General features: G+C 47.6%; 4 protein-coding genes and 1 non-coding gene across 5 annotated transcripts; 1 reads left to right on the top strand and 4 right to left on the bottom strand.

Moving 5' to 3' along the window:
• Positions 1 to 6,456: 6,456 nt before the first annotated feature.
• On the top strand, positions 6,457 to 8,578 carry LOC124509212 (uncharacterized). Its single transcript, XM_047075770.1, is given in 2 exon segments — positions 6,457 to 8,118; positions 8,120 to 8,578. Coding segments are annotated over 2 exon segments (2,007 nt in total). The 3' UTR covers positions 8,465 to 8,578.
• Positions 8,579 to 25,652: 17,074 nt separating this feature from the next.
• Positions 25,653 to 33,924, bottom strand: LOC124509661 (melanoma-associated antigen B5-like). The gene is made up of 2 exons (XM_047076372.1): positions 33,839 to 33,924; positions 25,653 to 27,065 (listed from the first exon to the last, which is right to left on the bottom strand). Exon 2 carries the CDS (start codon positions 27,002 to 27,004, stop codon positions 25,886 to 25,888), a length of 1,119 nt encoding a protein of 372 aa, XP_046932328.1. The 5' UTR covers positions 27,005 to 27,065; positions 33,839 to 33,924; the 3' UTR covers positions 25,653 to 25,885.
• Positions 33,925 to 37,358: 3,434 nt separating this feature from the next.
• On the bottom strand, positions 37,359 to 38,082 carry LOC124509211 (melanoma-associated antigen B5-like). The gene is given in 3 exon segments (XM_047075768.1): positions 37,359 to 37,760; positions 37,763 to 37,971; positions 37,974 to 38,082. Coding segments are annotated over 3 exon segments (720 nt in total).
• Positions 38,083 to 52,765: 14,683 nt separating this feature from the next.
• Positions 52,766 to 53,770, bottom strand: LOC124509157 (melanoma-associated antigen B1-like). Its single transcript, XM_047075730.1, has one exon. It carries the CDS (start codon positions 53,768 to 53,770, stop codon positions 52,766 to 52,768), a length of 1,005 nt encoding a protein of 334 aa, XP_046931686.1.
• A 4,242-nt stretch (positions 53,771 to 58,012) lies between these two features.
• On the bottom strand, positions 58,013 to 58,116 carry LOC124509758 (U6 spliceosomal RNA). The gene has a single exon (XR_006961527.1). It is a non-coding gene; the product is annotated as a U6 spliceosomal RNA (small nuclear RNA).
• Between the last annotated feature and the right edge of the window lie 12,739 nt (positions 58,117 to 70,855).

The following is a 70,855-nucleotide window of genomic DNA, read 5'->3' as shown; positions in this document are numbered from 1 at the left end:
TGGCTTTCATCATAACAGTAATTCAAATCAATGAACATTATCTTTGAAGATGCTAAAGAAAACCGCAGAAAAACAGGGACAAACACTTTTTCTTGATATGGACAGTCCATTTCCCTAGCTGGAGGTGAGAAGATCTTGACAATTTCCTTCCGCATTTATGATTATGGTATATATACACCTAAATCTGTACTTACATAAAAATCATACAGAAGTGGAAATAGTTTGCTGATGAGCTAAATATAATCAAAGAAATTTAAAAACAAATTCTTGATCTTTCCTGAAGGCTTTAGGCAAAGGAAAAAGAAAGGGAGGAATCACATTTTCTTTGCCCTTTAATTACTTTTGTTATTGACTTAGAAATCTAGTCCAAAAAAGAAAGTTTCCTGGGGAAGTATTTACAGATGTCATCCCAATTTCTATAGTACCATAGAGAAGGGTATAAAAGACACCAAATAAATACCGAAATATCAGAGTAGAGACTTCAGGATTCCCACTGGAGATGTGGAAAATCTATTATTCATTCCCTTACATAAGGGACCAAAAAGAAAGTAAGAGTGTGTAATAACAATGCTTCGTAGCAAATAAATATACCTAACACTCCCGATCATTCCCCATCATCAGGAGAGAACAAGAAAACTTTGCCTAGGAATTGTTTTTTTTCTCTTTTGCTTCTTGTCTTAATACAATCAGCTCAAGGATATATAGCTGGCAGTGATCTCATAAAATCTGTGACATTTTTGTATGTCATACGATACACAATATCTAACTTCACAGAGTTGGTATCAGGAGTAAATTAGCAGAATGCCCAGACCCCGACTGGCAAAGAGTAAGGGTAACGGAGCTCAAGTGTTCGCTGCTTGGGGTGCATCAAATTGAGCACCTCCCAAGAGAATGTTGAAAGCATAGAATGTTTTATTATTTTACTCATGGGGTTTTTTGGAGTGATGGGGCTTCAGAGTTTATGGCCAAGAAAGATTTCTTGGGACATCTTTGGTGCAAAAAAATTGATTTTATAAAAGCACGGGGATGGGACCCATGGGCAGGAAGAGCTGCTCCTGATCTAGACTGATTATATACTTGGGAGTTGGGGAAGATAAAGACAAGCAGAAGTTCACAAGGGATTTTCCTATTCTAAAGAAGACTCACAGGATCCTGGAGGCCTAGCTATTGTCAAGCTAAGGTGGTTTTTCCCTCTAGCAAAGCATTAACATTAAGACAGTGGGAGTTCCTGGAGAAATGTTGTCCTCTGTATTTGCCTCAAGTATTTGTCAATGGGCTGCAGGTTATAGGGAAATTTAATTTTATCTGCCATTTCCTTCTGCCTTTGTTTCCCACAGCACTTATCACAAGTAAGGAGATAGCTCTAAAAGTACTATGTCCGCATAGACCTAGTGCAGGAGGTTTTTATTCAGTGTATTACAGGATGCGGGCAGGGAGCTTGCATAGGCACCTTTGGTTCAAGTGCGCATGCTTCCTATGTCAACTTGGTGATGCAAACATCCTGTGTTCAGGAGATGGGGAAAAATCCCACCCTTGGGAGGAAATCTTAGTATTATAATGAGTTAAAGGTAACTTCAGGTCACCTCAGGGGCCTTCTGCATCTGTCCTTAGCTCCAGTCCAGCTCAGAGTGGCTCATGTAAGAGGCTGTCTGGCCAGACACCTAGCAAGGGGCTCTCAGGTGAAAGACCTAGTTGGATGTGTCCTTGGCTGGAACTGTTGGTTGTACAAAACAAAACACATCCCTTCCCTGCTTTTCTCCCTTCGCCTTCTCCTTTTTGCTGAAAGCTGTCAGCCCTCTTATTTGAGTAACTTTCCCTTGACTCCTAGCTAAAGTAAGCATTGCATATGTTTGTTAATTGAATTTATATTTTTAAAAGTCAGCAGTAGATTAATTTGTAACAAAATTTGCCAGTTACTACTTGATTAAGTCAAATCAACTTTTTGGATTCATATAGACTAGTATATTCAAAAGTACACCAATGGTGGTGAGAAGGGAGCCTAAGGCAAGCTGAGGACCACACACAAAGTAGTATACCCCACCCTCCAACATCTGGGATATGTGTGATATTCCTCGGACACTCCTGGCTGCCCAAGAACAAAGGAAAGGGGGAAAAAATGGCTAAATGATAGAGATCATAGTCCTGCAGGACCTGAGTCTCTATTTATTTACAAATATCTTAGTAAATTACAAGAAAAAGGCAATCTTATCAATAGCCTAATCTCCAGAAACCTTACAGACTCAGTTTCCTGGAGCCCCAACATCACCCTCCCCTCCATTGTGAAGCCAGGAACAAAGGCAAGAAGGAAATGGCAGGTAACATTAAATTTCCGTAGAACCTGCAGCCCATTAACAAATATTTGAGGCAAATACAGAGTGGAACTTTTCTCCAGGAACCCCCTACCTTCCTATTGTTAATGCTACTAGAGGCAAAACAACCTTAGCTTGACAATAGCAAGGCCTCAGGTATTTTAAGAGTCCTCTTCAGCATATCAAAGACCTTCTGGAGGCTTCCCTTTTGCCTTTACCTCCCCCAAGTCCAAAGTATATCACCACTCTTCACAACCCCATTGCAGCTCTTTCTGCCCGTGGGCCCTGTCCCCGTGCTTTAATAAAATCACCTTTTTTGTACCAAAGACGTCTCAAGAATTATTTCTCGGCCTTGAGTTCCAAACCCCCACCACTCCAAAACCTCATCAGTAGAAGCTGTAATTTTAACAGGAAAACAGCTGGGTTTCCTCTCCTGAATTTACTTAGTTCTTTAAGTGGATTTAACACATTGAACATTAATTGATAGCAATGTTACCAACTTTCCATTTTGAGTACTTCAAAAAAAAATGTTTTTTAGTCTTTATTTACCTTTGAGAGAGAGACAGAGTGCAAGCGGGGGAGGAACAAAGAAAGAAAGGGAGACACAGAATCCGAAGCAGGCTCCAGGCTCGGAGCTGTCACCACAGAGCCCGATGCGGGGCTGGAACCCATGAACCATGAGATCATGACCTGAGCCAAAGTTGGACACCCAAACGACTGAGCCACCCAGGTGCTCCAGCCCATTTTGAGTACTTTTAAAATACAAAGGGGAATTTTAAAAGTCAATAAAAGATCTTATGTATTGTATATAGATATGACAAGTGTAAAAATAGTACATGCAATCCAGTAGGAAAAAAATGTAAATAGTTGACAAAGTTGCAAATCCAAACAGAAACAGCCCTATGAAAAGAGGCTCAAATTCACCAGCAATGGGGGAAATGCCAATTAGAGTAACCATGAAAGACCATTCTACGTCTTTTAAAAAAATTGTTAACATTTATTTATTTCTGTATTTATTTATTTATTTTTGAGAGAGAGAGAGAGTGTGAGCAGGGGAAGGACAGATAGAGGATGAGACACAGAATGCGAAGCAGGCTCCAGGCTCTGAGCTGTCAGCACAAAGCCCGACGCAGGGCTCGAACCCACAGACTATGAAATCATGACCTGAGCTGAAGTCAGGTATGTAACCGACTGAGCCACCCAGGCACTCCTCATTCTACCTCTTAAAAGAGCTAAAACTAAAAAGCTTTGACCTCTTTTGTGCATGGTGAACGAGGAAACAGTTATTGTCACAATTGCTAGGGAAATTCTGATGCATTAAAAGGTTTTTGGAAGTAATTTGGCAACATACATTACAATTAAATATACACATACCCACCCCTGGGTCCCATCCTATAGAAATAAAAGCACATAAGAACACATGCATGTGAGAGTTGATTGCTGCAGTATTTGTTAAAAACAAATAAAAAAGGTAACTGGAAAAAAATGTGCATCTCTGTCAGGAAATGTCAGAATATATGGTGGCATGTCTCTACTATTAGTTATTATGTTGCTATTTAAAATCCTGAATTAGGGGCGCCTGGGTGGTTCAGTCGGTTGAGCGTCTGACTTCGTCTCAAGACACGATCTCTCAGTTTGCGTGTTCGAGCCCCACGTCGCGGTCTGTGCTGACAGCTCGGAACCTGGAGCCTGCTTTGGATTCTGTGCCTCCTCTCTCTCTCTGCCCTTCCCCTGCTCATACTCTGTCTCTCTGTCTCTCTGAAAAATAAATAAAACATTAAAAATTAAAATACTGAATTAGAACTGTACCTTTTGAGTTGGATGTTTTTCATGGAGTTGAAAAGAACAGCTTTAAATCCAAATGACAGCCCTGCCTTAGTTTAAAGCTAAAGTTCTCTTTTCTGCTTATTATGGATCTTTGATAAGAAATACAATTGCTGAGAAGTCTGTTTTGCTTGCTGTTTGCTACGAGCATTGTGAGGCCTTTCCTGAATGTAACCCGCTGTGTAGTAGAATGAGTTGTAAACCTTCCTAAATGTAGTCTGATACGTAATGGAATGAGTGATTGTACGTAAACTAACGGGCATTTCTCGCTTCTGTAAACCTGCTTGCTTAGCACATTCCTCACCTACCCCCTTCCCCCTTCCCCCTTTTTTTCTCCCGCCACAAGTAACGGACAGACAAAGGACGCCCAATCAGAGAACAACAAATGTCCTTACTTTAAAATCAACTAATCAGGCCCCTCATAATTTGAAACCTCCCCTGTGCTATTTGTCTCTGTCTATAAAAACGCTGTACCAACCCTGATCGTGGCCTCTTGCGTCACCGGCGACGAGTGCGCAGAGGACCAGGTTCGAACCTGCAATAAACGACCCTTGCCGCTTGGCTTTGACTTATGACTCTGGTGGACTTTTGTGGGAGGTTTCGGAACTTCGGGCATTACATTTGGAGGTTCCACCGAGATCCCCCCCGAGCCCACCAGACTTCTGGTCAACGGGTCGTATCTGATTCCGATCGGTAAGTAAGCCGGCTCTAACGTTCTTCCTTTTCTCTCTGATCTGTGTTTCTTCTCTGGAGAACCGGTTCTGTCTGGAAGCTGGTGTGACCCTGGCGGATGCGCTATAGGGCACCCAGCCGGGGTCAGTTGGAGACGTCCACTGACATCTGGGGGCCTTCTTGGCCCATCGGGGGACCTTCTTGGTCCATCGGGGGGCCTTTTTGGCCCGTCTGGGGCCTTCTTGGCCCATCTGGGGGCCTTCTTGGCCCGTCTGGGGCCTTCTTGGCCCATCTGGGGGCCTTCTTGGCCCATCAGGGGACTTTCTTGGTCCATCGGGGGGCCTTTTTGGCCCATCAGGATTCTTTTCTGTGGGCTGCTTACGCCCAACGCGCCTGTGAACTAAATACTTTCATTTTCTCTATGAACTTCCAGAGAGCTAAGAAATATCTGTACGCGTCTAAAAGAAAAACCATCTAGGCATGCCAATTGTTACCCGTATTTTGATGTGATGTGTGTCTGTGTGTCTGTCTGTTAAAATGACTGGAATGATTGTTGGGAGTCAGGGGCACGCGCCTGACTTACCCTATGTGTAGTCCCACGGCATAAGCTACGGGATTCGAGTGGGCTCTAACCCGACTTCCGCGGTGATCCTCATATGGCTTAAGGTGGTCAAAATTTATTTTGATCCAAGCAGGGGGTTTATACCTGCCCGCCCATGCTAAGAGGCACCTAAGTTCCCGAGAGGGACGCGGACGGGCGAGTACGTGAGTGCTTCTATGTCAGTCTAAATGTATTGTCACCCCTGGGCCCTTGTAATTACCGCCGTCCTAGCCATAACCCTCTCTGTTGGGCTGGCCGAGACGGCACCAGAAAGTTGGAACCGCTGCGAAAGATTCTTGTTAGTTCTTGTTTTTCTTTCATGGGTCGGATGTTTTATTGGAATTAAGTGTTTTCTCGGCTGATCAGAATTAATTATTCCATCCTTTGTTCCTCTCTCCTCCTTCCTCAGCTCCCTGCGGCTTTCCCTCCCGCCCCCTGGCCAGCGGCGCCCCCTCCCCCACGTCCGTGCTGCCCGAGCCCCCTTCTCTTCTCCTCTTCCTCAGAATCATAACATGGGCCAAACGCAGAGCACCCCTCTCTCCCTCCTTCTCGCCAACTTCAGGGACGTAAAAGCTAGAGGACACAACTTAAGCCTAGACATTCGCAAAAGGAAGTTGATCACCTATTGCCGCTCTGAATGGCCCACCTTTGGGGTCACTTGGCCTACAGAGAGAACCTTCTGCCTCCCTGTGGTCCTTAAAGTAAAATCAATAATTTTCCTACCAGGGAAAGAAGGTCACTCGGATCAGATTCCCTATATTCTGGAGTGGCAAGATTTCGTAGAAAACCCACTTCCCTGGATGGCCTCTTTTTTTAACAACAGGGCCATGCAAAATTCTAGTGGCTAAACCTATCAACCCTCCCAAGCCGCCAACTCCAACTGCACCCCCTGTTCTCCCCGACAGCCAAGATTTACTTTCCCTTGACCCTCCCCCTTACCAGGTTCCTCCTCTTATTCCGCAAGCTGCCCCTATCCCTGCTGCGCCGGCAGAGCCTCCCGTAGCCCAGCCCATAGGAGAACTAGAGAATAGGGAGGCTCAACCCGCGCCCATGCCTAGTGGGGGCGAAGTCCAAAGGCCGGCTGGACGTACCCGTAGGCGGGCCCCTCATGAGCCAGGACTCCGCCTTCCTGACTCCACCGTAGCTTTACCCTTACGGGAAATAGGGCCTCCCGATGATACGGGGAATCCCCGACTTCAATACTGGCCCTTCTCTACCAGTGACCTATATAACTGGAAAACCCAGAATGCCCGATTTTCTGACAACCCTAAAGATTTAATAAGTCTCTTAGACAGCGTTATGTTTACCCACCAACCCACCTGGGATGATTGTCAGCAGCTCCTCCGACTCCTGTTCACCACCGAGAAGCGAGAAAGAATTCAATTGGAAGCAAGAAAGCTGGTTCCTGGAGATGACGGCCAACCCACTGCTAACCTTGATCTCATTAATGCAGCTTTTCCCTTGACCCGACCCCCACAGGATGGCTGGGACTACAACACGGCAGAAGGTAGGGGACGGCTGCGCATTTATCGCCAGACTCTAATGGCGGGTCTCCGGGCTGCTGCACGCAAGCCCACTAATTTGGCAAAAGTGTATTCAGTAATACAAGGTAAGACAGAGAGCCCTGCCGCTTATTTAGAAAGATTAATGGAAACCTTCAGACAGTATACCCCCATGAACCCCGAGGCCCCCGAAAATCAAGTTGCTGTTGTAATGGCCTTTGTAAATCAGGCAGCCACTGATATTAAAAAGAAATTCCAGAAACTAGAGGACCTGGAGGGAAAACAGATTCAGGACTTACTCCGCATTGCCCAGCATGTCTATAATAATAGAGAGACTCCAGAGGACAGGCAACTTAAAGCCACCGAGGAAATGACCAAAGTCCTGGCCGCTGTTGTCCAAAAGCCCCTGGATAAACAAAAGCCCCTAGATAAGGACCAATGTGCCTATTGCAAAGAAAAAGGCCATTGGGCCCGAGAATGCCCTAAAAAGAAAAAGCCATGTCATGATCAAAAACCGTGGCAGCCAAAAACCACACCCGCCCTCTTCACTCAAGATGCAGAATAGGGGGAATGGGGTTCGGATCCCCTCCCCGAACCTAGGGTAATGCTACAAGTGGAGGGGAACCCAGTTCAATTCCTAGTCGACACAGGGGCACAACATTCGGTCTTGATCAGACCCCATGGAAAAATTTCTGAAAAATCTTCCTGGGTCCAAGGGGCTACCGGAATAAAAAAATATCCCTGGACCACCCAGAGGACTGTGGACCTAGGAAATGGAGAGGTCACCCATTCCTTCCTAGTCATCCCCGACAGCCCCTGCCCCTTATTAGGAAGAGACTTCCTCACTAAAATGGGGGCCCAGATTCATTTTACGCCAGGGGGCCCCCAAGTGACTGGCCCTCACAACCAACCCATGACCATACTTACTCTAAGATTAGAAGATGAATATCGACTCCATCAGGGGCCACCCTCACAAAGTCAAAACATAGAGCCCTGGCTCCAGCAGTTTCCAGAAGCATGGGCTGAAACCGGGGGTATGGGGTTGGCTAAACATCGCCCAGCTCTATTCATAGAGCTGAAACCAGGGGCAGATCCAGTTCGGGTCCGACAATACCCGATGTCATTGGAGGCCAGAAATGGCATCACGCCACATATCCGTCGCCTCCTAGACTTAGGCATCTTGCGTCCCTGCCATCCAGCCTGGAACACCCCCTCTGCTGCCTGTACGAAAACCTAACAGTGCGGACTACCGTCCGGTACAAGATCTGAGAGAAGTTAACCGCCGAGTCATGGACATACACCCAACAGTACCCAACCCCTATACCCTCCTAAATGCCCTCAGCCCAGGAAGACAATGGTATACTGTCCTTGATTTAAAAGATGCTTTTTTCAGCCTGCCTCTGGCCCCCAAAAGCCAAGAGCTCTTCGCCTTCGAGTGGTCCGACCCTGAGAGAGGCATAAATGGGCAACTCACCTGGACCCGGCTCCCCCAAGGATTTAAAAACTCACCCACCTTGTTCGATGAGGCACTTCACGAGGATCTGGATCCGAGGTAACCTACTTGGGGTATCTGTTAAGAGAAGGCCAACGATGGCTCACTGATGCACGGAAGGAAACCGTCCTCCGCATCCCCCGACCCACAACGCGAAGGCAGGTAAGAGAATTCCTGGGATCGGCCGGGTTCTGCCGCTTGTAGATACCTCGGTTCGCCGAGATGGCTAAGCCTCTTTACCTGGTCACCGGAGAACAGGTGCCCTTTGAATGGACAGAGGAAACTGAGCAGCCTTTCCAGCAAATTAAACTCGCCCTGTTGTCGGCACCAGCCTTAGGGCTCCCCGATGTCTCCAAACCCTTTCATCTCTTCATAGATGAAAATAAAGGGGTAGCCAAAGCAGTGCTGACGCAACTCCTTGGCCCATGGCCCAGGCCCGTTGCCTATCTTTCAAAAAGACTGGATCCAGTAGCGGCTGGCTGGCCCCCTTGCCTCCGTATGATCGCTGCTACAGCTCTAATGGTAAAGGATGCTGATAAATTAACTATGGGACAAGAGTTACATGTTACAACCCCTCATGCCATCGAGGGAGTCCTCAAACAACCTCCTGACCGATGGATAAGTAATGCCCGACTGGTTCACTACCAGGGACTATTATTAAATCCCCTCAGAATCATTTATACTCCCCCCCGAACACTAAAACCCTGCCTCCCTGTTACCAGACCCGGACTTGGATACCCCCCTCCATGACTGCGCTGAGATATTGGCACAGGTTCATGGAGTTCGGGAAGATTTACAGGATGACCCTCTACCAGACGCCGAGGTTACCTGGTTCACTGACGGCAGCAGCTTTGTACATCAGGGTCAAAGGTATGCGGCGGCAGCAGTCACAACTGAAACTGAGACTGTTTGGGCAGAGCCTTTGTCAGCTGGCGCCTCTGCCCAACGGGCTGAACTTGTGGCCTTAACCAAGGCACTGACTTTGGGAAAAGACAAGAGACTAAACGTGTATACCGATAGCAGATATGCTTTTGCTACGGCCCACATACATGGAGCTATATACAGAGAGAGGGGACTGTTAACTGCAGAGGGGAAAACTATCAAAAACAAAGAAGAAATATTGGCTCTTTTAAAGGCACTCTGGCTGCCTAAACGACTAGCCATCATACATTGCCCAGGCCACCAAAAACCGGTCACACCGGTGGCCAGAGGAAATAATTTGGCTGACCAGGTGGCCCGAGAGGTGGCCTTACAGGTGGACTGTGCTTTAATGACCACCCTACCAGACCCCGGTTCAGCTAGTTTACCAGAAAGTCCCACCTACACTAAAGAAGACCTAAACTGGATCCAAAAATTGCCTATGACTCAGTGCCTTAATGGATGGTGGAGAGCAGCAGACTGTAGCATAATCCTCCCAGAAGAAATGGGAAATAAAGTCTTATCCAAGATGCACCGAGCCACTCATACGGGCACAAGAAAAATGCAAGACTTAATAAGACATGCTAGGATCACCATTAAAGACTCTAGGACAAAAATTGAACAGATAGTTACTAGCTGTAAAGCTTGCCAAACTAACTAACGCCACCAACCACGGGAAAAACCCTGGCTCCAGAACCCGCGGAACCAGGCCGGGAGCCTATTGGGAAGTAGACTTCACCGAGGTAAAGCCTGGAAAATATGGATACAAATATTTGTTAGTGTTTATAGATACCTTTTCAGGATGGACAGAGGCCTTCCCCACCAAGCATGAGACTGCGCAGGTAGTAGCAAAGAAAATGTTGGAAGACATCATGTCCAGGTACGGATTCCCTACCCTAATAGGATCAGACAATGGACCAGCATTCGTTTCAAAGGTAATACAAGGGATAGCGCAGTTTATTGGGGCCGATTGGAAACTACATTGTGCATATAGACCCCAAAGCTCAGGACAGGTAGAAAGAATGAATAGAACCCTAAAAGAGACCCTAACCAAATTGACCTTGGAGACTGGCGCTAACTGGGTAGTCTTACTCCCCTACGCTCTGTTCAGGGTGCGGAACTCCCCTTACAAACTGGGATTAACCCCCTTTGAAATCATGTATGGAATACCCCCCCCCTATAATTCCCAACCTACAGTCTAATGTGTTAACTGAATTTGATGATCATAAACTTCTTATTTCCCTGAGGGAACTCCAGCGCACCCACCAGAAAGTTTGGCCCAGACTGGGAGCCTTTTACGAGACCGGGCCCCCTCCTGAGCCGAATCACTACCGACCCGGAGACTGGGTATACGTGAGGAGACATGAGCGAAAAAAGAAAGAACAGGAGGCAGGATGGTTTGAATCCTGGTTCAGTGCGTCCCCATGGTTAACTACCCTGCTCTCTACTTTACTCGGGCCTCTAGCCATCCTACTTCTCGCTCTCACATTAGGCCCCTGCATCATAAACAAAATTATTAATTTTGTCCAAGACAGGTTCAATGCTGTACAATTAATGGTCTTACGAACTCAGTACCTACCGCTCGAGACATTACAAACAGAGGCTTAAAAGACCCAAGATTGGCTCTTTAGGCACAAGGAAAAGGGGGGAATGAAAAGAACAGCTTTAAATCCAAATGACAGCCCTGCCTTAGTTTAAAGCTAAAGTTCTCTTTTCTGCTTATTATGGATCTTTGATAAGAAATACAATTGCTGAGAAGTCTGTTTTGCTTGCTGTTTGCTACGAGCATTGTGAGGCCTTTCCTGAATGTAACCCGCTGTGTAGTAGAATGGGTTGTAAACCTTCCTAAATGTAGTCTGATATGTAATGGAATGAGTGATTGTACATAAACTAACCGGCATTTCTCGCTTCTGTAAACCTGCTTGCTTAGCACATTCCTCACCTACCCCCTTCCCCCTTTTTTTCTCCCGCCACAAGTAACGGACAAAGCCTTCCCGCCAAAGGACAGACAAAGGACACCCAATCAGAGAACAACAAATGTCCTTACTTTAAAATCAACTAATCAGGCCCCTCATAATTTGAAACCTCCCCTGTGCTATTTGTCTCTGTCTATAAAAACGCTGTACCAACCCTGATCGTGGCCTCTTGCGTCACCGGCGACGAGTGCGCAGAGGACCAGGTTCGAACCTGCAATAAACGACCCTTGCCGCTTGGCTTTGACTTACGTCTCTGGTGGACTTTTGTGGGAGGTTTCGGAACTTCGGGCATTACAGAGTATTGAGAAACCAAGATGCAGATGTAGGTGTTCAGTTTAATGACACTGTAATGAAATCAGTATTAACAAAAATAACTACTTAGATATGTATAGCTATTTATACAGGATATGTAGGGATGCAGACTGTTTTGGTCATCTTAAAGGCAGAAGAGGGGGCGTTAATTGATTAGAGGGGAGGCAGAAGAGGAGGGCCAAGTAAAGACAAAATGTAATAATAATTTAAAAAAAAAGTCTGTACCAGCAATAAAATATCTGTATCCATTTTTTTTCAAATGTTTATTTATTTTTGAGAGGGCTCAAGCTGGGGAGGGGCAGAGAGAGGGAGGGAGACACAGAATCTGAAGCAGGCTCCGGGCTCCAAGCTGTCAGCACAGAGCCTGACACGGGGCTTGAACTCACAAACCACAAGATCATGACCCGAGCCGATGTCTGGCGCTTAACTGACTGATGCACCCAAATGCCCCTGTATTGATTTTCATCATATATTTAAAATTACCTATTTCCCGGGGTGCCTGGGTGGCTCAGTCGGTTAAGCGGCTGACTTCGGCTCAGGTCACGATCTCGCGGTACGTGAGTTCGAGCCCCGCGTCAGGCTCTGTGCTGACAGCTCAGAGCCTGGAGCCTGTTTCAGATTCTGTGTCTCCCTCTCTCTGACCCTCCCCCGTTCATGCTCTGTCTCTCTCTGTCTCAAAAATAAATAAACATTAAAAAATAAAAATTAAAAAAGAAATAAAATAAAATTACCTATTTCCCTATATTCAAAAAAGTTAAAAAATACAAAAGTACAAAGATATTTGAATATCAATACCACGAGTAAACGACTTTTTTTGTTTAACCAATTCTTAAGAGGTCATCCTAGTTTGTTCTTAGGTATGTAATAACCTTCAAAATACCAATTTTTGTATTTCAATACTGTCACATCTTGGGGGCCATCCGATCGGGGGAGGGAGGCCAGCAGCACAGGTGGGGAAAGAAGTCACCCAAAGCAAAACCAAGGAGACAGAAGTTTATAGACTACACAGCAAGGGAGCAGCTGGCAGAACAACAGGGGAGAGGCTGTCTGCCAGGAGGCAGTGGGGGTGAGGGCTCTGGTTAAGCGGGGTAGTGAGAAAATGTGGGAGCATATGGAATTTTCCTTTTTTGATACCTGCGAGTGGTTTATGTAGCCCATTGGTCAGCTCAGACCTATGGATACTTTTAGGTGGGTCGTTTAATGAGTCTGTTGGCGTTCAGCCCTGTAGTTGCTGTCGGCCCTTTTACCTAACTCAGGTCTCCTTGCTCAAGCCTGTTGCCTATAAGTGGCGTCTATCATTTCTTTGGTTATATGAAACCACTCACCGCCAGTAATGGACTTGTCCCTTTTGAACATGGTTTAGGTTGACATAGGTTTCAGTTTTATAATGTTCTCTTTTATCGTTAATATCGTCAGTCATTCTTATTGTGCTGCTTAAACTGTATATTGGGTTGGTTGGGGAAGAAAAAAAATTTCCCTCTAGGTTCTTTGGCTGGTCTAATCAAATAACACAAGATACAGTAATAGAAAAATGAGTATGATTACATACCTGTGCAGACTGCCTAAGTATATGCGCTCAAGTACTAGCCAGGCAATTGAGGTTATATGCCCTCTTGAGGTAAGGAATGGAATAGGGGTCTGGGGCTTCAAGGGGTGGGGTGGGGGTAAGATCAGTCACACGGTAATTAAAAAAAAAAAAATGTTTGTTTGGTAATGAGAAGTTTGTCCTGCCATATAGTTAGGTCATGCAGATAAAAAAGTTATTTCTTGGTAATAGCTGTCTTTCTGGCCAGGATCACTATCTAAATTCTTTTAGGCAGTTTAAAGGAAAGGTCAAAGTTTTTCTTAAGGGGCTCCTGGGTGGCTCAGTTGGTTAAGCGTCTGACTCTTCACTTCGGCTCCGGTTATGATCTCACGGTTCAGGAGTTCAAGCCCTGCGTTGGGTTCTGCACTGACAGCTTGGGATTCTCTCTAGCTCCTTCTCTGCCCTTTCCTCCCTGCTGTGAGCTCTCTCTCTCTCTCTCTCCAAATAAACACACTTTTTTTTTTTAAAGGTTTTTCTTGAGTCAGCTGGGTCTTGATTGCCTTCAGCTCAAAACAGTCTACATACGAAAGTGGCACATTTGGGGGAAACTGGTCCTGCACCCCTTCTGGTTCATTCTAAAATGCATCTCCTTGTCCATGATGCTTTGTTTCATTGCAGTGATTTCCCTCCGCTTTGCCATCTTAACTTGCATCTTAGCATGTTTGCTTGTCTCCTCCTCCCTACTTGATTGTATTTCTGTCCTGAGTCTTCTGTCAGATATTTGAATGTTTGGTTATATTTTCTTAAACATTAATTAGAAAATATTTGGTCATTCTTTGTGTCTGCTCTGTGACCTGTTTCTAGTGGGTCTTCTTCATATGTTGATTAATGGTGATACTCTTGATGTCGTGTTCCAGTGGGGTCTTTAGATAGCTGCTGTATTAGTTCCCTTTTCGAATAGTCTCCACGTAGCATTGTTAACCCAGAAATCACAAACAATATGAGGATTCATACTTCACTGTTGCTTGTTCTTGGCATTTTCACGGTTAAAGAAATATCTGGGAATTTTGATGGCATTCATGTTAGTTACAGTCTTTCAGATTGGACAAAGCAGGTCACATGCCTATTTTTCACGATCTTTTTGGATTTTAATGTATTGAATATTTTTGTAAGGTTTATTTGGGAGAACATGTGCACATGTGTGCTTGAGTGGGGGAGGGGCAGAGAGGGAGAATCCCAAGCAGGTCTCCTTCCCACAAACCATGAGACGGTGACCTGAGCCGAAATCAAGTTTCAGATGCTCAGCCCATAGAGCTACCCAGGCGCCCTGAATGTAGTTAGTATTTTAGAGGTCACAGATGTCTCTTTAACTGCCTTGGCAAATTATAGAACAGTTAATGATTAAATACTATTTCCAAAACAGTTATAATGCTTACAGAGCAGTAAAACAAAATGAGCAAAATGACATCTGTGATGAACTGTGTGTTTTAATACACTTTTTCAGGTGAGGAAAAGTGACTTCACTATATCCTTCTGTGTTCTTAGCTGAGAACCCAAATGAAAGACATGTTAACGGGAGAAAAAGCAGATTGACAGGAGAAAAATAAAGTTTAGTAACTTAATATTTAAAAAAGTTTAGACACGCCTGGGTGGCTTAGTCGGTTAAGCACCTGCCATTGGCTCAGGTCATGATCTCACACTCATGGGTTCGAGCCCCGGGATGGGCTCTGTGCTGACAGCTTGGAGCTTGCTTCGGATTCTGTGTCTCCCTCTCTCTCTGCCCTTCCCCCATTCACGCTGTCTGTCTCTCTCTCTCTCAAAACATAAACATAATAATAAAAAAAATTTTAAAGACAAAAGAACATATTGTGAAGGGTGGAGGAGGAGAAGGCAGTTATGGGTGGTTACAAAGACGAGAACCCAAATAAAGGTTATGGTTCTTAGGCCAGTTTCCACCCTTTCTTTCTCCAGTGATAATGAGTTTCTAGAGGTTTAGGATCCCCCATCTTCCAGGTACAGAAAGGGAGACACCCTTACAAATAGGGATTTCCCTTGTAAATGTCTACTACAAAAGAGTAGCTTTTAATTAGTTTTCAGAACTACTTCTTTGTCTCAATTTCATAAAAAAATAATTAGCTCAAAATAATCCGTTTGACAAAGATATAAGTTTTGGTATGGCACATTCAGCTCCCCTTCACTTGAAAAGAGGAAAAGAAAGTAACGTCTTTGAGCAGAAACCTCTTTGGCATTTTAGAACTAGATAGTCGAAAGCAGTAAGTGGAATTGATGTAAATAGTCATCACTCTTGTCTCACATTGAAAGATTTTTTGAAAATCACTTTTGTTACCTGAACACTGACCTTGCTGTCCGTAACTATAATTTTGAAATCGTTTGTTTCCTTAGCTTCTTGAATGGGGTTTTGTAGTTGTCCATCCAGCTTGATTTTATTTTTTTAAATTTTTTTTTTTTCAACGTTTATTTATTTTTGGGACAGAGAGAGACAGAGCATGAACGGGGGAGGGGCAGAGAGAGAGGGAGACACAGAATCGGAAACAGGCTCCAGGCTCTGAGCCATCAGCCCAGAGCCTGACGCGGGGCTCGAACTCACGGACCGCGAGATCGTGACCTGGCTGAAGTCGGATGCTTAACCGACTGCGCCACCCAGGCGCCCCAGTCCAGCTTGATTTTAAAGAATACACCAAGTCAAAGAGGCAATGTGAAATGTAAGCACTTTTTAGGACCTTTATGGTCCCTTTCACTTCTCACGTCCCATGGATATCTGTGGTGAAAATTCAAAGGTATTGTAGTCATTTGCTTTACATAGTATTTTTCTATTACCTGGCTTGAAAGGATAATGTGATGTGATGATTAAGTTTATATTCTGGTTAAAAGAATGAACACAAATCCCATACGGGAATAACTAATTTCTAATAGAATGTGATTCAGTTCAGTAATGCCAAGTATAATTGAATGTGTAATGCAGTTAATTAATTGATGTGCCTATTTTCGAACATTTATTGACTATTGATAATATGCTTGATGCTGTACTTCATACTCATAATAGAGGTATCCTTCCAAGGGGAATTTACATCATTTAACTTTCTTTGTTCAAATTAAGTATCAGCCCTTGGAGGTCTATTGGGACCACTGTCAATTACTGTTTAAAATAATTAAATGAGGGGCACCTGGATGGCTCAGTTGATTGTCCAACTCTTGATTTCTGCTCAGGTCATGATCTCAGGGTAATGGGATCAAGCTCTGGATGGGGCTCTTTGCTGAGCATGGAGCTTCCTTAAGATATTCTCTCTCTCTCTCTCTCTCTCTCTCTCTCTCTCTCTCTCTCTGTCCCTCCCTCCCGTCCCCCTCCCCCCCTCTCTTCCTTCCTCCCTCCCTCCCTTTGCCCCTCTCCCCTGTTTATGCTCACTGTCTCTCTTTCTCTGTCTCTCAAATAAATTAATGACGTTTTCATTTGTGGTACTTGTGTTATTTTCAAAATATTCCAGCAAAGTCAATACAAAATCAAAGATCATAAATCATCCTTTCCTTTATTATTTTAGCCCTGCAATGCTGTTTTATTTTTAGGCTAAATAATCATATAAAAATTTAACTCAATTATAATTAAATATAATCATTTTAATCTACAAAAATACAATTTGTACTCTGTGTTAGGGATGGTTTAATAAAAATAATAACTTACATAATGCACAGCCTTTGTAATACAGTACTTTTATTTTGTAAAGAATAACGTGGCATTTCTTTTAAAAATTTTATTAAATTAAGGAATTCATTTATTCTTAGATTGCTGTAATTATTTGAAGATTTCCCACCTCACTATGGATGAGAATTTGTGCTAAGCAAACTGTAAATCAAAAAGTGATGAACTCTTATTTACAAAATGCATGAGGGTTTGAAAGTGTGCTTAATAAGTCGTATGAGTGACAGGTAAAGGAAGAGATGTGAGCATCTGTGTCATCCACTGGTCCAAAAACATTGTTTGTCTTGAAGAAATTTTATACACCACTGGACCATGTTATGAACTAGTAACATTTAATTAAAAAAAAAAAGATAATCTTGGTATAATGTGAACTCTACAATACTTACATGCCAAACTTTTAAATTTCCAAATACTACTTTAAGAGCATTATTGTTTTCATGGATAGCGGGTGGCTTGGACTCACACAGTATTTGAGTATTGTGCTTTAAATTTCAGTTTTCACAAACCGCTTTTCATGCAGAGAAAGCAATTGTACATATTAATTCCCATGAGACTCCCATCAGTATTCATTATATGCATTCTTTGTAAGAATGGGTATTCTCTTACTGTTTTATTATCTGGCATGCATGCATGCATGAACCTTAACATACCAAAGGAGTTTTATCGAAATCAGTATTTTTCAATGTTTTATTTTCTAATAGTTATATATAAGTTACCTTGTGGAGAGGTTACTTTTGTCGCACAATCTGTCTGTGGTCAGCCTGTAGCTGTATCCATAGATTCCTAAGGAAATGAATGAGTTCATGATTCTTTAGGCTGTGTAATTATGGATAAAAATTATAATATTAATGTCATTACTAATTTTGTGTGACATTTTGCAAACCACTTAGCTGTGCATTTATTGTGTCTGTATGAAAAAGAAAAGTTCCCTCACTAACTCAATGTTAAAGAAGATGAAAAAAATAAGTCACAGAAAGAATTTATCATCTTATTTATTTTTTTTTTTTAATTTTTTTTTTTCAACGTTTTTATTTTATTTTTGGGACAGAGAGAGACAGAGCATGAACGGGGGAGGGGCAGAGAGAGAGGGAGACACAGAATCGGAAACAGGCTCCAGGCTCTGAGCCATCAACCCAGAGCCCGACGCGGGGCTCGAACTCACGGACCGCGAGATCGTGACCTGGCTGAAGTCGGACGCTTAACCGACTGCGCCACCCAGGCGCCCCTATCATCTTATTTAAAAAAGCACTTAGAAATGGTATATGATGTAAACATTATTGAAAAAATAATTTTTAAACAATTTTTGCCTTTTTAAGGATTAATTCAATGAGGCCAGAATATTGAAGAACCAAAAATCCATCATGAAAGCCTTTACTATTAAGTTGTTCAAAATCTTATTTAACCCTAATCATATTCAACCACTTTTTTTTTCCTTTGGCCAGCAATATATACAAGCCTTCCACCATTCCCACTTAAAACATGCAGAAGAAAGTAACATACATATTATGAAACAATTGACAATCGTAGAAGTTAAGGGTGTTTGTCCTTAAAAACAGGGGAATGGAGTTAAATCCATGAAAGTAGTCGACTACAGAACTCTAAAAATCTATTCTTAAAAAAAAAATCTAATAAACTGGTAAAAACTGTCAGAATCAACTTTATCAGAACTCTGAAAGTGAATCATAGATTTCCAACAGCCATGGGAAATCAGGAAAAGGTAGCTGACTCTTGGTAAGAGATCTTTGTGGAATTTTTACTTACTACATGCCTGGCTCCCCCAATCAGTGGTTGCCTTGAGGATGGGAGCTCACTTTCCAGATATGGGTCCCTTGTGGCAGAGAGGGCAGAAAGGTCATTGTTCTCTGGGAATTATCCTTGTTTTGGCCTGTTTAGTGTGTCTCTGAAGGATGAGTTCAAAGGACTCCTTTCATTACTCCTAACTCAGAACTTGCCCAGGGTGGAGTCATTTTCTAGGGAGTGTTTGTCAAAAACATGTAAAGATAAATGCATTAGCCACTCATACTTATGGATGGCAGTGGATAACAGTTGGGGCAAACAATAAAAACCCTGGAAGAGTTGAGGAGTAAAATACTTGCGGGGGAAAGGAGACTTCACAAAGCTATGACATATTCCTGGAAGTCTGGGTGATCATCTGAATTCCAGGAGGTCCTGTCAAAAAATAAAACTGAAAGGCCCTAATCTCTTACTTGAGGGTCACATTTAGGTTCTTTGGATGCAGAAGTATAGGCAAAGTTGTAAGCCGTCCAGCTGATGAAGAAGGCATACTCCAATACAAACACAGAGCCCATCTGCAGAGAATGAAGGTCATTAAGGAAATCTTTGCCAAATTACCAGCTGGCATATGAACGAATTGATCAGAGATATCAGTGGTCACACATAGCAATGAACACAGATCTTAAAAAGTTTGTTGACAGAATTCATGAAGAAAAATAAAGCATGAATGGAAAAGAATCTGATTCTAAAGCTGATGCATTATAACATTTGAAATGTTTAGTTTTCCCAAAACATTATGAGATGTGCAATGAAATAATGGGGTGTGGGGGGAGATGACATCAGTAGAATCTGTGCAGGAGGAAGCCCAAAAATTGGACTTACTAGACAAAGACCTTAAATCGACTATTTAAAATATTATCCAAGAAATAAAGGATATCATCTACAATAAACTAAAGGAAACTGTGAGAATTAAGTCTCACCAAGTAAGGAATATCAATCAAGATAGAGAAATTGTTAAAAGGAACCATATGGAATTTCAGGAGTTGCAAAGAACGCTAATGGAAATGAAAAATACACTCTAGGGATTCAGCAGGAGATCTGAGAAGGCAAAGGAAGGACTCAGTAAACTTGAAGATAGGTCAGTTGAGATTATCCGGTCTGAGGAATTGGGGTAAATTCCTCAGAAAAAGGAAAACATAATTAAGGAAAATGAACAGCACTTAACAGACTTATGGAACACAATCAATTATAAAAGCATAATGTAATAGGAGTCTCAGAGAGGAGAGAAGGGGGCAGAAAGAATAACTGAGGAAATAATGGAGTTCCAATTTCTTATCTGTCATGTAAGGAGTTTCGAAGTCATCATTCCATCCTAACAACAAGTAAAGGTGAAGACACTGAAAAATCAACAAATGATTGAAGTGAGACCACAGGACATGCTACCGCCCCCACCAAGTGGAGAGACAAATAGGTCAGTACAGAGAATCAGAACTTAGCAGAGGAGAAACCTCCATGGGAACCAGTACCAGGGTAGGAAAACCTGAATTATAATTGAGAAATTTCCGGAGTCTCTTTGTAGAAAAGTCTGAGAGTTTAAGACTCTGCACATTGTGAGTATTACTTCAGGAGCTCTACAGATTTCCACCATGAAGATAAAAAGTCTCCTTTGGCTTCTAGCAGGGAGAGAAAAGTATTCATTTGAAATATGCCAGACTGCTCCGTTCTCAAAAAGACCTGTCCTCAGAAGAAACTATATTATACAAGTTGAACCTATTGGGGTTTTGTCAGAGCTCAGCTGATCTGGGATAAAGGAGACACTCAACTCTAGCCTTCTCTAGCCTTCCACGTGGGACAAGGAAAATAAACAACTTCAATCGTACATAGCCATCCTGTCTTGTTAATGGAGGTGAGGAAATGAGAATCACCTTTGAACTTTGTGGCCTATAGGTCACAAGTACAACTAGTATCCTTGGACTTGTGATTGTTATCTGTTGTGGGGGCAGTCTTGTGTGGACTGATCCCTTAACCTGGGAGATCTTATGCATCCTCAAGACAGATAGTGTCAGACTTGAGGCAAATTGGGGACTTGCGTGGTGGTAGAAACCTACACATTATAGCATATAATACTCAAACTGCAGAAAATAAAAGATAAAAGAAAATTTTTCATAGAAGCCAGAGGAAAAGCAACCTACCTTTAGAGGAGCAAAGATGAGAACTACATGTGACTATTTCACAGAAACCATACAAACAGGTGAAGAATGTAGTGAGATATTTAAAGTGTCTAGAGAAGAAAACCACCAATCTAGAACTTTATATCCTGTAAAATGATACTTCAAAAGTGAAGAAGTGCTTTCTCAGACAATCAAACATGGAGGGCATTTGTTGCCATTAGAATCATGTAGCAAAAAAATGGTCAAAGAAGTGTGTTTAAAAAAAAAAAGGATATAGGATGTATATTAAAAGAGGAAGAGGATTAGAGAAGAAATAAGTGGAGGTAAAATAAAACTTATTTTTCCTCATTCTTAACCAGGTAGCAATTTGTTTGAATTAATAATAACCATGGTGTATTTGATTATTATAACTTATATATAAGTGAAATGAATGACAGAAATGAAATAAGGGATAGGAGACAGGAATTAAGAATACTTTGTGATTATATAAGCTACTTGCACTATCTATAGTCGTATAGTGTTATTTCAAAGTGAGCTTGTATTCATTGTAAATATATATCGTAAACACTAGGGCAACCCCTGAAAAAATGTTTAAAAAAGTGAAAAGAATCAATATGCTAAGAATGGAGAGAAAACGGAATCATATAAAATGTTTGAGTAATTTTTTCCATTTAAAAAATTTTCAAAGTTTTATTTATTTCGAGAGAGAGCATGAGCAGAGGGGAGGGGCAGAGAGAGGGAGCGAGAGAATCCCAAGCAAGCTCCACACCATCAGTGCGGATCCTGATGTGAGGCTTGATCTGGTGAACTGTGAGATCATGACCTGAGCCAAAATCAGGAGTAAGATGCTTAACTGACTGAGCCACCCAGGTGCCCCAGTTTTTTCCACTTTTACTGAGGTGTGAATGACAGATACACATTGCATTTATTTAATGTTTGCAATGAGATGTCTTGGTATACATATATATTGTGAAATGATTCCCCCAATTAAGTAAATTAATGTAAAAAATCACAAAAGGCAGAAAGAGCGTAAGTCAAAAATATAAAAACAGGAAAGGATCAGCAAATATGGTAGATATTAATCTAGTCATATTAGTAATAACCTTGAATGGAATATCAACAATCTGAAGATACCAATTAAAGGACAGGATATCAGTATGAACCAAGAGAGAAGTCTCATCTATGTGTTGTTTATAACAAACCCACTTTAAATATAAAGACACATAGATTGAAAGCAAAGGAATAGAGAAAGATAGACCACGGTAATATTAACGAAAGGAAAATGGGGGTAGGTATATTAATTTCACACAGAGCCAAGCTCGGATCAAGCAAAGTTATCAGGGATGGAGAAGGGCAGTGCCTAATGACCAAGGTGTCAGTTCTTTAAGATGACACAGCAGTGTTTAATAGGTATGTGCCTCACAACAGAACATCAAAGTGTGAGAGGCAAAAATTGTAAGAGAAAGTAGATGAATCCATTATAATAGTCGGAGACTTCTACAACCTTCTATGAGAAATGTGAAGATCCAGCGGGCAGAAAATCATAGGGATATAGTGGAACTCATTAACATCCTAAGTCAATCAGACATGATTAACATCTCTAGACTTCCTTATCTAAGTGCAGAGTACACATTCCTATCAAGCCCACATGGGGCACTCCCCAACCTAGACTACATTCTGGGCCATAAAACACATCTAACAAATATATAAGAATAGAAATCATGTAGTTTCTATGTCAGACAATAATGGAATTAAACTAGAATCCATTACCAAAATGATGACTGGAAAATTCCCAAAACATTGAGATTAAATAAAACACTAGTAAATAACACATGACTAAAAAATGAAAATTCAAGAGAAATTTAAAAACTGTTTTGAATGAAGTGAAATGACAAGAAAACTTACCAAAAACTGTGCAGGTTTTTGTATGGGCATAAGATATAGGTAATGCTTTGCAAAGTGCTCACATGCAGCGAAAAGGGGCCCAGAACGCCTATTTGACCTTTGCCTGTGGGAAGTTTTTTTCTAGTGTATCCAGGATTCAGGAGCCATTTTCACTCCCAGCTGAAATCTCTCAGTCCTTCGGCACACCGTGTGAAGAAATGGCCCTTGTTTCCATTCCCACAGTCTTACCTCATATTGTTCAACCTAAACTTCCTTCTCACCAAAGAAACCTGCAGTTTCCCAAACATATTTGCACCATTTGCTCCTAACTGCTACCTCCCCATGTTCATCTGGACTCCAACACCTTCATTCTGGTGTAAACACCTCTGGTTTACTACAATATCTTACTATCGCCCTTCTAATATTACTACTCCCAGACACTCCCTTTTCCCAAATCTGAGCATCCCCAGCAATAGCACAGTGTGTTCCCAAGAGCAGATGCCTGATTAATATTAAGGGAATAAATGGGTCAATGAGCATATTAGCCAATTGATTGGGATTTAATTTCTTGTAAATTCTTAAGCAAATCCAGCTATGTGTTGTTAAATTTTACTGAACGGGAAGATAGAAGTTGATAATCTTTTACTTTATTTTGCCTTTTATGGACTCAAATAATTTTACTGCTGAGTTATGTTATAAAGTAACATCTATTCCAATGCCATGTTGTCATGTTCTGGATTCACAATAATCGGGAAGGTTTTCCAATTTGATTCACAAAGTTTAAAAGCTTCTACTTGTAAACTTGACACATGCTAATAAGTGTGTCAAGAAAATTCCTCATAAATTTATAGTAAGAAGCTATTTAAACCATCTGTTAGAAGGCTTAACTTTTGGAGAAGGCAATGTCTGGTGTGTTAAGGGAGAGAGAAATGAAGATCTCCATCTTACCACGTAAACAGACATATTAAAATGATATATATCTGTGGTGAAGGAGGTGACCACCAGGGAGTTGGAATGCTCTAAGGCAGGGCTAGAACAGGTGATGCAGGTTTTCAGCTCTGCTAATAATGGAGTGCAGTCATCAGAGGAGGCCAAAGTTTAGAATTGGTCAGCAGGTCAGGTTCCAGATTTGGAAGGAGGGCAGACTTGGGAAGTCCCAGATGAAGGATTCTCCAATGATGGAAGGTGCTAGAACTGGACACAGTACTAGGCCCTGGACAGAATTAGTTCTCAGTAGGATCTTAGGAAAAGGAGACCCGAGGACAATCCCCAAATTATGACTTATTCTCATGTTTCCCTTCCCTTCAACAGGCCTGCTTTTAGTAATTTGGTTTCAAGTGCCTTCATACTGTCTGAGATACATTTTGGAAGAGTGAGTGAGTAAATGAATTAAGAGGCGGAAGGTCTGCCTCGGGTGGGGAGAAGGCGAACGATGTGGCCTCTAGGCAAATTCAAACCAAGGATCTAGTTCCGGCTCTGGTAGTGACCGTTCTTGTGAAGTTGAGAAAATTGCCTGTTTTTATCCTCCAAGTGAGTTTGGTAAGGCCTATCTTACAGGATTGTTGGAATGTATATATGTAACCACATGATAAGATGATTAGCAAGTATTACCCAATATTTAAGGAATGGAAATTAATATTTTGATCCCAAATGATATCATCCACCTCCCTTGTATTTTTTTTTTTAATTTAGGAAGTGTCAGAGAATATGCAGTATTCTTGGACAAAGAATCAGCCACAAATTTACCTGACCTAGTAAAATGAACTAAATTTTCCCCATTAGATCACCTGTCATTTAATTCAGGCACAGAGTTGTCTTTCTCATTTGGATACCAGTCAAGTTCCTAGAATTTGTGTCAAGGTGCAAGTTTTCCCATCCCTCCCAGGTGCCCTTCCATCCATATGACCTCTGTTGACATTCATTATTACACCCGCAACAAAAGCAAGCCCTTGCTTAGTCTGCCAAATTGCACCCATGATAATCTAATTAAAATGGCCTTTTAATGGAACAGCCTGTGGCTCTCCCAACTCCAGGCAAACAGTGCCAGCACAGTGGCGTCTCACCTGAAGGTGGGCATCACCCTTATTTTGAGAAACTCCATGAAGATGTCGTGCCTAGATCACATAGCTTGCACACTGTACTCCTCTGCACTGGAATAAGAACAAAGGACCCCTTCCTTTTCTGCCCCGGGGTGGAGATTTCTCTTTGGTTTACCCATCCATAATCCCAAAATAACTCCTAGCACCAATTTTTTATTACAGACTGAATGTGTCCCCACTCACCAAAGTTCATATGTTGAAGCCCTAACACCCAATGTGAACGTAACTGGAGGTGCAGTCTTGGGGAGGTAATTCGGTTTAGATGAGGCCCTGAGGAGAGAGCACCCGTGATGTGATGAGTGTTCTCCTAAGAGCAAGAGAAACCAGAATTTTCTCTCTATGCCACATGAGGATACATGGAGAAGGTGGCAGTCTTTAACCTAGAAAGAGAGCTCTCACCAGAAATCAAACCTGCTGGCATCTTGTGAACTTCCCAGCCTCCAGAAACATGAAAATGTTTGTTGTTGAAGCCACCCACTCCATGGTATGTTGTTGTAGCAGCCTAAGCAGACTAACACTGGGTTTTGTCTCTCAATTCTGACATGTACTGTTGAAGGAACTGGCCTCTCCCTAGTAACTCCACAGCCTCAACTGTGTGCACCACATACTGTAAATGACAATTACATCCCCCTGAAGACTAGCAGGTTCCTAAAGTCCCAAGTTGTGTTGCTTAGGAAATTTCCACTTAATTGTTCTCATAAGGACCACCCTCCTCCTCTCTGGTTCTTTTTACTCTACTTAAAGGCCAGAGAGGGTATCTGGGCATCTTACTTGTGTGAGTGTGGCTCAAAGGCTCTAAAATTCTATGAGTAGAGACTGGATTCCTTTATATCAGCATCTGCAGTGCTAAACTGAGCTTTCCGGTGAGCAGATACTCCATGTGTGATGAACAAAAGAGTCAGTAAACACACCGTATAATTTAAGATTTAATTCATCTTTATTGAACAAACTTGAAGTATGAATTAAGATGTAATTTATCTTTATTGAGCAAACTTGAAGTCTAAATCATTTAAAACTAAAACATAGTAACTTGTGTAAAACTAACGCCTAAAAGGAACAAGAAAAACTGCATTGACCATGTTTAAATTTTTTTTTTTCTATTCTCTCATCCTTACTATTTTACTGTGAGATTCTTTCACATTGCTAATAATCTAATTCTTACTGCGACCTTGTATTATCTTGTCAAAAGGATTAGAACCCTCAGGTCTCAGCAGAGGCGGGAAGATACTCCTGGCCATGACGCTGGCAGGTATGAGGACTCTGGCGGTAGGGCCACCCCCGGTTGCGCCTCGGGCCTGGGCTCTCTCATCCTCTTCCCGCAGAGCCTCTTCATAATAGGACGGGAAAGCAGTGGGGATGGTATCGTTGACTTTCGACAAGAACTGCAGGACTTTCATCTTGGTGGTTTCAGCTAGGGCGTTTGGGCCCCACAGGAACTCATGGCGTGGAGGATCACTGTTGGCCACCTGGCGGTACTCGAGATACTGCAGCCTCACAAAATCCTTGGTGATGAGCTTCCTGGGCTCCCCGTAGATGAAGTGCTTCCTCCCAGGATATACTCGCATCAGACTCAGGAATTTCCAGATGTCTTCCTCAGCAGCACAGTTGCCTTTCATGAAGATCATTCCCAGGATATTCATCAGGAGACCGGTCTTGGGTAACCCCCTGCCAGCACGCACCCTCCCGTTGTTGGGGAGTTTGAGTTTGCTGATGAGGTCGTATCTAGTCGAGTCGATTTCCTGTAGGTCGACGGCGAAGATAATCTCAACGCGCTCAGCCGCTTTCTTGAGGATCTCGGGAAAATGCTCTTCATAATTTGGGCCGATAATCTTCAGCATGTCTTCCTTCAGAATGGGCTGTTTCATCTTATACTTGTACAGAAGGTACTGCTCCAGCAAGCCAGGCTTCCTGCTCAGAGAATCTTCGCCTGGGCGTTCAGCGCACAGTGGGGCCTCGTAGGGGTTCGCCCTTTCCTCAGCTTGGTTGTTGGATTCTTCATCAGATTTAGTGCCAGGAACGGCCGCAGGAGTGGCGGCGGCGGCGGCGGCGGCGGCGGCGGTTCTTGCTCTTCTTCTACGCCGCCGAGAAGCGCCACTTGACCCAGTAGTGGGCACACTCTGGGTAGTATCTTCGCCCTGAGCAGCGGAGGAGGGAGTGGACTCCGCTTCCGCTGCTGCTTTGGCCTGAGCATCTTCGCAACCCTGAGCTTCACCTTGAGCCTGGCGGCGTCTCTCATGAGCCTTGAACTTACTCTTGTGTCTCCGAGGCATGATGGCACCTCGGTCAGGCACAGGAGGCAGGCCTAGAAACAGGATCAGGAGATGCGGATCCCTGGATGAGGGAGAAGGAAGTGACGTGAGCACCTTCATCAGGGAGATTCCTCCCTGGCTTTAACCAAGGCTGCCTCTGGGGGCTTGTCAGAGGACCCTGTTCCAGGAACCCACGAGGCTCCTGTTCTCATCAGCCTGTTCCCGGAGAATTCTATGGAGGAAGTTAGAGGGAACCTTGGAGTATAGTCTGCCAACCCTGCCTGGGGTATAGTAGGGTGACAGCAGGGGCTGCCAGTGGCGAGCCTCTCTTCTGCGTTCTGGGGGTGTTCTAAGTTTACATTCAGGATCATCCTGAAAACTCCTGACCAGTCCTGGGTCTCCTCTGTTCTACTGCCATGAAGTCGATACCTCAGACCAAAGCCAAAGACCCTAGAGGAAGAAGTAAAGTAGTTCCTTACACCCTGTCCCCCTCAGGGGGGCATCCAACTGAGAGTTGTGTGGAGCCCTCTCCTTCATGGGCTGTCTCGGTCCTCATTTCTCATTCAGGGTACTCACTTGGCCTCTAACTAGCGCCTGGTACACTTCCCTTCTGCTCACTGGTGGCTGTACTCAGATTTGGTATAAATAAGGGTGAGGCTCGGCCTGACTGCCCTGCCCTGAGCCTTCAAGTCCTGAATGGAAAAGTGGGGATCTGACTTTTTGTTATTTTTCGGCAGCCAGTGGTTTCCCCCTCCCCACCTTCCAATCTTTCCTTTGGCCCCTACTGTAGCCTGGGATTCTTTTCTTCCTGCCAGCCTGTCCTTAAACATGCTGGGAGGATAGGGGAGTCATCCCCCTTTGCCGTTCTCTAAAAGTAAGAATTGTTGGATTCAGATGTCATGGAAAGACCTAGAACTCCTCCTACTTCAGGGAGTAAATGTTGCTTTTAAACAAAATCTTACTCCACCCGACGCCCCCCGCCCCCTCCCCCTGCCGCCTCCCCCGACGCCCCCTCTGACGCCCCCTCCCGCCAACGCCCCCTGACACCCCTCCCCCATGCCCCCCCTCCACTGACCCCGCCGCCCCCTCCCCCCGCCCCCTCCCGCGACGCACCCTGAACTTCCTCCCCCCACCGCCCCCCCCCCGCCATCCCCAACACCCCCTACCCCCGCCGCCTCCCCCGACGCACCCTCCCCCAACACCCGCCCCCCCCGACGCCCCCTCCCCCCGCCGCCCCCTCCCCCCGCCGACTCCCTGATGCACCCTGATGCCCCCTCCCCCACCGGCCCCCCTCGCCGCCCCTACCTGCCCCCTACCCCTGCCGCCTCCTCCAACAACCCCTGATGCCCTCTCCCTACACCGCCCCCCCACCGACGCACCCTCCCCCCACCGATACCCTGCCGCCCACAACACCCCCACCCCCTGCCACCCCCCCACCGCCCCCTCCCACTTCCGCCTCCCCAACGCACCCTGATGCCCCCTACCCCCACTGCCCTCCTGCCGCCCACAACGCCTCCTCCCCCCACTGCCTCCCCTGAAGCCCCTTGACGCCCCCACCCCCCGCTGCCCCCCAACCCCTCCCACCGCCGCCTCCCCCAACGCCCCCTCCCAACGCCTCCCCAATGCCCCCTCCCCCCACACCCCCTCCCCCCAGCGACCCCTCTCCCCACGCCTGCTCCCCCATGACCCCTCCCCCGGCTGCCACCCACCGCCGCCTCCTCCCCCTGCTAACCCTCCCCTCGATGCCCCCCCACACCCCTCCCCCGCAATGCCCCCTACCCCCACTGCCCCCCGATGCCCCCTCCACCGGTGGCCCCGACGCCCCCTCACCCCATGCCCCCTCCCCCCACGCCCCTCCCCCGACCGCCTCCTTGATGCCCCCTCGCCTGATGCCCCCCCACGCCCTTCCCCCATGCTGCCTCCCCTGCCCCCCGACGCCTCCCCCGCAGCCCTGACACCCCGTCCCCCCGCTGACTCCCCAGATGCCCCCGATGCCCCCACCCCCGATGTCCCCTCCCCTCTGATGCACCTTCCCTACCTCTCCCTACGCCCGCTCCCAATGCCTTCCCAATGCCTCCTCCCCCCACGCCCGCTCCCCCTGATGCCCCCTCCCCCATGCTCCCTCCCCCCCGCTGCCCCCCGCCCCTCCCCCTGACGCCCCTCCCCCCGCTGCCCCCCCGAGGCCCCCTCCCCCCATGCCCTCTCCCCAGACCGCCTCCCCACTGCCCCCCCCCGACACCCTGTCCCTCACGCCCCCTCCCCTCACTGCCTCCCCTGCCACCGACACCCCCATCCCCCACGGCCTCCCCTGCAGCCCCGATGACCCCTCCCCCCGCCGTCTCCCCAGACGTCCCCCGATGCCCCCTCCCCCCCGCCGCCTCCCCCGACAGCCCCCGACACCCCCTCCTCCTCAACACCCCCTCCCCCCGCTGCATCTCCGACGCACCCGGATGCCCCCCCACCACCTCCGACAGCCCCCAATGCCCCCTCCCCCCACCGACCCCCCACACCCCCTTCCCCTCAACGCCTCCTCCCCCCGCTCCCTCCCCCATCGCCTCCCCCCCCCGCTGCCCCCCCACGCCTGCTCCCCCTGACGCCCCCTCCCCCACCGCCCCCTCCCCCACCTCCTCCCCCCCCCGCTGCCCCCCCACGCCCCCTCACCCCGTTGCCCCCATGCCCCCTCCCCCTGACGCCCCCCACGCCCCCTCCCCCTGCCGTCTCCCCCGACGGCCCCCGATGCCCCCTCTACCAACAGCCCCCCCCCCCCGACCTCCCCCGCCGCCTCCCCCGACCGCCTTCCCCTGCTGCCCCCTGCCCCCGCCCTGGACAGCCCCTGATGCCCCCTCCCCCCACCGCCCCCCCAACGCCCCCTCCCCCTGCCGCGTCCCCTGCCGCGTCCCCGACGCACCCCATCGGCCCCCCACCGCCCCCTCCCCCGCCGCCCCCCCCATGCCCCCTCCCCCCCCACCTCCCCCGGTGCCCCTTCACCCGCTGCCTCCCCACACCCCTTTCCCCCGCCTCCCCTCCCCCCCAACGCACCCCCCACTGCCCCCTCCTCCCATGCCCCCCCCGCTGCTTCCCCTGCTGCCCCCCACGCCCCTCCCCCAATGCCCCCCGACGCCCCCCATGCCCCGTTCCCCCACTGCCCGCCGCTGCCCCCTCCCTCAACGCCGCAGCCTCCTCCCTCAATGCCGCCGCCTCTTCCCGACGCTGCCTCCCCCCATGCCGCCCCCGCGCTCGCCCCCTCCCATGCCCTCCTCGCTGCTTCCCCTGCCGCCCCCCACGCCCCTCTCCCCCGCTGCCCCCCCGACGCCCCTTCCCCCCGCTGCCCCCCGACGCCCCCCCATGCCCCCTCCCCCATGCCCCGTTCCCCCACTGCCCGCCGCTGCCCCCCTCCCTCAACGCCGCCGCCTTCTCCCTCAATGCCGCCGCCTCTTCCCGACGCTACCTCCCCCCATGCCCCCTGCCCCCCATGCCCCCCCCGCTACTTCCCCTGCCGCCCCCCATGCCCTTTCCCCCCGCTGCCCCCCCCGACGCCCCCCCATGCCCCCTCCCCCCGCTGCCCCCCCCGACGCCCCCCCATGCCCCCTCCCCCATGCCCCCCATGCCCCCTCCCCCATGCCCCATTCCCCCACTGCCCGCCGCTGCCCCCTCCCTCAACGCCGCAGCCTCCTCCCTCAACGCCGCCGCCTCTTCCCGACGCTACCTCCCCCCATGCCCCCCGCCCCCCATGCCCCCCCCCGCTGCTTCCCCCGCCGCCCCCCACGCCCCTTCCCCCTGCTGCCCCCCGACGCCCCCCCATGCCCCCCCATGCCCCGTCCCCCCATGCCCTGTTCCCCCACTGCCCGCCGCTGCCCCCCTCCCTCAACGCTGCCGCCTCCTCCCTCAACGCTACCGCCTCTTCCCGACGCTGCCTCCCCCCATGCCGCCCCCGCCCCCTCCCCCCATGCCCCCCCGCTGCTTCCCCCGCCGCCCCCCACGCTCCTTCCCCCTGCTGCCCCCCACGCCCCCCCTGACGCCCCTTCCCCCCGCTGCCCCCCCGCTGCCCCCCCGACGCCCCCCATGCCCCCTCCCCTCATGCCCCGTTCCCCCACTGCCCGCCGCTGCCCCCCTCCCTCAACGCCACAGCCTTCTTCCTCAACGCCGCCGCCTCCCTCAACGCCGCCGCCTCTTCCCGACGCTGCCTCCCCCCATGCTGCCCCCGCCGCCCCCGACGCCCCCCCATGCCCCGTTCCCCCACTGCCCGCCGCTGCCCCCTCCCTCAACGCTGCAGCCTTCTCCCTCAACGCCGCCGCCTCTTCCTGACGCTGCCTCCCCCCATGCCCCCCTCGCTGCTTCCCCCGCCGCCCCCCACGCCCCTTCCTCCCGCTGCCCCCGCGATGCCCCCCCCGACGCCCCTTCCCCCCGCTGCCCCCCCCGACACCCCCCATGCCCCCTCCCCCCATGCCCTGTTCCCCCACTGCCCGCCGCTGCCCCCTCCCTCAACGCCGCCGCCTCCTCCCTCAACGCCGCCGCCTCTTCCCGACGCTGCCTCCCCCCATGCCCCCCCCGCTGCTTCCCCCGCCGCCCCCTACGTCCCTTCCCCCCGCTGCCCCCGCGACGCCCCCCCCACGCCCCTTCCCCGCGCTGCCCCCCCCGACGCCCCCCCATGCCCCCTCCCCCCATGCCCCGTTCCCCCACTGCCCGCCGCTGCCCCCTCCCTCAATGCCGCCGCCTCCTCCCTCAACACTGCCGCCTCTTCCCGACGCTGCCTCCCCCCATGCCCCCCCGCTGCCCCCCATGCCCCCCTGACTCCCCTTCCCCCCGCTGCCCCCCCCCGCTTCCCCCCCCGACGCCCCCCCATGCCCCCTCCCCTCATGCCCCGTTCCCCCACTGCCCGCCGCTGCCCCCTCCCTCAACGCCGCAGCCTTCCTCCTCAACCCCGCCGCCTCCTCCCTCAACGCCGCCGCCTCTTCCCGACGCTGCCTCCCCCCATGCCCCACCCGCTGCTTCCCCCGCCACCCCCCACGCCCCTTCCCCCCGCTGCGCCCGCGACGCCCCCCCCGACGCCCCTTCCCCCTGCTGCCCCCCCCCGACGCCCCCCCATGCCCCCTCCCCCCATGCCCTGTTCCCCCACTGCCCGCCGCTGCCCCCTCCCTCAACACTGCCGCCTCTTCCCGACGCTGCCTCCCCCCATGCCCCCCCCGCCCCCTCCTCCATGCCCCCCCCGCCCCCTCCCCCATGCCCCCCCCGCTGCTTCCCCCGCCGCCCCCCACGCCCCCCTGACGCCCCTTCCCCCCGCTGCCCCCCCCGCTGCCCCCCCGACGCCCCCCCATGCCCCCTTCCCTCATGCCCCGTTCCCCCACTGTCCGCCGCTGCCCCCTCCCTCAACGCCGCAGCCTTCTCCCTCAACGCCGCCACCTCCCTCAACGCCGCTGCCTCCTCCCTCAACGCCGTCGCCTCTTCCCGACGCTGCCTCCCCCCATGCCCCCCCGCCCCCTCCCCCCATGCCCCCCATGCCCCCCCGCTGCTTCCCCCGCCCCCCCACGCCCCTTCCCCTCGCTGCCCCCCCGACGCCCCCCATGCCCCCTCCCCCCATGCCCCGTTCCCCCACTGCCCGCCGCTGCCCCCTCCCTCAACGCCGCCTCCTCCTCCCTCCACGCCGCCGCCTCCTCCCTCCACGCCGCCGCCTCCTCCCTCCACGCCGCCGCCTCCTCCCTCCACGCCGCCGCCTCTTCCCGATGCTGCCTCCCCCCGTGCCCCCCCCGCCCCCTTCCCCCATGCCCCCCCGCCGCTTCCCCCGCCGCCCCCCACGCCCCCTCCCCCCATGCCCCGTTCCCCCACTGCCCGCCGCTGCCCCCTCCCTCAACGCCGCTGCCTTCTCCCTCAACGCCGCCGCCTCCTCCCTCAACGCCGCCGCCTCTTCCCGATGCTGCCTCCCCCCGTGCCCCCCCGCCCCCTTCCCCCATGCCCCCCCCGCCGCTTCCCCCGCGCCCCCCCCGCCGCTTCCCCCGCCGCCCCCCACGCCCCTTCCCCCCGCTGCCCCCCTCGACGCCCCTTCCCCCCGCTGCCCCCCCCGACGCCCCCCCATGCCCCCTCCCCCCATGCCCCGTTCCCCCACTGCCCGCCGCTTCCCCCTCCCTCAACGCCGCAGCCTTCTCCCTTAACGCCGCTGCCTCCTCCCTCAACGCCGCCGCCGCCTCTTCCCGACGCTGCCTCCCCCCATGCCCCCCCCACCGCCCCCCATGCCCCCTCCCCCCCCACACACCCCCGCAGCCCCCTACCCCCACCGGCCCCCACAACATACACTCCTCTCCCCAACCTTCCGGTGACACCAGAGTGAAAAAAACACGAGTGTCCGTCCACATACCACTGCCTTTCCCCAGATCTCTCCAGGACTGATGGCGGTTGGAAGTTAGGCGCCACCTCATTGTTCTAGAAACGATGGTTCCCTCAGACCTCACTCAGAGTTCGTTTCTTTCATTTCCTTCAGAGCATAGTACCCTGCCTCTAAATTCAAGGCCTTCAGCTTCCTGAGCCTCCAAATATGGAGGGTAGCTTCACACACGTGTGACCGCCATGTTTGATTCCCCCGGGAGCCACGAGGAACCAGGCATGGCCTTCGTGGCACCTGTTACCTACTTTTTCTCCCCTTGGTTTTCGTTAGGGTCTTCTCCCCCCTCCGCTGAACTGGCGCCTCCCACCAAAGCCTTCATGTTCTTGCGACCCCCTAGGTGGAAGTCTCTTTCCGCCTGACCGACCACTCTGCCGAGGGCCCCATAAGACTGAGAGTAGGCACGGGGGGCAGTGGGGAGCAGGGGACACACTATTTGTGGGGAGGGAGGTATTCTCTTATTCCTTAATCGGTCTTCTTACCTTGACTTGCGCTCGGGCCTAGAAGATTCCTCAGTCGCCTGCCCTGAGGAGCGGCAGCCGAAAGGAAAGTCTCTCCCCTTCCTCAGGCGCCCCAAGAGGAAGTGAGGGTTCTTCTTCCTGTCACCAACGATAGGGCCCGTGAAGGCTGGCAGCTGGGGGGCGGGATCTCTGGTGCCCCCTCTGTTCGGGAGTGGAGAGGACTCGCGGTTTCCCTCCACCACCACCCTCTGACCTCCTTGATACTTTTCTTTAATAGGTCAGCTTGACAGCATAGGTGTGAGAGCAGGTGAGGGTAGGTTGATGCACGACTCCCTGTATGCCTGTATGTTATTTTCGTCAGTTTTCATTTATATCGGTCCTCATCTTGGCTTCTGTCTCTTTAATGAAAGGCTTCCGGAGCGCTGCCACGTCCCTACGAACTGTTTAGTAATCTCTTTAGTGCCCATCTTAGAGGGGACGAGTCTGTGTCCCAGGGGTGATCGGAGACGCGAAAGGTGAAGAACGAGAAAGTGGACTTAGGTTGGGAGAGGGAATGTCAGAGGAAAAACCCTGCTGATACATTTGTTCCCTTGACCCCTGCCCCAGACTTGGTCTTTTAGGTAACTTCTGCTCTGTAATACTTAACTGTAGGAAACAGGCTGAGGCAGATAATCTCACGAGACCACCATGTTTTGAAGCTAGGCTACACTGCATATGCAGATCGTCATATGTTATCAGGTATTGTATCCTTCCTTTCAGTATTCACATCTCTCGTTTATTTTGGTATTCTTATTGCTCTGTATACGTATTCCAATTTTTTCCCCTAATGGACTAAGATTTTTTTTGGAGTAGCAACAAGGAAAGTGAATAAGGTATACAAGGTCTGTTTCAGGGTGGGAGTGGTAGCCCAATACATGCCCTGGATGAATGCACACTAGGGGTCTAGTCTAGCTCTGACACCACCTTGTGAATATGAGAATATTTGAAGTTCTTCATGTGCCAACTGAGTTTGGTAAACTATCTTGTAAGACTGGGAGTGTGTATGCTGTATATAAAGCATCTGTCAGAATGACTGGAAAATATTGGGCACTTAATGAAAGACAGTTATGATTTTTACCTAGGCAATATCACCCTCCTATGTAGGAATGTTTTTTCAATCCAGGATATGTCCTAGGAAATGGAATACTCCTAGACAAAAGAAGATTGAATCAGCCAAACATTCACTTTAGCAGGTAGAATTAAATAGATTTTCCCCATTAGGGCATGTTTTTAAAAGTTTGTTTAATTTGATGGAGAGAGAGAGAGAGAGTGAGCACAAGCAGGGGAGGAGCAGAGAGAAAGGGGGAGAGAGAGAGAGAGAGAGAGAGAGAGAGAGAGAGAGAGAGAGAGAGAGAATCCCAAGCAGGCTCCACACTCCATGCTGAGCCTGATGCAGGTCTCAATCCCACGGCCATGAGATCATGACCTGAGCCAAAATCAAGAATCAGACACTTAACTGACTGAGCCACCCAGACACCCCCAAAACATTTAATTTTGGTGTGTGGTTTTTCTTTCCCCACCTGAATGCAACTCTGAACTCCTGGGATTTTGTCCAGGACCAACTCTTTAAGCTTTTCCCTGTTGTCCTTACATTCAAATCACCTCTATTTTCATTTGTTTCCTCCCCCACCCCCAGTCCCAAAATGTAGCCTTCTCTTAGAATTCGCCAAAATACAGTCAAGATAACCTAATTAAAATGCTCTTTTAATAGAGTGGGTTCTGTACCAGTTCCAAGAAGAAAGTATCTATACAGTGGCTTCTGTGTATGTCATCTCAAGGGAGTTCACCCTTTTATCTCAGAGAGTCCCTGGAGACAGTGTGTTTAGAATAGCTATTTGTGCACTATATTCTTTTGTATTGAGACTGGAATGAAGACGCTCATGATTTCTGCTTTTTCAGAGCTGAATTGTGTCCCCCCCAAATTTCATGTTGAAGCCATAACCCCCAGTACCTTAGAATGAGACTGCAGTTGTAGATGAGATCATAAGAGGTGGTTAAGTTAAAATGAAGCTTTTATGGTAGGTCATAACCCAGTCTGGCTCATGTCCTTATAAGACCAGCACCCACAAAGAGACACAGGAGATTCATGCACACAAACAGACAGCCAAATAAAGAGGGTGGCCATCTAGGAGCCCAGGAGAGGAGACTCAGAGCACACCAGCCCTGCCAGCTCCTTGACTTTGGACTTCTAGCCTCCAGAACTGTGAGAAAATAAATTTTGGTTTAAACCACCCAGTCTTTGTTATTTTGTTATGGCATTCCTGACAGGTTAATACCCTGCCCCAAGTAGAGATTTCTCTCTGGATTATCTACGAAGCCAAAGTAATTTCTAAGAATCTATTTTAATGGCCGCCTCTCTACCCCCCGAGGTAAGGAAGGAGCCTCCACACTATGGTTACGTGGAGTTGACACATGCAGCACTGGACAATGTAGACATGAGATAGACAACCAGTTATTAGCCATGTTTCCTCGCTGGCTAGGGGATAAGGCACCACGTGCTACACAGTGTGACACGGGGATACCGGTCAAGAACACAGTGAATGAGCGAGTCTGTGGGAGGCATAGTTTGGTGTCAAGAGCTTGAGGTGACCTTTCATTCCAGTGGTGCTGTGTCATCAGCTTCTTTGAATAATTTTGCATGCTAGTAGGGAACAGAAATCTGCCGCTTAGGAATAAGCAAGGTTTGTGCCTTGTTCCCTTGATAAAGATGACGGTTTGGTAGGGGCCCTTATCTGTAAGTACAGAATATCGAGGGGGAACTTCCAGTAAGACAATTTGAGGCCCTGTAAGTTTCACTAAATGTCAAGGAGCACGTAATATTGAACCTTAATTTGAGAACGTACAGCTCCGTGTAGTTTTCGATTCAAGGATTTTTCTTTTCTCTCACGTCTGAGATGCATCATCTTAGGGTATGGCATCTGATCACCATTCCCACAACCTCAGTCTAGTCCACTGCATAGTTTAATTTGAAATTACATGACATGGTTTGACCTACAATATCCCAAAACTTAAACGATCTTATTTTGGGGAACTTACACTCTGCCTGGCCCCAGGGAACCTCCCTTCTCCCTCATTGTGTTTTTTGTTTGTTTGTTTGTTTGTTTTTGTTTTACTTTTTTGTAAGACACAGAGTTTTGGGATCCTTATGATCCCAGATACTAGTTTGTAAAATTCTATGGGAAAGGATGGGTTTTTATCTTAGCATCCCCACTCCTAGCATGGAGCCTTCCAGAAAGCACGTACTCAGTAGACATTTGGGGAATAAAAGAGAGAATGAGGTCTAACTTGTTATGATTTGGCATATCCTAAAACTAAACATATTGAGGTATAAATTATTTAATTTTATAAAGCAAAAGGCTGAAAGGAGTAAAGAACACCAAAGTTGATCATGTTTTATTGTTTTTTTATATTCCATTATCACAATACATTTAATATGAGGTTCTTTTACATTTCCATGAAAATCCCTATTGTGAGGTTATGTTTTCTTACTGCGATAATTTTTTTAAAAAGCCTCAGACTTCAGTAGTCTGTTACACACAGTAGCTATAGGTCTGGCTTCAGCTCTTAATTCCTCATCTTCCAAAGTGTCTTTATATCTTGCTGAGAAGACACTGGGAACTGTGTCATTGAACTTGGCCAGTAATTCAAGGACTTTCATCTTGATGGTTTCAGTGTGGGCTTTTGGGCCCCATAGGAACTCATAGCATGGAGGATCACTGTTGGACACTTGGCAGTGTTCCAGGCACTCTAGCTTCACCAAGTCTTTGGTGATGAGCTTCTTACGCTCCCCATAGATGGAGTGCTTCCCCCCACCATATACTTGCATCATATTCAGGCATTTCCAGATGTCTTCCTCAGCAGCACAGTCGCCCTTCATGAAGATCACACCCAGGACTGTCATCAGGGTAGACCGGTCTTGGGTAACCCCCTGCCGGCGCACACCCTCCCATTGTTAGGGAGTTTCACTTTGCTGACAAGGTCATAGGAGTGGCTGGTTGAATCCACTTCCTTGAAGTCTACCGCAAAGACAATCTCGGTATGTTCAGAGGCTCTCTTAATGATCTCAGAATAGTATTCTTTGTAAGTTTGGCCACTAATCTTTAGCATTCCTTCAGAATGAGCTCTTTCATTTTATATTGGTACAGAAGAAGCTGTTCCAACAAACCCATCAAAGCATGTGATCTCAGTAAAAGGTGGGGGCCCAGAGAAACATAGATGTTTCTCATCTTGGCTATTCTCACCATCAGATATTGTACCAAACATTTCTGAAGAAGTAATGGTGGTAGATGGGGCTCCCCAAGACTCTTCGCAAGTGCTAATTGAGTCATTAGCTGATAAACTATGGGTATTACCTTCTGAAACAGGGGAAGAAGAGGGAGGAGACTCTTCCACTGCTACAGGGGCCTGAACTCTTGTGTCACCTCGAGACTGGTGGCATTTCTCATGAGTGCAGTGCTTATTCTTCTGACCCTGAGGGATGATGGCTGTGATCAAGGTCAGTGGTCAGGAGTATGAGTAGGAGAGCAGGTGGTGAGGTCCCACTAGAGGAGGAGGAAGGTTGATGGGGTGTGTGCACCTTTATAAAGAAGGTACACTTGGTTTTCCTCAAGGGCACTTCTCTCACCACCCACAGGGCTCCTTTCCTCCCAGTTGGCTTATCCCATGGGAAGCTTGTGAAGGAAATTAGAGATTTAGGCTGCTTCCTGTCAGACCTGCCTCGGGCATACTGGGGTGATAGCAGGAGCTGCTGGTCTTGTGGTTGAGAAATCACCTATTTCACAGTCAAGACCATCATTCAACTAGTGGCCAGTCATGGGGTTTTTGTTTTGTTGTTTGTGTCTGTTTGTTTGTTTGACCTCTGTTCCTCTGATGTTGACATCACAAACCTCCCTGGTACCCATGATAAGGAAGTGAAAGGGGTCCTCAGCTTATGTTTCCTGTCCCGGTCTGACTGTTCAGTGGGGAGTTTTCTATCTTGGCCTCTTTGGGGTCCTCAGTCCTCATTAAGGTCCTTACATGGGGTCCATATAGGGCCTGACACCTCCACCCCTTTCGCTGAAGTGTAGCTGCACTTTCGATCTAAGGATTTCATTTCTCATAAACCTAATATATAAAAGTGTTGGGGCAGTTTCTACTTGCAACTCCTGCCCTGGTTCTTCAAGGGCTGAAATTAGGGGCAGAGCCAGAATCTTTGCTTTCCTTTCTGCCTCGTGGTGAGTAGTCCTTTGGTCCTCGTTTTGAGCCCTGACCCTTTCCATGGCCTGGAATTCCTCCCTCCCTTGCCCTTAGGCCTGCCCCTCATATCACAGCCTGCACCACCCTGAGACCCCTAGAAGAAAGTGGGACTCTCATCTGATCCTACCTGTCCTTGGTCTCCTGAGGTTGAGAGTAAGAAACTAATGCTTTCCTACTCCTACTCTTAAGGGGTGTGTGGCTCCCTTAGTCCACAGGGTATTCCTTTGATCTCCGAAAAAAAAAAAAAAAAAAAAAGAAAAAGAAATCTTCCCACTGCTGCTGCTTAGGCCATAGTCCTATAGACCAAGTTTCTCAACCCTTTATGACACCATAGGAGGAAGTATGTCATATTCTGTCATCAATGCCCAGGTATCCAAAGGGTGCCAGCAAAGTCAGAGTTCTGTGTGATTAATTCAGTTCTGAGGGAAAAGAGCTCCCTAGGTCCTTACTCAGGATCCTCACCTTGACTAGGACCTGAGACTCCTTTCTTCGCTTGCCTGAGATCCCTTCCCTTAGAGCAAGGCACTCGGGTTTCTGACCCTTTTCTTGTCGAGTCAGCCTGACATCCTTACCGAGGCATCCCAGGGTTGATGGCAGGGGCAACCTCTGTGCCAGCTCACTATTCTGGGGTCCGGGGTCTCCACAGTCATCACTCAGGATTCTGCCGGTGTTGAGTGGCAGTACCTGGGATGCCTCCCTCTATTGTTAGGTCTCAAAGCCACAGGCCGAGTCCATCACTCCCCAAGGTGTCAGAGAGGGAAAGTCAGGGAATGCTGCATGAAGCTACTCCTGCTTATGCCTTTCCAAGTATGGCATCAGGATTCAGCCTCCTTGGGGCCCTCTCTGATCCTGGTGTTCACTTAGGATCTTCACCTTGACTTCCACCAAGCCCTGGGTTTCTGCTTTCTTTCAACCTAAGATTACCCATGTAGACCAAAGCTCAAATGTCCCTGAGAGCCCTGAAAATAAGTGAGGGAAGGCTTATCTTGGCACTTCTTTCTTGGCCTCCTGGGTCTGAGAGGGGTCACAGGCCAATCTTCCTATGACTCTAGTTATTATGGGGTGTTGGTCTCCTCAATCTTAATTTATCAGTCTTCCTATGGACTTGGGTCTTTTTTTATATAGTTTAAAAACCAAATACAATTATTTTTTATTACAGGGTCACAGTCTTTCATATTCAGTGCTTTGGGGGAAAGTCTTTTCTTGAAACAATTCCTCAAATCGTGTTGAAAAACATTTCATGTCTTCTGCAGTGCCTCAGATGCATAAACAACAACATTAAGGGGCACCTGGGTGGCTCAGTCGGTTAAGCGTCTGACTTCAGCTCAGGTCATCATCTCGCCATTTGTGTGTTCGAGCCCTGCATGGGGCTCTGTGCTCACAGCTCAGAGCCTAGAGCCTACTTTAGATTCTGTGTCTCCCTCTCCCTCTACCTCTCCCCTGCTCACACACATACTCTCTCTCTCTCTCTCTCTCTCTCTCTCTCAAAAAGAAACAAACATTTAAATTAAAAAAAATAAACATTAATATACATATTTGTCAGTTAAACAGCTAAAAATGGTAATTTCACTCTTGTGCAGTGATGGTCCAGATTAGGTTTCAAGGGAGTTAAATTTCTGATGACCAGAGCACCATCCAGAAACCTGGGGAAAATTTCTCATGGTACAACCCAGTTGACTGACGTTAACTTTTCCATTTGCAAGAATAGTAGGCATAATGCTCACAGGTAGTTGCTAGTTTGCTTTCTCATTAGTTGTCTGAGATTCACCACACAATGCAGTTTCCTAGACTGTGTTAACTTGGTCATAAACCCTTGGACATTGGTGGGGAAGTCTGAAATGGGTGGTCCAAGTGGTTGTTCTTTGCTCCCTGACTTCAAGGGTGGCAGTAGGAGCCAATGGTGCCAAGTTTGCACCGAAGCTCGGAGTCCAGGTGAAAAAACTCATAGCCCTGCGTTCAGGCACCAAATAATGAGGTTTTGGGGGTTGTGGGGGGTTTGGAGCTGATGGCCAAGAAGGAATTCTTTTTTTTTTTTTTTTTAAATTTTTTTTTCAACGTTTATTTATTTTTGGGACAGAGAGAGACATAGCATGAACGGGGAGGGGCAGAGAGGGAGACACAGAATCGGAAACAGGCTCCAGGCTCTGAGCCATCAGCCCAGAGCCTGACGCGGGGCTCGAACTCACAGACCGCGAGATCATGACCTGGCTGAAGTCGGACGCTTAACCGACTGCGCCACCCAGGCGCCCCAAGAAGGAATTCTTGAAGACCTCTTTGGCACAAAAAGCTGATTTTATTAAAGCATGGAGACAGGACCTGTGGGCAGAAAGAGCTGCTTTTTTTTTTTTTTAAGTTTCTTTAAAATTTGTTTATTATGAGAGCAAAAGGGAGAGTGAGAATCCCAAGCAGGCTCCATACCAGCAGTGCAGAGCCTGATGCGAGGCTCAAACCCACAAACTGTGATATCATGACTTCAGCCAAAAATAAGAGATGCTTAACTAACTGAGCCACCCAGGCACCTCTCCTGACTCTTCTTTGAAAGGCTTCCTGGGAAATACCTCATCCTTCCAAACTCCTGCTTAGTCTCCCTACTGCAAACCTGGCAGCAAATGAGTTGATTCCCAGGAGTAATGTGAGATGATGAAACTACAGTAGAGGCAGGGGCCCAGGGCCGGTGGTATGCTATCGCAGATCTCTTCTTTCTTCTTTCTTTCTTCTTTCTCACACACTGATCTCTTCTTTCTTTTCACAGACTTAGCCTCTTACACAACTTCACTTCTAATAGATTTATTTTCCACAATAGAGGGACTGAGCCACATGATACTGTGATTCCCTGATCTTTTCAGGTTTATTGACATTTCCTTTGTTGATAACATTATTGTCGCTGAATACTGTCTCTTTCTTTATTCATACTTAACATTGATTTTGCTATTGCTTGTTCCTTGGGCTTTGTATTCCAAAACCATATTTGGGGTGTGAAATCATGGTTTTTAACACCTGAAATACATTTGGGAGTACTGAGCAGAACAGTGAAGTAAGTGATACACATATGCCTCCGGCTGAGAGGAGTGGCACTGTGGGCTCTTGAGGAATTCAGAGCCAGGGTCTAGTCCAGTGCTGTCACTTGCCAGCCTTGAATTTGAGAATATTCCAAGTTCTTTATTCGGAAAGTGAGTCTGATAACATTTGTCATGTAGGACTATAGACATATAGGTGATGGATATTATCCATTTGGCATGGTGTTAGGCAAAGTTTGGTGCTTTTTTTTTTTCAATGTTTAGTTTTGAGAGAGAGAGAGAGAGAGAGAGAGAGCACAAGCATGATCCAGGGAGGGGCAGAGGCAGAGGAGAGAGAGAATCCCAAGCAGGCTCCGCACTATCAGCGTACAGCCCGATGTGGGGCTTGAACTCGAACTCACCAACCGTGAGGTCATGACCTGAGCCGAAATCAAGAGTCAGATGCTTAACCAATGGAGCCACCCAGGTACCCCACAAAGTTTGGTGCTTTTAATGAACGGCCGTTATTACTAAGACGATTGTGACCCCTGATAATAAAATTGTTTCTTCACAGAATTTTATTTCCAGCCTGTATTAGACAATATCCAACTACTAACAGTATAGAAATCCAAATCCACTGAAATGCTACAGGGCGAATAAAATCCGTAGTATTTCTCCACTAGAGCATCTGTTGTTTAATACAGGTATGGGGCTGTCTTCCTCAATTGGATGCAAATGAAAGTTTCTCTTTGTGTCAGGTACCAACGACTTCTCTTTTAGGTCCCTTTCCATCCAAACCACCCCTGTTGTCATTCATTTTATCGCCACCAAAATTCATGCCCTCTCTTAAGAGTTGGGCAAATTATACTCAAAATAACCTAGTTAAAATGCCCTTCTAACAGAGTGAGCTCGGGCACTCCCATCCCATGAAAAGCAAGAAAGTCCAGGGCCTTCTTGGCATCGCACTTCAGTGAAGTATTACCCTTATTACTCAGAAGCTCTCTGGACGTTCTCTGCCTAAAATACGTCATTTGTGTACTGTGCCACCTGCACTGGGGCAAGCGCATAGGACCCATTCCATTCAGGCCTCAGCTAGGGACTGACGCTGGTTTTCACACAACCCCAGAGTAAATGTGAAAAACTGTTTTCCACTACAGGCCTGGGCTCCCAACTCTGAGACCATCATCTAAAGACCTGGCCCCTCACTGCCCACCACTCCCCCGGCCACAACCAGCCCACAGCACAGCCTGGCCTAAAATGACCTCCCCAAGGGACTGGCATTTTACCAAGCCCAACAGAGCATTAACCGAACACTTTACACTAGACTTTTCTCACCTAGGACCTCCCCTTATGCACCTCTTCTTTTTAACTTGTCATTAATTTATTTCTTGGAGTGGATCTCACCATCTTCATTGTATAACTGCTGCCAGAGTCTCCAGTTCTATGTGCATTGGTTTGCTTATTTTTCTTAACATTCCCAGTGCTACCAGGGGGCTTTCCAAAGAGAGGATGCTCAACTGATACTAGAGGAAAAGAAATAAATAGGATTTATTATTATTGAAATAAACAAACCAAGAAGTTTATTTAATTTCTTATACATTTTGAATAAGCTACACAGTACCCAGGTGTATGTTATTTAATTTTATGAGCAAAGAGCCCAAAGAATAAAGCAAAGAGTTAACCGTCCTTTACTTAAGTTTCACCACCTGGTGATCCCAAATATTTTCCTATAAGTTTCTTTCATGTTCCCATGAAAAACCCCATTTCAGTGCTCTGTTAACCAGTTCTGTAGCAAAAAGGAAAGAATGAAGGCTTTTGAGTTTGTTTAAAAAAAAAAAGGCAAACCCTAAAACTTAAACGTGAATGGTAATAATGTGATTTCTCTGGCATTAGTAACCTTAGGTTCTGAAGCAGAATATCTTCACTAAACTGAACAATATTTGAAAATTAAAAAAAAAAAAAGCTTACAGATGACTTTAATGAAAACAAACAAACAAACAAAAAAGGCAAAGATCTTCATTTTGTTCCCTCCAGCCCCCAACTCTGCACTACTTGGAAGGCCAAGGGCCATCTTTTGCCTCACCTGACTCACTGGATTCTGCGACAGCAGCTGACCCGGGTCCTTGAAGGCTCCCCGCGCGCCACCCCCCCCATCACCAGGAGAGGCCACCCTGGCTGAGGCTCTGGGTCTGCGAGCTGCCTCATGTAGCAGGGCCTCCTTATACATTTGTCATCACCAGAAATGGAAGTCACGTAAGTCATGTCTAGTCACAGCTGTTTGGAGATTCTGAGAGCTAACAGCGGGGACAAACCTTGATGGGACTCTACCGTTCTGGGGTGTGTGAAAGGAGTGTGTTTTATACAATTCAGAACCAGCCCCTTTCAACCATACCTGAGTTTATGTTCATGAGGTGACTTTGGAAAGCTCCTAAGTATGGGTACTGGCTGCCCAGGGGGAACCAACCGTGTATTTAAGGAGTTGGAAGTTTCAGCCCCACCTCCTGATCTGCGGGGAGGGGAGAGAGGCTGGAGATTGACTTGATCGCCAACAGCCAGTGATTTCATTATTTGTGCTTCTGTAACAAAGCCTCCGTTACACTCCTAACCAAAGTGTTTTGGAGAACTTCCAGTTTGCGGAACTCACGGAGGTGCTGGGAGGGTGGGACAGCTGGGGACAGGACGAGGAATCCCTGAACGCCTTCCCCACACCATGCTCTGTGCTTTTCTTTTTTCTTTTTTTAATTGATGTATTTATTTTGAGAGAGAGAGAGAGAGAGCGCGCGTGTGCAAGTGGGGAAGGGGCAGGGAGAGAGAGGGAGAGAATCCCAAGCAGGCCCTGTATCCCCAGCGCAGAGCCCGATGCAGGGCTCGAACTGCAGGATCGTGACCTGAGCTGGAGTCAGACGCTTAACTGGCTGAGTCAGCGAGATGCCCCTATGCATTTCTTACATTTGGCTGTAATTTAGTCCTGTCCATTCATGAGAAATCAGTAACCTACTAAGTACATCATACTCCTGACTTCTGTGAGCCATTTTAGAAAATTTTCAAACCCAAAGAAGAGTTTGTGGGAATCCCTGATTTATAGCCAGTCAGAGGAACAGGAGGCCCAGATTTGTGATTAAGTATAGGAGAGTCTTCTGGGAATGAGCCCTTGACTTGTGAGATTTGATGCTCGTTTCAGTAAATGTTGTCAGAATGGAATTGAGTTGTAGGACACCTGGCTGCTGCTTAAGAATTGGTCCGTTTGGGGGATAAAGACACTAAACCCTATACTGCTGGTGTCAGCAGTATTGTGAGTAGAAGTGTAAAGCACATGTTCTTTTCTTGTAAAATGCATTTTCTCCTTTTCTGTGAAGGCAGTGATTTCCCTTGGTCGGTATTTTCTTCTGTGATCTAACCATTGTGTTTCTGAGTCATCCTATTTGATTCCTAGTGAAATCCATGGTCTTTCCTCATCCCCAAATTGCAAGAGAGGCTTTGGTTATTGACCACTTGGGTAAGCTCGCTCATTGCTGTGTCTTTCAGAGGCCAGTCTCAAATAACACACCAGTAACAGATTCCAGAGTTGGACACGAGGGCACACCAGGGAAGGCCCCGGGCGAGGATGCCGTCTTGCAGGAAAGTGCTGGAACCAGACGCACGCCTTGCGGCCAGGGCAGGGTCTGCTTCCAAGGATCCATACGGCTAATGGTATGTGGATCTGAGGTGAATGCAAGCCACAGACAATCCCCAAATTGTGGTCTCTTTTCACAGTAACCACCCTCTTCTATGCCTGCTTTTAATGTTTTGGCTGCAAGTTCCTCTTTCTTATTGCCTCAGATCTATTTTGGAGGAGTGGGGAAAACAAAGCGAATTGAGAGACACCGTGTCGGTCTTCATCTGGGAGACACGCAGTGGCACAGTGTGGCCTCAAGACAAATTCAGACCAGGGCTCTAGTTCTGGGTCCGTCACTTCAAAGCCAGGTGAACTGGAGAAAATGGCTAGTTCATCGTCTGCAAAGTGAGTCTGATGTGTCCTCCCTGGTAGGATTGTTGGAATATGTGCAGTGTTTGCAAAGCATCTGAAACAATGATCTTCTAAAGAGTGGCATTTCTTACTATGATGATTAGGACCCCAGACAATAATACCAATTCTTCTGGAATTTCGGGTTTGTTTGTTTGTTTGTTTGTTTGTTTGTTTTTATGAGATATCAGAAAAACCGCAGCGCCTTTGGAAAGAAGGAAGTACTGCTTAGCCAGTAAAGCTATGTACATTTTTCCCGTTTGAAAATGTGTTATTTAATCTGGGTGTGGAGGAGTCTCCCCCAGTTAGATGCAATGCAGAGGTTCTAGAATTGGTGTCATGGACAGTTTCCCTCCCGGGGGCCTTTCCATCCAAACCACGCCTGTTTTCATTCATTTCACCACCACCAAGAATCTAGTTTTCCATAAGAGTTTGCCAAATTCCCCTGGAAATCGTTCAGTTAATAGAATGCCCCTGGAATGGAGTAGCCTCTGGCCCTCCCAGCCTGGCGCAGAGATAGTGAAATGACATCTCACTCCCCAGGAGTGTCACCTTTGTTTCTTAGAAGCCTTCTAGACAGCATGTGCCTCAAACATCTGTTTTGTGCACTGTGTTCACATGCACTGGAACCAGAGCCCAGGACCGCTTCTCTTCCTGCCCCAGGTGGAGAGCCTGTCTGGTGTATCCAGCATCCCAAAGTAAGGATTAAGGGCAGGATTTCATTCTTGCCTATAGTCAGACTCTCAGCTCTGAGACCCACCGTCTGAGGGCCCATTCTCAGCTCACGATTCTCACCACTTCATCTAGTCCACTACCCTGCTTAACTTCAAACGACCTCTTCTACAGGAAGTCAAGTGTGGCAAAGCTCCCAAGTGCCTAGCTGCAGAGCACTTGCTCGTGGCTACTCTCATCGGGAACCTTCTCTCTCTCCCTGACTCCTTCTTTTCACTCGTCATTTACATGGGTCCTAGAGTCTAGGTCACTGTCTTGCTGATACGGCAGCAGCTCCTAGACTAAAAGTCTAAGGACAGTGGCCTGGTCTTCTTTTGCGTAGCATCCCTAGTACTGGCATGAGGCCTCCCCGAGAAGAGATGCTCAGTTAACGGTTGTGGAGGAAGAGAGATAGCAAGCAGAATGCCTACTTTGTTATTGTTTAATTTCTTTCGCCATCTTGAATAATATAAGAAATGGGAGATACACATCTTTTAGTTTTCTAAAAAGTGCTAAGAGAGTCCTCCACTGCTTCGACACTAACGACATTCTTCATTGAAAAGGTCCAGAATCTCCCCGAGGCTGTACTTGATGTGGGCGTAGTTAGTGGTAATGGCCCTGGAACACGTGCTGGTTTGGGCGCTCAACCTGGCAGCATCTGCTCTAGAGGCTTTCTTCCTCCTATCTCAAAGCCTGTTCATAATGGGATGGGAAGGCACCGAAGATGGTAACATTGACCTTGGCCCACAATGACCAGACGTATCTCTTGCTGGTTTCAGCACAGGCTCTAAGACCCCCATGGGAATTCACAGAGAGGAGGATCACCTTTGGGCACCAGTCGGTACTCCAGGTCCTCGAGCCTCATTCCATCTTGGGTGATGAACTCTTCATATACGAAGTTGTTCCCCCACCATATGCCTAAATCTGACTCAGAACTTCTCAGTTCTTCCCTGCTGTGGCCCAGTTGCCCTTCATGAAGCTCATGCTCAGGAGTGTCACCAGGAGATGGGTCTTGGGCAAATCCTTATTGCCACTCACACGCCCGTGGTTAGGAAGTCCAGGACGCTGGCAGGAGCATCAGAGGGATGCTCTAGCATCACTCTTGCATCAAAGGAACCCCACTTCCTTTAATTCAAGGCCAAAAGCCAATCCCTTTCTCCTCAGGATCTCAGGGAAGCGGTTCTTGGACATTTTGTCAGCACCTTTCAGCATGACTGCTTTTCTAATGGGTCTTCATGTTATAGACGTGTAGCAGAAGTTGTACCAGTATAACTTGCCTTCCTGCTTAGAGGAGTTCTGTGGGAGCTCTCAGTGGATGGTGCTGTCCTCTCCTCAGTTTGGTTGGCTCTTGGCATTGTCTTCACATCTTGGGCAGGACACCCCTACAATAGAGGTAGTGGTGGATGGGGCTCTCTTTGGCTCTCGGGGAATGCCAGAAAGAGGGGATCTCTGCAGAATACCCCCAAATCAGGAGAGGAGGAAAATGGGGGACTCTGCTGCTGCTGCTGCAGTAGACTGAGCACCCTCAAGACCTTGGGGGCATTTCTCGCAGAGGCGGAGCTTACTCTTTTGGCTCTGAGGCGTGACGACACTGGTTAGGGACAGCAAATAGCAAAGGCACCTGGGCACCTGGCTCTGCCTGACATCAGAGGGAAATGACGTGAGTCCCATCAGTGGGGAGATTCCACCTTGGCTTTGACCATGGCTGCCCCTGCAGGGTCCTCGAGGGCACTGCTCTAGGACCCCACAGGGCTCCTGTTGTCCTGGTCAGCCTGGGTCCTGAGCACCCTGTGGAGGAAGGTGTTGGGAGTCTTGGGCCACTGTCAGACAGACCTGCCCGGGAGTGAACCAGGGTGACCACAGGGGCTGGCGGGGGAGGGGCTGCTCACTTTGTCACCTCGGGGCTGGGACACACCCTTCTGCCCTCTAGTGGCTTCACATTCAGGCTAAGGATCTTAACATCCTTAGACATGCTATAAGGGAGGAATAGGGGATCCTCTGCCTGTCCACCCTGCCCTGAGCCTTGAAGCGCTGAGCAGAGGTGCAGCTGGACTCTTTGTTGTCCCTTCCACTCGGGGGGTGGGGCAGGGGCCCCTCAGTCTTCAGTCAGGGTTCTCACATTGAATCCTAGGAGGGCCGGTGGCTCCTCTCTACCTTCGCCTGAAGACATCTCCTCTTAGGAAGGCCACAACGCTTTGAGACCCAGTAGAAAGAGTGAGGATGACCATATTTGGCCACCCCTGCCTGTGGTCGCTTGAGACACAAAGTTGTAGTAGGCAAATCTGGAACTTATGATGGTTTGTCTCCCTGGTCCTCACTCAGGTTCCTCAGTTGGACTCTGGGATGGCCTCATTCCTTCCTCTCTTGATCTCTTACTCTCCCTGTTTCTCTGTCACCCTGACAGGAATTGAGGGTTGCCTTCACTCTGCCTGACATCTTTCCCGATGTCTCCTGGGACTGACAGCAGGGCGGATATGATGTGCTGCACCATTGTTATGGTTTTCATGCTCTGCTCCTTTTTCAGGGCCCTTACCCTTATCCCTGGCACAGCCTGGCAGTTGTCCCTTTTCTCGCTTCCAACCAAGGGCCTCACCACCCCGAGTCCCCAGAGGTGGAAGTCACGTAAGTCACATCTAGTCACAGCTGTTTGGAGATTCTGAGAGCTAACAGCGGGGGACAAAACTTGATGGGACTCTACCGTTCTGAGGTTGGTGACAGCTACAGTCCTCACTTTGTCAGGATCTAGGAGGCCTCCTTCTACTGACCTGAGTCCCCCAAGGCTGGAAGCCAGTGGGTGACACATTTGCATACTCCTGCCTGGAGCCCCCAGCCAGGTCTGACAGGGTGGTGGGACCGTTTGTTCTTCTCTCTTTTCCGTTGTTTCTCTTGGTCCTCACTCAGTCTTCACACTGCTTCTTGCCATGACCTGGAGGCCCGTTCCCCCACGCTAAGGATTTTCATGGCCTAAGACCACCTAGGGGACTGTGAGGGTTGCCTCCCATGGCAACCCTTCCTATGGTCCCATGGCCGACAGCGGCCAAGGTGTTCTCTGGCGTCTCTACCTTTATGGTTTGGGTGGTTCCCTCTTGACGTAGGGCCCCATGCCAGATGCTTGGCATGACCTGGAGTTTCTCCCTCTGCTCCGCTGAGGCTCGCCCCTTCCACCCAGCGCCTCACCTCCTCCACGAGACACCCCCAGAGGACACGAGCGGGACAGGAATGCCAACATTCCTGGGTTTGCGGAGAGAAGACAGCAGTGGTCGGGCTCTGTGTGGCCCCGTGTGTTCTGGTCGGTGTCCCTTTCCCCTGATTTAGAGTCATCAACTTGCCTCCAGTTAGGGACGAGGTTTCCACACCGTGAGGACCGAGGCTGCTCCCATTAGGCAGAGGCCCTCTCCTCCGTGAGACCACTTCCCGTGGAAAGAGGGGACACCTCAGCTGGAAAGCTTTGCCCTGGGCCTCCTAGGACTGACAGCAAGGGTGGGACTCTGGGCGTTCTCCTCTCTTCTGGGGTGAGGGGTCCCCTTGCTCCTCACTCACGGTCCTCCTCTTGACTCATGACCAGCCCTGGGACTCTACCCTCCACTCACCTAAGGCCGTGCTCCTCAGACCAAGGCCGTTACCTGCCTGGACATTCTGATTTGGAAGTCAGGATGAACCCTATCTGTCCGGGGCTGTTGGGATCCTCTGAAAGATCATAGTAGGGGCTAAATTTTAGGACACTTCCCTCTTGTCGAGTGACTAGCCCCTCGGGCTTTGCTCGGGTGTCTAACCTTGACTCCGGGGAGTATATGGGACTCCTTCCTCTACTGAGTCGGCCAGCCTTCTGGCAAGGCTGTCATCTTCCTGAGACCCTAGATGGGGAAGGCCGGCTGCTACTCCCTGGCCTCCCCCTGCCGGAGGCTCTGTGTGGTCCCCTCTGTCATAGGGATCCACTCATCAGCCCTCAGTATCCTCACCTTAAATGCCAGTAAGGCCTGTTGGATAGGATCTGCTGCTTGGACAGAATCGGAGCTGCTGCCTCAGCACGAGACCTCGCCTCCCCATGAACCCCCCCCCTCTGTTCCCCACCAGAAGAAATGAGGGGGAGCCTCAGCCGGAGAGCGCCGGCCACAGCCACACGAGGCGGAAAGCAGGGTATGTGTTGTGGAGCCCCTGGTGTGGCAGGACGGGCAGTTCCTCCCTCCTCATTCAGGGTCCCCACCTTGCTACCTGTCAGGCTGGGACTCTTCCCTCCACTGCCCTGAGGACACAGCCCTTAAACCGAGGCTTCTCTATCTCTGAGAACCTTGAAGGAGGAGGGGACGCTCAGGTACAGCTCTACCTGAGGCCCCCTAGGTGTGATGGCAGCTCACCTCGGTAATCCCATGTTCTGGGGTGTGGGTGTCTAGGGTCCTCATTTTGTCCTCTTCTCAGTTAGAGGCTGCTGGGAAATCCACATCCCTGCCGACCCTCGAGCAGGTTTCTGACTGCAGGCCCTGCAAGGGACTTGGGCACCGTCCCTAGGAAGATGTGACACTAGGCAGGGGTGGGGGGGAGGCCTGGGAGGCTGGGGGTAGGGGGCTGCCCAGATGGTCTGCTGTCAGAGAAGAATCCTTCTCTTTGCCAGCTAGACAGCATCTTCCGGGCCTCTCCTTCTAACGGATTTACTTCTTATAGGGACGAGGTGGGGCCCGTCAGGATTTTGAGAGCCCCTGATCTTTTCGGGTTGTCTGACGTTGCATGTACAGGTGATCCTGTTGACACTGGATGTCAGTTTTTTCTTATCTTTGGTCACGCTACACAGTTATGTAGCATTATTATTACCGTGGCTGTGTATTCCGAAACGCCGCTTTGGGTCAGGGTTTTGTTTATCCCATGAGATAGAGTGTGGAGTGATGAGAAGAGAAAGAATGAAAAGCTGGGAGGAAAGGAAGAGCATGGGTCTTGAGATGGATCTAAACTAATCCAGAGCAGGGATCCAGTCCCAGGGAGGTCACTCACCACTCCCGTGAACTTGAGGCATTTACCGGTGCTTTGTCTGTAAAGGAAGTTTGCTATAGGAATGTTGGAAGTTATGTACCATAGGAAGCATTTCACATGCTCAGTAGAAAAATACCCGGCCTGAGCGAATGGCAGTTAGGATTGGTATGAACCCCCAACCTCCCACCCGCCCCTCACCTGAGTTTGGTTTTCCCTGAATGCTTCTTTGTGTCCAGAGAGAAGGAGCAAGAGTGGGGGGAGGGGCAGGGAGAGGGTGGGAGGGAGAGAATCCCAAGCAGGTTCCACACTGTCAACAGAGAGCCCAACCCGGGGCTTGATCCCACCACACTGGAGATCGTGACCCGAGCAGAAACCAAGGGTGGGTCGCCCAACCAACGGAGCCACCCAAGGGCCCCATCTGAGTTTACTTTTCATCCAGCAGGTAGCAGGGAATATAGAGTGCACAGAGACAAAACAAACATTCTTGAGAACACATCTTTTCTTTTTACTAAGAGACTGAATGGAAAAGGCAAACCATGAATTAAACACCTTTTCCTTTTATTTAACTAGTGTTTCTCCGTTGGCTATTCCCTGCTCTTTTCTGTTTTCCTCTTCTCACAGGGCCATGAAAATCCCTACTGCATGCCATGTTACCTACTTCTGGACCATAAATGCAATATCGATGGTCTGTGGCTTTGTTTTCCACACAACAACACTGTAACTCTCCCTTGAGGAACAGCCATGGAGGTGAGAGCCATGCCATTCTTAAGTTTATATTCTAGTGCTAAATAAGGGATACTAGGAAAAAACTTGTAAACACCTAAATAAATATGAATGATATGTGTGTTGATATTAGTTAAGAGTTTAGAACAAATATGAAGAAGAACTACTTACTTCCCTCCAGCCCCCGGACTCTGCACTACCTGGAAGGTCAAGGGCCCCCTTCCGCCCCGAGCAGGAGGAGCAGCCGCCCCACCCGCCTCGCTAGATTCGGCGGCCTCGCTAGATTCGGCGGCCGCGGCCGACCCGGGCCCGGGACGGCTCCCCGGCTCCCGAAGGGCCCGCAGCCTCGCCGGCGGAGGCCACCGTGGCTGCGTCTGTGGGGCTCTCGCGCGCCGCCTCTTCCAGCAGGGCCTCCTGGTACAGCTGGGGGAAGCAGCTGGGCACCGTGTCGTTGATCTTGGCCAGCACCTGCAGCACCTCCATCTTGCTGGTGTGGGCGCGGGCTCTCGGGCCCCACAGGAACTCGTAGCGCTGAGGTTTGCTGCCCGGCACGTGGCGGTACTCCAGGTACTTCTGGCGCACCAGGTCTTGGGTGATGAACTTCCTGGGCTCCCCGAAGATCGGGTGCCTGCGGCCCGCGTACACGCCCAGCACGTTGAGGAACTCCCACACCTCCTCCTCGCTGGCGCGGTTGCCCTTCATGAAGATCACGCCCAGCAGCGCCAGGACCAGGCCGCTCTTGGGCGGCCCCTCGTCGCCGCCGTCGCCCTCCAGGCCCGGCTTGCTGACCAGCGCGTAGGCCCGGCCGCCGGCGTCGCCCTCCCGGAGCTCGAGGCCGAAGAGCAGCTGCAGGCGCTCCGAGGTGCGCCTGAGGATCTCGGCCCAGTGCGCCTCGTACTTCCTGCTGACGATCTTCAGCAGCGCGGCCCGCGTGATGGGCTCCTTGCTGGCGTGCTTCTCCAGCAGGAACCGCACCAGCATCTCGGCCTTGCGGCTGAGGGGGTCTTTGCGGGCGCCCGGGGCGGGGGGCGCGGCCGGGCCCTCGGCGCCCTGCTCACGTGGCGGGCTTGCGGCGCCTGCGCCGGGGGACCCGGGGGACCCGGGGGCCGGGGCACCCTGAGGCTGCTGGGCTGCACCCGCCCGGGGGGACCCCGGGGAAGCCTCCCCAAGGGGCTCCGCCGCCGCCGCGGCGGCGGCCTGAGCACCCCCCACACCCTGCCCCTCAACCTGGCCCTCGTGGCGTTTCTGGCCGGCGCGCAGCTTTTTCTTCTGGCGGCGCGGCATGACGAAGCTGGGCCCGGCTGGCAGGCAGCGAGGACACCTGTAAGGGCGGGGGTGGGGGGCAGGAGTTGTCCTGAGAGCCTTCAGCGGGGAGAGTCCCCCTGGGCTTCGGCCAAGGCCTCCCCTGCAGGGTCCTCGAGGGCACCGCTGTGCGACCCCCCAGGGCTCCCGACGTCCCGGTCAGCCTGCCCCCTCGCCCACCCCCCCCCCCCCGGCCGAGCACCCTGTGGAGGCACGTGGGGGGAGCCTTGGCCCCAGGCAGACAGCCCTGCCTGGGGGCCACTCGGGTGACAGCGGGGTTCCGAACTGACGCGGGAGAGCCCTGGGTCCCGGGTTTGGGGGCCCTCTCCGTCACATTCAGGCTCGGCACGGTACTTGTGGGCCCGACCCAGGCCCCCACCCCCGTCTCCTGCTCTGAAGGCGACCCCGCCATCTTCCAGGGGACCCACGGGGCCGAAAGGAGGGAGCGCCTCGGCCCCCCACGGAGTCAGGGGGCACCTGGTGCTGAATGAACACTCGTGGCAGGCCTTCTCTGTCCTGGGTTCCTTGGGTGCTGGGAATGACGCAGAATCCCCACTTGGGCTCCGGGTAGGACCTGGGACCCTCCCTTCCACTGACTGCTGGCTGCAGCTTCGGGACACAGCTCCCCCCGGCCTCACACCTGGTATTTCTTAGACGTGGCGGGGCTGTCTCAGCCTGGCCTTCCTTTCCTGGCATTTGCAGGGTTGACACGAGCGGACAGGCCACGTTCCCTCTGGTCCCCGGGGCCCGGGCCCGGACCCTACCCCCCCCCCCCCCCACCGCCGGCCAAGGTCAGGAGCGGGGACGCTGCGTCGCCCCTGTCGCGGAGCACGGAGTCCCCCCAGTCCTCACGAGGGTCCCCTCCTTCCCTCCACAGGGCCTGGGAGGGATGGCTCCCTGTGCTGAGCCGCGCCAGCGTCCAGCAGCCTGGGGCCGAGGCCTGCAATCCCTGACACCCGGCGGGGGTAAGCCAAGGCACTTGGGATGAACGGCCATGACGGGGGTCTCCCAGCCCCCGGAGCAGGGGCGGAACGGGCCAGCGTCTGCGTGGGCCCCTCTTTTCAGGGGAGACGGGGCTGGGGGTGTCGGGGAAACGTCCCCGCGGTGGTCGAGCCAGGGCTGCTCTCACCTTGACCCCTGACGGGACGTGGGACCCCTCCTCGTGTTCAGCCGAGGCAGCGGCTGTCCGACCAGGCCTCACTGCCCAGCGCCGGGAGGAAGTTGGAAGGGCCACTTCCGGTCATGTGGGCCTGGCCCCCAGATCGACAGCGGAGGGGGCGGGCTCTGGGGTTGGCGTGGGGGGATGCGCAGGGGGGCTGGGTTCCAGGGGGGCTGGAGTCCCTCCCGCAGGACTCGCACGCGGGCTTTGGCGGACTCTTAGCAGCGCCTGTGAACCCTCCCTCTGCTGTGCTGTGTCCGAGGGCCTCGGCTCAAGCGTCTCGTTTCCCTCTAAGCACCCAGCAGTAGGAAACGTTTGGGGGTCTGAGCTTAGCGGCCATGGCTGGGGCTCCCCCGAGCTGACGATGGCCAGGTGTTGCCTTTGGGGGAGCCCGTGTTCCGTGTGGGAACTGCCTCAATCCTCTCTCGGTGTCTTTCCTTGAGTCCTTTCGGGTGCTGGTCGATGTCCCTCTTCTGCCTTGAGGTCGATGCCGTCACTGCCTGTGACTCGGGATATGAAGTGCGGCTACACCTCTCCTGGCTACTGCTGCCAGCGGCCTTCCAGAGACGGCTGCGGGAGGACAGAGTCCTCTGTGGTCCCGTGTTGGAGGTTAGAGATGTTGCACCGAGTTCTTCACAGTCCCGGGGTTGCTCCCGTTGGTAACTGAAGCCTCTCACCCCCACCATGGTATTGAGAACCCCACGGAGAAAGTCAGTTGCTTCTTAGCCTCATAGCTCTGCCTGTGTCTTCTCCTGACTGACATCACTGCCATTTCTGAAAGCTTCTGGGATACAATTCTGGCCTGTGCATAATTACTATGATACTTGTATTCTATTTTAACACTTTTGGGTTTTTTTGGATTTTTGTATCTTTCTTTTTTTTTTTTTTTGTATTTTTGTATCATTTGTATTTTTAACATTTTGTATTTTCATATCATTTCCCTCCCAGCCTCAAGTAGGGTGTTTTTGGGGTTCCGAGCTTAGCGACTCTACTTGGTGCCCTCCAAACAGGACAGGACAGGGACTATTTTGTTCTCTCCTATGTCGCGCATGCACCTCTCATTAGTCTCTCAATGTTTCGCTTCATTTCTAATAGTTCTTTGGTTACCTCTAATTAGCTGGCCTAAGGCCAACTCCTTATACCACAGGCTTTGACTTTGTGAGCCTCCTTTCATGAATTCCTTCTCACCAGGCCACTCCTGCCTGAGGCTTCCCAGAAGTGGCTGCCACAGAATGAGAATCCTGCTGTGTTCTCCTTTCTGGGTGGAGGAGCCCATTCGATTTCTCTCAAGGAACTTGGAGTTAGCAACTCTGGAGTTCTTTCCTTTGCTCACTTCATACCTCATCACACCCCCTATCAAGGCCCTTAGGAATCCCATGGAAAAGTGGGTTGCCCCTTAGCCTGATCACTCTTGCCGGTTTCTTTGGCTGACATCATTCTTACTGATCATGGTTTCTGGAACCAGTTTCCACCCTTATGTGCAATTATTGTGATACTCGCTAGTAGTCTGTTTTATTTTATGCGTTTTGTTCTCGTAAGATGTTAGTTAATAAAGGCCAGTTCACATTCACTGGCATATTTTCAAGTGGTTTTTAGCACAGCCTGTGGACTCATGCTTCCAATATAAACCCCTGCTTTGGTGCAGTCCTGGTATTTCCCCTTGGTCCTGGCACTTAGGCTCTGAGGAGCTGCCTTAGGTTCCTTTATTGAAGGTGTAGAAATTCGTTGTCCTAGGGAATAGTGAAAGGGTCAAGGGCTGGACTTAAAACGTTCCCTCCAGTCAGTTCTGTCATCTGCCTCTCTTGCAGGCTACGTACTGTCCTCAGTCACACGCAGGCCTCCGCCTGCCCACATAGATACTCTAGTTCAAGACAGAGTTAGTATTCCCCAGGGGCTCATCATTTTTGTTGTTTTGCTCTTGTTCATATTTGTTTCGTTTGTTTGTTTCTTTCTTTGTCAGTTTTTCCAGGGTTGGTTTTGATTATGGGAAAAAGCAACCTGAGTTGGTGTCATTTTTGTAGCTGTAGGTAAAGCCATAAATCTGTAAATACAGTAAAGAGAATTGACACTTTGCAGTGTTCTCTTTTGTATCAATAAACATTGTAAACTGCTTTTTTGAGTACTATTTTTCAGGAGTCGACCAGTAAGTTTTTATAGTTGTCTCCTAAAGAACTTGTAGGTGTCTTTTTGTTTTTGTTTTAGGTGTATCTTGGCTATTATTGTTGTTTTCAGTGATATGCTTTCCATTACGTATTGTAATTTGTCAGTGATTTTGTTGGCCAGATTCCATAATTGACTATATTGATCTTTTATATATCATCTTTCCGAAGTTGCTTATGTATCTTAACAATTTCTGTACCGGGGCGCCTGGGTGGTTCAGTTGATTGAGTGTCCCACCCTTAATTTCAGCTCAGGTCATGATCCCAGGATCCTGGGATCAGGCTCCGTGCTGAGCCTGGACTTGGCTTGGAACTCTTTCGGTCTCTCCTCTGCCCCTCTCCCCCACTTGCATACTCTCTCTTTCTCTTAAGAACAAAAAAAAAATTTATTAATTTTTTAAAAATCAAAAAAAATAATTTCTGTACCAATTATTTGGAACTTTTTAATTAAGAGATCATATTGTTACCACAACGTCTTTTCATTATTCTTTTGTCTTATTTACTTTGGTATTCTTATTCTTGTGTGATGGTTGTATACTGGGTATTTTTTTTCATTCACTCATAGACAGTGGATTTAATACCACTTATCTTTATCTTCTCAACCCTATATTGCAGTGGTTCACATTTATTATATTCACGGTAGATTTTAGAAAATGAAAATTCTTACATATTTTTTTTTAATTTTTTTTTTCAACGTTTATTTTTATTTTTGGGACAGAGAGAGACAGAGCATGAACGGGGGAGGGGCAGAGAGAGAGGGAGACACAGAATCGGAAACAGGCTCCAGGCTCCGAGCCATCAGCCCAGAGCCCGACGCGGGGCTCGAACTCACGGACCGCGAGATCGTGACCTGGCTGAAGTCGGACGCTTAACCGACTGCGCCACCCAGGCGCCCCACATATTTTTAAAAATATGGAACACTTTGCAAATTTGCCTGTCATCCTTGCATAGGGGCCATGCTAATCTCTGCATCATTCCAATTTTAGTATATGTGCTGCTGAGGGGAGCACAGAAATTCTTGTCTAATGCAAGTTTGCCAAAACTTAGTATCATCACCAAGTGTTATTTACTTATATATTTTGGGGGACGAAAGGCTTTTTCTTTATCCTCATACATAGTCCTGTCCCTTTCCCCCCTTTTTTGTCAACATAGTGATTTCCATTTGGCAGTGTTTTCTAATGTTGATTCTCTGCTATACTGGAAACACTATGAATTGATTTAGGGTGTTCGTGCAAGCGAGCTTGGTTTCGGTGTTGTTTTATTGAGGGATTCTCATCTGGTCTTTGTATCAACAAGAGGTAGCCTGTTAAAATGGTTGAATAACTGCAAATCTTTTTGTATAGTTTAAAAGAATTTTCATGAGATAATTACCTTTTCCTTTACCATTTTGTGCAGTAAGCCCCAAAGCCTGGATGGCCCTGAAATATTTTGATGTTGCCTTGGGTTGGACTGCTGTTTCAGTTTCTTATTTTGTTGATTGAATATTTCTGTTTTTCTGTGGACCTATTTAATCATATATATTATTAACCTTCAAAATAAAGCATGTAGTTATTTCACCAGGAAAATGGGTTTATTTGGAAATAGAAAAGAATTTCAGTTTGGGACTTGCAAGCTATGGCACAACTCCAGGCAAGTCCAAGAACAAAGTCGAGGAATACTCTGGTAGATGGAAAGAGGAGTTGGACAGAGCTCTTAGAAAGTCCATTGGAATAAACTGGGAGTTTAAAGTGGCTTTTCATTGGCAGAGTTGTGACCGTCTCTCATTGGCTGGGATGTTACTGGGCAATGAGATAGTCTTTTTTCCTCCTGCTCTTGTGGTGAAGTCTGAGCTCTTCCTGTTGGGAATGCATGTCTACCTGTCTGCAGTTGAAGACAAGTGGTAGGACATGAGAGCTCCCCATTCTAGCCTCCCGACCCCATTTGAAATGAGTTTTCTTTTATTTAATTTCACAATATCTTGATTAAAATGCTGCGTTTTGTAGGCATATCTCAAAGACATTGCAGGTTTAATTCCACACTACCATAATACGTACTGCAATAAAACAAGTCACATGAATTTTTCGGTTCCCTGTGCATTCACACTATACTGTAGTCTATTGTGCAAATGCATTATGTCTAAAAAAAAAAAAAAGAAAGAAAGAAAGAAAAGAAAAAGAAAACAGTGTGCACACCTTAATTTAAAAATAGCTTAAAAAAAATAGCTTAACGAAAACTCCAAACTCATGTGGTTCTGCTTATGTGAGAGATTAACTAAGTAAAATTTCTAAATGCTGTTTCAGGTGTATATGCATTAAACTGGTTTTTATTCATGATGCATGAGTATAAAATATGTGTTACTTTTATGTAATTTGAATGAAGGATACTTTAAGTACATTTGAAAATATGTAAAGTAAGAAGGTGGTAATCGCCATATTGAAATTATACTGCAAGTAGCTAGGACTTAAGAAGTTGTACTAAATATTCAAAGGTGAGTGTGTTTTATGTAGTCATCAAGGATAGTGTCCCGTAGGGGAAAAAAACTTTTCAAAGGATAACAGTTCTATTAGAAGTGAGGAAAATGAGAAGGAAATTGTCTTTTAACAATTTCTGGAGAAAATTAGAGCTTGTTGATGCTCAATAAATGCCTTTTGTATCAATTAATTGACTGGTTGCTTTATATGGTAAGACAGTGAGCTGAGATATACATGGTAAGATGAAGTACAGAGGCATACCTTGGAGATATTGTGGCTTTGGCTCCAGACTACTCCAGTAAAGCAGACACTGCAACGGAGAGAGTCCAGTGAATTCTTTGGTTTCCCAGTGCATATCAAAGTTATGTTACACTATATTGTAGTCTGTTAAATGTGTAATACATTTTGTCTTTAAAAAGTACGTATCTTCATTAAGAAGTACGTTATCGCGGGGCACCTGGGTGGCTGAGTCGGTTGAGTGTCCAACTTCAGCTCAGGTCACGATCTCACGGTCCCTGAGTTCGAGCCCCGTGTCGGGCTCTGGGCTGATGGCTCGGAGGCTGGAGCCTGTTTCCGATTCTGTGTCCCCCTCTCTCTCTGCCCCTCCCCCGTTCATGCTCTGTCTCTCTCTGTCTCAAAAATAAATAAATGTTAAAAAAAAAAGTACGTTATTGCTAATGATGGCTAACCATCATCTGAGCTTTCAGCAGTCATAATCTTTTTGTTGCTCGAAGGTCTTGCCTCAGTGTTGATGACTGCTGACTGATCAGGGTTGTGGTTTTAAAGGTTAGGGTGACTGTGGCAATATCTTAACATAAGACAACAGTGAAGTTTGTCACATGTGTGGACTCTTCCTTTCACACGCAGTTTCTCTGTAGCATGTGATGCTGTTTGATAGTATCTTCAGGAATAGATTTCATCTCACGAAACCACATTGCTCACCCACAGAAAGCAACTCCTCATCCATTAATGTTTTACCATGAGATTGGAACGTTTCAGTCATATCTTCAGGTTCCACTTTTTTCTAGTCCCATTCTATTTTCACCACATCTGCAATTGCTTCCTCCACTGAAGTCTTGAAATTCTCATAGTCATCCATTAGGATTGGAGTAACTTTTTCCAAACTCCTGTTAATATGGTCATTTTTACCTTTTTTCATGAATCGTAAATGTTCCTAATGATATCTAGAATGATGAATCCTTTCCAGAAGGTTTTCTTTTTTTAAAATTTTTTAAATGTTAATTTTTTGAAATAGAGAGAGACAGAGCATGAGTGGGGGAGGGGCAGAGAGAGCGGGAGACACAGAATTCGAAGCAGGCTCCGGGTTCCAAGCCATCAGCACAAAGCCTGACACGGGACTTGAACTCACAAACCACAAGATCATGACCTGAGCCGAAGTCACTTGCTTAACCCACTGAGCCATCCAGTGATAGAAGCCGAGCTGTCCCAGCCTGATTGGCAGGGCCCGGGCTGTGGACGGATTGGTGACTGCAGGGCGGCCCGCCCACAGTGAAGCTTCTTGTCCTCCCGCTTTTAGGTAATTCGGCCTTAAAACTACCTGGGATATTGTCTGCTGGGGAATGGCCCTCGGGAGGCCCCCTGGGAAAGAACCATTAGGGAAGAAAATAAGGTTCCGCCAGAAATTGTGCGGCCTTACGTTTAGCCCTTGCCATTCCCCATGGAGACTCCTCTACTTACAGGAAGGATAGCCTCATACCTGGGCCAGCAAAGAGGGCCTGTAAAGGAGAGACATACGGATTTGAAAGCCCCACTCCGGCAACTAAGGAGTGTATCTCTGGGCACCGGTGACTTCAACCCCTAGGCCCACCTGGCCCCCAGGAGGCATTCCAGATGATGACTGAACCTAGTCGGTTAAGCTACAGAATGGTCCATTGGTTCCTAGGTGCATGGTCTCTCTGAGAATGCATGGGGCATAGGTTTCTAAGGCTTTCTCGGCCCCTTCCTGGCACCTCGGACCGAGGCGAACACATTGTTCTTCTGGCCCCATGTGGTCAGGAGGTGACGTCCCTGTAACTGTTCCACTTGAGGTGTTGAGAAATGGAGGGCCTTTCACGAGAACGGCAAAGCAAATGCTTTGCAGATTATAGATAAACACAGATGCATAATGGAATAATGTAAGAAATTAATCTCTAATCAAAGGGTATGCGGGGAAGTTAGGGGAAAATCACCATGTTATTTCTTAAAGGTCGTTTATACACAGGAGCATTTTCAAAATTAGATAATGTTAGAAAAACATAGATGACGTATGCTACAAGGAAATCACTAGCATATATAATGCCACGTTTGCTACAATAAATCGGCCAGTTCAACACACTGCGGTTGTCTGTGTCCATTTTTATTTTAGTTTTAGTTTTTTATTTTCCAGTTTTTTATTTTAATTTTATTTTATTTTCACCGACGCCGTTCATCCTTCGGGAACCCCTGGATCTGCTGGGGCTGGACTCCGGCAACCCAGGTGTCCCATCCAGAAGGTTTTCAGTTGACTTTGCCCAGATCCATCAGGGGGATCACTAGCTATGGCAGCTATAGTCTTAGGAAATGGATTTCTTAAATCATAAGACTTGAAATTTGAAAATAACTCCTTGATCCATGGGCTGCAGAATGGATCTTGTGTTAGCAGGCATGAAAACAACATTAATCCCATTATACATCTCCATTGGAGTTCTCGAGTGACCAGTTGCATTGTCCATGAGCAGTAATATCTTGAAGGGAATCTTTTTTTTTTTTTTTTTTTAAGAGCAGTAGATCTCAACATGGAGCTTAAAATGTTGCCTATGTCATGTTGTAAACAGGTGTGCTGTCATTCAGGCATTGTTTTTCTGTTTAAAGAGCACGGACAGAGTATTTTTAGCATAATCCTTAAGGGTCCTAGGATTCTTGGAAGGGAAAATGGGCTTTGGTTTTAACTTAAAGTCACCAGCTGCCCTAGTCCCTAAAAAGAGAGTTGGCCTGTCTTTCGAAGCTTTGAAGCCAGGCCTTGAGTTCGTTGCTCTAGCTGTGAAAGTCCTGGATGGCGTCTTCTTCCAAGAAAGGACTGTTTGATCTGCGCTGAAAATTTATGTTTAGTGTAGCCACCTTGGTGACTTATCTTAGCTAGATCTTGAGAATAACTTACTGTAGCTTCTACATTAGCACTTGCCGCTTTTCCTTGCACTTTGATGTTGTGGAGATAGCTTCTTGACTTAAATCTCTTGAACCAACTTCTGATAGCTTCAGATTTTCTCTTGTGCAGCTTCCTCACCTCTCTCAGCCTTCAACTGAATAGAGTTAGGACCTTGCTCTGGATTAGGCTTTGGCGTAAGGGTATGTACAATGTGACAGGTTTGGTCTTTTATCCAGATCACTGAAACTTTCCATGTTTTACTATTGTGTGTTCATTGTAGTAGTACTTATAATTTTCTTCAAGGACTTCTCCTTTACATGTAAAATTTGACTGTTTGGTGCAAGAGCCTTAGCTTTTGGCCTATCTTGGCTTTTGACGTGCCTTCTTCACTAAGCTTAACAATTTCTAGCTTTCGATTTAAAGTGGAAGACTTGGAAATCTTCCCTTCACTTAAACACTTCGAAGCCATCGTGGGGTTACTAATTGGCCTAATTTTAATACTACTGTATCTCAGAATAGGCCGGCTGGATGAGATGAGAGATGGGGGGAACGGCTGGTTGATGGGACAGTCAGAACACACAGAGAGCAATTATTAAGTTTGTCATCTTATATGGCTGTGATTCTTGGCGCCTCAAAATAATTACAGTAGTACCTCAAAGATCATTGATCACACTACCATAACACATATAAGAATAATGAAAAATTATGAAATATTGCGAGAATTACCAAAATGTGACCCAGAAATAAGAAGTGAGGAAATTCTGTTGAAAAAATGGCACCGATAGTCTTGCTTTCCACAGGGTTGGCACACACCTTCACTTTGTAAAAAAAACACAGTGTCCGAGAATGACCATAAAATGGGATCTCCCTGTATATCGCTTTTTATATTAAAGACATGATACAGGGGCGCCTGGGTGGCGCAGTTGGTTAGGCGTCCGACTTCAGCCAGGTCGCGATCTCGCGGTCCGGGAGTTCGAGCCCCGCGTCAGGCTCTGGGCTGATGGCTCAGAGCCTGGAGCCTGTTTCTGATTCTGTGTCTCCCTCTCTCTCTGCTCCTCTCCCGTTCATGCTCTGTCTCTCTCTGTCCCAAAAATAAATAAAAACATTGAAAAAAATTAAAAAAAAAAAAAAGACATGATACTTACATCATGTTTATATTTATAGAAGCCTTTTATCATAGGAATTCTCAAACAGATAATAGTATGGAGAACAGAGGAATGAATGCAATTACCAAACATTCAGCAGCAGCAATTCTCAATATTAGAGGTAGAATCTTGTTCGCATTAAAGTTTAGGTGTTTGTTTATTGTCAGGCACACTCCAGAGGTAAAATTGTGCACTACCATTAGGAGATAGCTGATGTCTGTTTTTTCCTTTATGGTAATGTTATCAGTCATCATCTTTATCCATGAATCTGTTAGAGGCGGCAGGATGGGAATTTTCTCATTCTGTAATTCCTGAGTTTTTTTAAATCTGAAATTCTCTAGGTAGAACTTCTTTGTCCATCATTTATTTATCTTGAGATCTTGGTAATACTTATTGTGGTATTTTATAATTGCTATATCTGTTCCGCACCTTAATTTTGCCTGGTTTTATTTACCTAATATCACATATAACTGCTTCTTTCATTTATGATTGTAATACTTATAAAGATGGTTAGGTAAACCCTTTCAAAGTATTAGCTTTCATTACTTGGGTCTTCTGTCCTCTAAGTGATCACTTTTGCACTCATCTGTATTGTTTCCTACCTTTGCTTCTTTGCATTGAATATGCTGTTCAGTCGTTTGGATGTTGTAAACATTTTTTGTCATCAATCTAATTAATACAATAAATATCACCCGTTAGTACCACTTGGACTGTTTCCAGCAGTAGAGTACTGTAGAGCTTTCTTTTCAGTGCTCACATTTTTTTTTACAAGTTGACTCTCTCTCTCTTAATGCCTTTATGATATTTTGAGTATGTGTATGTGTTTATGCTTACAGGCACTAAAACTGAAACAGAGTTATTTAGAGGAAGTTTCAAGTTGCAGAGTTCATGGGGTGGTAGGCTTTGTTATATTTTACTTATTAATGATAGAAGAAATTTGAATAAATTTAACTGTAGTAAAAGAGTTGGGGTGTTTTTCCCCCTGAAAGTGAAAGTAAGGTTTGGTGTGAGAAAATCAATAAAAATAATTGGTGAACTGCAACAGATTATCCAGGAAAACAGAAAGTATTCTGAGTATATAACTCTGAGAGGATGTTTGTTTATTCAGAAGCTTTATATTTTTCATGCTATTTCAGGTTTACAGAAAAATTGGACAGAAGTACAGAGTTCCCATATACCCGCTCAGCCCCTTACACGGTGTCTCTTGTTATTTACATCTTGTCTTGCATTAGCCTGGTGCGTTTGTTACAATTAATAAGCCAATATTGCTACATTATTAGTAGCTAAAGTGGAGAGCATACATGAGGGTTCGCTCTTTGTGTGTTGATGTTGTATATGCTTTTTTGTTTAATGTTTATTTTTGCGGGAGAGTGCATCCACATGCGCGCGCACACACACACACACACACATACATGCACGTGAGAGAGAGTGCAAGAAGGGAAGGGACAGAGGATCCAAGGCAGGTTCTGCGCTGACAGCAGAGAACCCGGTGCAGGGCTGGAACTCAAGAACTGTGAGATCACGACCTGAGCCAAAATTGGACACTTAACTGACTGAGCCACGCAGGCGCCCCTGTGTTGTACATGCTATGGGTATTGACTAATGTAGCCATCATTGTAGTATTCCATATAGTATTACACAGAGTGGTTCCCCTGCACTATAAATCCCCTGTGCTCCACTTATTCGCCCTATAAATCCCCTGTGCTCCACTTATTCGCCCTCCCTCCATCCCCCTGAATCCCTCATCTTTTCTAATGTCTCCATAGGTTCACCTTTACCAGAATGCCATGCATTTGAAATAATATAGTATGTAACCTTTTCACATAGGCTACTTTCACTTAGCAGCATGCATTTAGCCTTCCTCCATGTCTTTTCATAGCTTGAAAGTTCAGTGATTTATATCGCTGAACAGTCTTCTACTGTCTGGATGTACCACAATTTGTTTATCCATTCACCTGCTGAAGGACATCCTGGCCGCTTTCATCTTTTGTCATTTATGGATTATGCTGCAGTAAACATTTGTGTGCGGGTTTCTGTATGAACATAATTTTTCAACTCGTGGTTACACACTAAGGAGTGCATTTGCTCCATTGTATGACAAAAGTATGTTGACTTTTGTAAGATTGTTAAACTGCCTTTCCATGCGGCTCTGCCGCTTTTGAGTTCCCACCAGCCCCTAATGAGAGTCGCTGTTGCTCTTCATCCTTTCCAGCATTTGGGTTATTCTGGGTTTTAGATTTAGCCGTTCTAATTAATAGGTGTGTTGTGGTATCTCTTTGTTTTAATTCCCAATTTCCAAATTCGATGTTGTGCTAAGCATCTTTTTATTTGCTGATTTGTAGAAAATGGGTATCATTTCCTCCTAAAGAAAATGAGCCCCTCTGGGATGGTTGTTTTCTCTTCTAGAAGGTTATTAATTATTGATGGAATTTCTTTAATAGAGATGGTTCTAGTCAGAGGATCTGTTTTTCCTTGTGACTGTTTGGTAGATTTTGTCTGGCAAGGATTTGGTCTCTTTCGCCCAATTTATCAAATTGTGAGCATAAAATTGTTCTTAACATTTCTTTATTTTCCTTTTAGTGTCTCCAAAAGCACTAGCAATGGTCTCTTCGTTAATTTTGGATATTTTTTGTGCCTTTCTTTTCTTATTTAACCTGGCTAGAAGTTCATCAATTTTATTGACATTTTCAAAGAATCGGATTTTGCTTTTGTTTTTTCTCTACTGATACTTTTACTGTCATTGAGTTCTGCTCTAATATTTATTATTTCTTTACTTGTACTTAGGATTTTAATGTGGTGTTCTTTTTCTGCTTTTCCAAGGTGGAAGTTTAGGTTATTAGATTAGATCTTTCTTACTTCTCATATATGCATTCAAGGCTACAAATGTCCTTCCAAACACTGCTTTTGCTTTTGCATTCCACAGGGTTTTTTTTTTTTTTTTTAATGTTTACTTATTTTTGAGAGAAAGAGAGACAGAGCGTGGGAGGGGCAGAGAGGAGCAGGGGCACAAAGAGAGGGAGACACAGAATTGGAAGCAGGCTCCAGGCTCTGAGCTGTCAGCACAGAGCCCGACGCAGGACTTGAACTCACGAGCTGTGAGTTCATAACCTGAGCCAAAGTCGATGCTTAACCGACTGAGCCACCCAGGTGCCCCCAGGTTTTGATATATGTATTTTTATTTCATGTAGTTCACATTAAAAAAATTTTCTCTTGGGAGTCCTCTGAGCCATCTTTTATTTAGAAGAATGTTGTTTAATCTCCATGTATTTGAAGGTTTGTGCTATTTTTCTGTTACTGATTTCCAGTTTCTTTTGTGGTCCTATAGCATACTTGTATCATTTCTGTTCTTTACATTTGGTGGTGTTTTATGCTGCAGAGTATGGTCTTTCTTGATGTTTGTTCCATGTGAGCTTGGAAAAAAGTATGTTTTCTGCTGTTTAGACCTTCATTGATGGTGCTCTTCAGTTTAACTATACTGCTAAGAATTTTCTGACTGCTGCATTTGTCACTTACTGAGATATGTGTGCTTAAGTCTCTTACCTATATTCGTGGATTTGTCTCATCAGTGTTTTTTTTCTCATGTATTTTGACACTGTGTTTTTTGGTGCATACACATTAAAGGTAGTAATTTATTTTGGAGAACTGATTCCTTTATGGTGATGTACCTCTCTTTATCCCTGGTAATTTTCCTTGATCTGAATTCTGCTTCATCTGAAATAAAAATAGTTACTGTAGCTTTCGTTTGTTTTTCCTAGAAAGGTGTATCTTGTTCCATCTCTTTACTTTCTTTAATCTGTCAGTATCTTTATATTGAAGGTGGATTTCTTGTGGACACTATGTAATACGGTCTTGTTTTTTTTTTTAATCTCCTCCAAGAATTTGTCTTTTAAGTAGTATATTTAGACCACTGATTTTATTTTTTAATGTTTATTTATTTTTGAGAGAGACAGGGCGAGTGGGGAAGGGGCAGAGAGAAAGGGAGACAGAGAATGCAAAGCAGGCTCCAGGCTCTAAGCTGTCAGCACAGAGCCCGACACAGGCTCGAACTCAGAAGCCGTGAGATCATGACCTAAGCCAAAGTTGGACGCTTAACCGACTGAGCCACCCTGGCATCCCTAGACCACTGACTTTTAAATTAATTATTGCTAAGGGTGCCTGGTGGCTCAGTCGGTTAAACGTCCAACTTCGGCTCAGGTCATGATCTCATGGCTTGTGAGTATGAGCCCTACGTCGGGCTCTGTGCTGACGGCATGGAGCTTGATGCCTGCTTCTGATTGCTAAATCAATCATAATTGCTAAATAGATTGTTTCTGTTACTAATTTGAGCTCTTATCTATTAGATCAAATTAAAAAATGATTTTGCCTTTATTTATTCCTTCTCTGACATTCTTGTCTCTGTACAGGTCGGAGTTTCTGAGCTATATCATGTTTCTTCTCTTTGAAGAACTTTTTAAAACAGTTTTTTGCAAAGGAGGGCTACTGGTGACAGATTTCCTCAGTTTGTGTTTGTCTGTGACTATCTTTTATTCTCCTTCACTTTAGGAGATTCTTTCTCACTATAGAATTCTAGGTTGGTAGTTTTGTTTATCTTTTTCAACTCTTTCAAGCTTTAATTCAACTCTGTTCTTGCTTGCCTGGCTTGTGAAGAGAAGGCCAATGCAGTCTTTATCCTTGTGTCTCTCTAGGTAAGGTGTCTTTTTCTCTGGCTTTTTTCCCCCCAGAATTTCTCTTTTGGTTGGTTTTCTACAGTTTGAATATGATATGTCTAGATGTAGTTTTTGTTAATCATACTGCTTGGCGTTCTCTGAGCTTTTCATATCTGTGGTTTAGTGACTGTTGCTAATTTGGGAAAATTCTCAGTCAGTTTTATTTCATATATTCTGTTTCTTTCTCTCCTTCTCCTCCTAGTGTTCCCTTTACATGAATATTATACCTTTTGTCATTGCCCGCAGTGTTGGGCTTTTCTCTTCCATCTTTTTCATTCTTTTTTCTCTTTGCATTTCATCTGGAAGTTTCTCTTGACATGTTTTCAAATTCATTCATGTTTTTATTCAGCCATGTCCAGGCTTTTGATGAATCTTTCAGAGGCTTTCTTCATTTCTCTGGTACTGTTTTTGATTTCTAGCCTTGCCTTACGATTCTTAGTGATTACGTCTCTCTGCTTACATTACCCTCAATTTATTCTTATATGTCTTTTCCCTTTTTCCATTATAGCCCACAGCATATTAATCATAGTTATTTTAAATTCCTGATATTATGGGGCATCTGGGTGGCTTGGTTGTTTAAGCATCCGACTTCGGCTCAGGTCATGATCTCACAGTTCGGGAGTTTGAGCCCCGTGTCGGGCTCTGTGCTGACAGCTGGGAGCCTGGATCCTGCTTAGGATTCTGTGTCTCCCTCTCTCTCTGCCCCTCCCCTGCTCATGCCCTGTCTTTCTTTATCTGTCTCCAAAACAAATCAAAAAATTTAAAAATATGAAAAAATGTAAATTCCTGATACGATAATGCCAAAATGTCTGCCATATTTGATTCTGGATCTGATGTTTGCTCTCCCTCTTCAAACTCTGTTTTTGTTTTTTGTTTTTAGTATGACTTACAATTTTGTTGTTGTTGAAAGCTAGATGTAGTAGGTGAAAGATATTCTGATTTTCTGGCCTGGAGTTAAGCAGTGTTTACTGTTTGCTATAGCTGCACTTGTCAGAAACAAAATTTTCTCTGGTTTCCTTCTTTTCATCTTCTCTGTTTTCTTTTCTTTTTTTAAAGTTTTTGTTTTATTTTTTAAAGTTATTTATGTATTTATTTTGAGAGAGATGGAGACAGTGCAAGAGGAGGAGGGCAGAGACAGAGGGAGAGGGAGAGTATCCCAAGCAGGCCCCACACTGCTAGTGCAGAGCCTGACCCAGGGCTCGAACGATGAAACCACGAGATCATGACCTGAGCCGAAACCAAGAGTCAGAGGCTTAACGGACCGAGCCACCCAGGCGCCCCTTATCACCTCTGTTTTTCTTAAAGAAGATGGGACATGTACAATTATTTCCCTTGCATTCCTTTGTGACTATATAGGAGCTGTGCTGATGTGGTAGTAATGTCTGGAACATGGGGGAGTGTTCCATGATCTGATGATTCATTCTCAGTTCTGTCGTGAGCCTGTGCCCCTGGGCTGTGACTTCACAAGTGCTTCTCAGTTTTTTCAGTCCTTCAATGAAACTGGAAGTGAAGAGGGCCTATTTCTGGTATTTCCCTTCCTCCTCTTGGAAGGCTAGAGGGGCAAGGGTTGGCATTTCCTCTCCCCTAGATGGTTAAGGCTCTGGATAAAACTCTACTCGATTAGGCTCTGGTAATAATTTCTCTGTAGGCAAGCCTTCTTATGAAGGCTTTGGGCAGTCTTGAGGATGACTACTTGTTCCTTTCCCCTGCTGGAAGTACAGTGACATTTTTACCTGACTTTTCTTGTCACTCTAAGAACCTGCTAGGGCTCCTAGAAGTAAAACTTAGAAAAGTTCAGGGGTCCCTATTAGACTAGGCCCACGTAGAGCTTTTTTTCTTTAATTTTTTAATGTTTATTTATTTTTTGAGAGAGAGAAAGACAGAGTGTGAGCGGGAGAGGTGCAGAGAGAGAGGGAGACACAGAATCCGAAGCAGGCTCCAGGCTCCGAGCTGTCACCACAGAGACTGATGTGAGGCTCGAACTCAGGAACCGTGAGGTCATGACCTGAGCCAAAGTCAAACTGTGAGGTCGTGACCTGAGCCAAAGACAGACGCTTAACCGACCAAGCCACCCAGGCACCCCATACGTGCCTAGAGTTTTTAACTCGAGGCTAGTCTCCAGCGAGTCTCCAGCAGTTTGTGAAATACACTTTAAGTGTTCCGTTCCTGGTACCAGCTCCAGTACTGCTTTCTGCTCCTGGACTTAGGCTCCTGTGAGCTGTGATTCTGTTTCAACTGGTCTCTCTCTCCACTTTGGTGGGGACAGCCATTAGCCTTGTGACCTCAGTTCTCTGATGGATCTAAGATGAGTTGCCAATATTCAC

This window comes from Lynx rufus, unplaced genomic scaffold (assembly GCF_022079265.1).
Source record: "Lynx rufus isolate CCGP_SWC_20201006 ecotype Redwood Valley unplaced genomic scaffold, mLynRuf1.p SCAF_14, whole genome shotgun sequence".
NCBI classification, from domain to species: Eukaryota; Metazoa; Chordata; class Mammalia; order Carnivora; family Felidae; genus Lynx; species Lynx rufus.
Note: the sequence above shows the minus strand (reverse complement) of the source record. Positions and strands in the feature narration are given on the sequence as shown.

Bases quoted from the DNA above. Each gene is read 5' to 3' on its own strand.
- LOC124509661 (XM_047076372.1), bottom strand. From the start codon at position 27,004: ATGCCTCGGAGACACAAGAGTAAGTTCAAGGCTCATGAGAGACGCCGC.
- LOC124509157 (XM_047075730.1), bottom strand. From the start codon at position 53,770: ATGCCGCGCCGCCAGAAGAAAAAGCTGCGCGCCGGCCAGAAACGCCAC.